Consider the following 71804-nt stretch of genomic DNA (forward strand, 5'->3'; position numbering starts at 1 on the left):
GCAAATGTAGAATGCACATAAATTATTCCCGTCTTTTTGCGCCAAGCACTTTACGAGAACATAGTTCAATCAAAATAATAATTAATGATGGTAATGGTATTAAACTAGAATCAAAGAGATGCGCGGACATGCCCTTTAACTTCCGGTTATCGTTTGCAGTTTCTGCTTCTCTGTGTGCATCAGCGATGGCCCGACAAAGATCATCAACGGGATCATCTGATGCATCTTCATCCTCAGCTTCCCCTACCTCTTCATCTTTAGCTTGCCCTGTTGCAGTATCACCGTATTTAGGGTACATATCATCATCTTCTTCTTCTTCATTGTCTTCGATATAACCCTTCTTTCTCCATGCTTGGTCCAACAATTATAGCTAGGCATGAAACTTTTCCGAAGCAGGTGGGAGTGAAGGACTTGCCATCTAGAGTATTGCTTTAAGTTCCGACAGGTAATTCATGGACAACACATAAAACCATCTGCCCGTGGGTTTTCCTCAACCACACCCGCAGTGAACTCGTTAAGGCGTCGGTCAACGTACATCCATTGCCACCGGTTTATCTGCATCATATAATTAAGTTTATCAAAAAACATTACAAAACATCATAAAAAGTGAAATGACCACTATACAAATAAAAGGATAAAGTTGCTTACCTCGATCGAGGAGGAAAAAAAGAGGAAAAAGCTTAAGTGTCGCTCGGGCACCTCATATTATTTTTCTTTTGTGTGAAATCAAGCGACATCATTCTCTCAGGCATTTTATCGAGCACCTCTTGTGCATAGGAAAGAAAAACAAACAAGCACACAACCCTCACACCTTCCACCAAGAAAAAAAGAGGAGAGGGCTGGCTGGGGTGAGCTAAATTTATAGGCAAATGGGGGCTTTAGCACCGGTTCGTGCCAATCACTGGTGCTAATGTTTACCTTTAGCACCGGTTTGTGCCCCTGCTGGTCCCCTGCGATGTCCTTTAGTCTGAGTTCGTAGCACAACTGGTGCTAATGCTCTTTGGGGTTTGATGAATCTGTGAAGTGATCATGTTTGTATTATTATATGGGGTTTGATGAATCTGTTAAGTGATCATTTTTTCTTTTAGTTTTCTCTTCTCGGATAGATTATGTCAACAATTTGATGAAGACTCGTAATGATGTTTATGTGCTGGAGGCAAATACTTCTGCTACCTATTATTATTATTATTATTATTATTATTATTATTATTCTGTTGAGCTTTGTTAATTATTTTCTTTTTGTATAATAAAAGGTGTTGTTCATATATATACTAGTTGGGATATGTGTGACCTTTTCGGTTAATGTGCTATCTCAGTTCATAGAGTTGTATCTTATTGCATTGGTCTGGTTTCTTCAAAAGCTAACCATATCATGTTGAAGTCTTCCAGCTTGCCAGTGAAAGTTCAACTCTAAAGACATACAATGCAAGATGTTTAGATAGATGCTAAACGGGTTTTGGCTAAAACACTAGTACTTATACTAGAAATATTTTTAACTTTTTTTTTGAGTGGAGAAATATTTTTAACTAGATACCTCCCCTACGTAGCACCGGTGATTAGCAAAAAGTATGCTTTATTTTTATAACCACCTCTCTCATTTTGCATCTATCTAAGCACTTCCATTGCAGATGGCCTAAAAAGAAGAAAAAGGAACATAAACACAGCTGGGCCTAGCAAGCTGGCTGCCAGACCCAGTTCGGCCCTATAACCCAGCCCACCCGAGATCGCCAGCTTCTGTGATTATATTAGGGCTCCCTAGTCCCGTTCTTCTTCCTCCTCCTACCTATTGCGGCGCCTCCAGTCCATTCGATAATTTCGATCCCATTGCTTGCTCTCTGAATTTCTCTCTGTTTGACTTTGCTCTGCCGTTTCTTGTTCTTGATTCTTGGTACAACCAAATCGAATCGGTGTTCTTATTCTTGTGGCAGTGAGGAGAGATTGAAAGGCCGGTCTTACGGCTGCCTCCCCGGATGATCTTCGTCCTGGGATGGTAGTAGCGTGATGTGATTCGAATCGGCGAAAGGTTTATCTCTGAGCCGCAACTTTTGCCCACATCTTCTTCGTTGCTGTCCGCCTCTATGTCAAAACTTCTTTCGAGCTCTGATGCGTGTTTTTTTTTCCGTGGCTGTTCCTTGTGGGAGGTCGGAGGTTCTTGCTACGGAAGTAGTTTCAAGATAAAAAAAAGTTTAAATTGCTGTGTATTGATTAAATCCCTCCGCCGTGGCGGTGGTACCGTCACCGGTGAAGACGGAAGCGAACGGGCTGGTTGGGCAGATTGAGAGACGAGATCCGATCTGTCGTGATGATTAAAATCTTGTGGTTGGGCTTAAAAGATACTCCCAGGACGATGCAATTTCAACGTAAGACACATAATCTTCTGAAGTTTCAAACAAATTTGTCCGGTGTTGATGCAATCTATGCAAAGGTCTCCACGTGATAGCGTGGATTTCCAGCAGTGTTCCCCGGCAAATGCTTGAATGGAGAATACTGCTTTTTGGGATGGAAAACGCTGTAAATCACCCGGGGGATCGCACGTTTCGCGCCCCTGGCTCCTCCTCTCGACACGCGTCCTGGTGGACCCCATCCACCACCGCCCAAACTGATCCACTCGATCCCCAATTTACTTCCTCTGATTTCTTCAGTCCTTCCCTGTCGCGGCGCTCGCCAAGATACCTTCCTCTTCCTCCACCGATTTCCCACCTGTTAGTGCGCCGTCGCGGCTCTCCGGCGCAACCTCAGCCCTGGGCCGACCTGAAGCGCGGCCCCGACCTCCTTCCTCGCCTGAGCTCGCCCGCCTCGTCCCTGCGCCGACCCGAAGCGCTGCCCCGACCTCCTCCGTCGCTAGAGCTCGTCCGCCTCGTCCCTGCGCGCGCCCTCGCTCCGGTTCCACTTGCGCCGCTCCACGTCGGTGCGGAAGACAGGCGGACGCGGCGGCGAGTCGCCGCCGCCCAATTCAGTGGCACGGCCGTTGGAGCCTCCATGGGACGCCATCGCGTGGCGGCGGGCGTTGGATCGCTTGCTGCGGCGAGCTGGATTGCCCGCGGGAAATGGTGAGTGGCGACGGAGGGAGAGGAACGACGGAGGGGAGTAGGGTTTGCGAACCGAACTCCCCTCCGCAAACCCTTTTAATACGGGGCATGCGGGGAGTTTCTCGGCCCCCTGAACTTCTTTTACGGCCTGACCCATGTTTTTGGGCTCCGTTCTGCGACAGATTCGGCCCGAACCCGTAAATTTGCCGGAAAAGTTCAGTTCTGGCGGGATTTACGGGCTCTGTTAGAGATGTTCTTAGTTACGCGTCTCAAAGGCTCTTTTCACTCGGCATGGTCCGTCTTGAGGCTGATCCCGCTCCACACGGGATGGTGCGGGGGCGCCTAATAGAGCGAGAAAACAGACGGGTACCCTCCTGTCAGCGACTACATCCAGAACGGTTTGTTCACCGCCTTTTATTTCTCGCCGCGCCTCTTCGCCGCCGCTCCACACGGGCTGTGCTTCCCACACGTTCGCCGCCGCTCGATTTGTTGGCTGTCTCGATGGCCAATTTCTTCTAAGTCGGGCACCTTCGTGATGGCTGGCTCTCTTGCCATCCTTTTGGCTGCCGTTTCTTCGCCAACGCGTCGGCAAATCCTCCCCTCCTCCGCGCTAGAAGGTGTTCGGCGGTTTGTCTGGTAGGCGCGACAAGTCACTGTTCGTTGCCTCCATCGTCCAAATGATGGAGGACGAGCAAGCCATCGATGACGACCTTCGGGAGCATCCCGTCCCTCCAAAACATGTTTGACGCCGACGCGGAGAAGAGGAAGAGGTCGTGCCGCGGAGGTTCAAAAGCGGGAAGAAAGAAGTCGAAGCCTCCTATAATGGAGGGGCATACCATGCTGCACAACAACTACTTCACAGAAGAGGCAACATAGGCTGACAATTTTTGGCGCCAGTATAAGATGAGCTAAGGTTTGTTCATGAATATCCTTTACGGCTTTTGAGAGTTCGAACCCTACTTCAAGCTGAAGCACGACGCTGTTGGCACGGCCGGGTTCTCGTTGATTCAGAAGTTCACCGTAGCCATGAGGATGCTTGCATACAGAGCACCTGCCGATACACAAGACGACTAGGTACACATGAGTGAGTCTACTTTTATTGAGTGCATGTATAAGTTTTGCCGAGCTGTGGTGGGAAAGTTTGACAAGTACAACTTGAAAGGGCTAACTGAAGAAGAGACTGCAATGATTATGGCCCAGAATGCAGCGAGAGAATTCCCTGGGATGCTTCAAAGCATCGATTGTATGCACTGGTCATGGAAGAACTACCCGTTTGCTTGGATATTACAGTGTGGTGTTTGAAATTGTGGCAGATTATGACCTATGGATTTGGCATTCTTTCTTAGGCATGGCGGGATCACACAATCACATCAAGTGTTGCAGCGGTCTCCGGTGTTTAGCAAACTAGTGGAAAGTCATGCTCCACCATGCAATTATGAGATCAATGGCCACAAATATACCAAAGACTATTATCTAGCCGATGGTATGTATCCAAAATGGGTGATTTTTGTCAAAACAATCCCGATGTCATCAGGTTAGAAGAATTGCCACTTTGCTTCGCGATGGGAGACTTGCAGGAAGGATATCGAGCGGACATTTGGTGTGCTTCAAGCTTAATTTGCTATGGTTTGGTACCCTGCTTTAAGCTGGTCTCACGACCAAACGTGGGAGGTGATGCAGCCTTGTGTGATCATGTACAACATGATCATCGAGGATGACCGCTCCTTCCTCACCGTCGATGCAAGAGCTCGGCATTTCGTGCGCCTCCTTGTTGAGCTGCTGCCTCTCATCCACCATGAGGAGTCAAGCTTCGCCTCAATGGGTGCCCGTTGGATGGAAATGTCGAATTGCCGATGATGCACCGCCATTGCTCCCCGATGGCCTCGTCGCAGGTGTCGTCCTACCCCTTCAGAGTTTCATAAGGCTCAAGAATGACTCTCTGCTCCCCCGGCTTTTCCTTCTGGTCTGGCCTGTCGCTGCAACTCTGTAGGTTATTTTCGTAGTCCCTTCTTCTTCGACACTTTCGCCACTGCCACTTCCGCATCCACCGCCGCTTCGTCGTCACCTTGGCAACCTCCTTCTCCTTCGAGCTAGCCAAGAACTGCATGTACATTTTCGCCTCCTCCTCGTGCATGTCGTCGTAGGTGGCGTACTCGTCGAACTCGCCTCGTAAACCGTTGCTGCCATTAAGGAAAAGATGCGGCGCTTCGGTGATGTGTTGATATCACAACTAGCCCTCGAGTCGCCACACCATGCCACGCCGCCCGCGCGTTGCATCTCTTGTGTCGTGGTGACGAGCTTGGGGCACCGAGCCCTCTATTGGGCCGCGTTGAACCGAATCGGCCTTTGTGGCGCGTGGCTGGAGGAGGTCAAATGTCTGGCGCGCCCCAAATCACTTTAGATGACGGTTTGGGGTACGCGACTAAAGATGCTCCTTTGACCGCTTTTATAAGTTTGGGGAAAAAATATTGCATTGCACTATTAAAATCCGTTCCCGTGTTGCTCCTCAAAGGCAATACCGGTGCACCCTAATCCACCACGAAGCTCTCCTCCACCTCACCCGTTCTTGTCGTCGTTGTTGCTGCGGTTGTGCTGCCCTTGGCCCAAAGGTGGTGGGGGAGGGTATGTTGCGTATGCTTGGCTGTTTATCTACCGACGGCTGCGTTCGAAGATGGCAAGACAAAATTAACATGATAAGATTAGGTTGCAAAGATCGTGCATATCGGTGGCGACCAGTCACAGTGCAAGAGGAGCGACGCCTAGGTGACAATCAGCGTTGACATGGGGCGACAACCTGCTGGTCGTTGTAGTGTGGATCGGTCGTGCCCTACGACCGCAGCTGGTGATCTTCTTTTGCCACTTCATGCGCTAGATCCATGCTAGATTTGGCCTTGGGTATCAAGTGAAGGTCTACAAGCAACGAGCCTTTGGTGTATGACGTCGGATTGTCCTGGTCCGGTCTGTTGTATAGAGGCGTTTTGAGTTGCTATTATGTGATGGACAACTGCGGAGAGGATGGAGAGTAGAGGCCCTCGGGATGGGCTTGTCGGCTATGCCTAACCATGTGGTCGTGGTCGATAGGTATTGCGTCTAGCTTCCCCCGTTCTTGGTTTTGTGGAGGTGTTCTAGGTGAAAGCCTAGTACCGACTTGCCAGTGTCGGTAGAGGTGGTGCAAGTTGCGTTGTTTTCCTTGTCGGAGGCGTTTGCCGTGTAGCTCTGTTTTATGCTCTCTCAAAAAATATCCCTAGTTGGAGGTTACCGGGCGAGCGACGGCGGTGGCTATGTCGCTACCTTCTTTGAGGTGTCATATTGGAGGTCCCTCATTCATCCCTTAACAAGTGTTTGTCTTATCGTTAAGTTGGTGGATGTGCGGGAGGGCACCGCTAGAGCCACGTCCGTCAAGGACAGTGTCGGCGCCACGTCTGTCAAGGACAGGGTGCAACAGCAGTCGACCACGTCCATGGCGAGGACGACCAGGACGCCGACCGCGGCCTAGACATGGAGTCGGGGAGGCCGAGATCCTCCACGGCGACGGTGAGGAAGGTGGTCGAGAAGGTGAGAAAGTCGGCCGAGGAGTCGCGGCCCACCATCGTGTTCCTCTACATCTGGGGCGGTGGCGCCGGAGTTGGGGAATAGACAGCGACGGCGCCGGAGGCACCTCTCACAGCAAGGTGGCGGAAGAACGGGGAATCCCCACCCGCACCCGCTGTGGTCAGCAGCTCATGGGGCTAGACCAGTCTACCGGGCTATGCCCGTCTATTGGGCCGGGCCCGTCTACTTTCTATTTGCTAAGGTGCCAAAATTTCCATAGGTATGTAACATACCTCTCAAGTTTTAGACTGTGGTATGAAACAATTTAGACCATTAGATGGACGAAAATTAATGCCTGTTATTTATTTAAGGGTACCACAAAAAAACCCTAGGTTTCTTCTCCCTTAATACCGATATTTTGGACTGTACGAAATCTTGAGGTCGCACGTATTTTGAAGTGTAAAAAATCTTGAAGAAAGTTTGTTCAGCAGCGCGCGAAGTTCATTATTATGCTATTGTAGATTAAGATAACCATCACAATCATGTGTTTAGAAATTGTGCTTGTTTGCAATTTGCATCGAAATCATCTCTTTTAATTAAGCATTAGTTTGCCTTCTAGCAGGCGGCTTCTGTTAATTAGGCATATCCTACCAGGCCGGCTGATAGCGCGCGGTAGTGCCGGCAGCTCACTAGCAAGGCACAAATACATCAAGGTTAGTAGTGCTCCCAACCAAGGAATTAATGGGGAAAGATCTCCAGTACTCGTACTACCACTACCTTCTCTTCTCCACCATCTTCCTACTGCTGCCTCTTCTCGTCCTCAAGTTCAAGCCTCGCAAAGACAAAGACGGCAACAACCCGCCTCCTGGCCCATGGCGCCTGCCGGTCATCGGCAGCCTCCAACACCTCGTCGGCGCACTCCCACACCACGCCATGCGAGACCTTGCCGGACGGCACGGCCCGCTGATGCTTCTCCGGTTTGGGGAGCTCCAGGTCGTCGTGGCGTCGTCGGCCGGCGCGGCGATGGAGGTGATGAAGACCCACGACGCCGCGTTCGCCACGCGGCCGCTGAACGCCACGCTCCGCGGCCTCTACAAGGAAGGCCTGGGCATCCTCTACGCGCCCCAGGGCGAGCGGTGGCGGCAGCTTCGCAAGCTCTGCGCCACCGAGCTGCTCAGCACACGGCGCGTCAGGGCGCTCCGCGTCACCCGCGAGAGCGAGGCCGCCGTCCTCGTGGCCACCGTCGCGGTCCAAGACGCCCGTGAACGTCAGCTGCCTGCTGGCCAGGTTCGTTACCGACGTCACGACGCGCTCCGTGGTGGGCGACCGGATCAGCGAGCGCGACGCGTTCTTGGAGACGCAGCGGGAGGCCGTGAAGGTGGCTGCCAAGCTCAGCCTCGCCGATCTGTTCCCGTCGTGGCGCCTCGCTCGCGTGCTCAGCGGAGGGGTGCGCCGGGCGGAGGCGTGCAACCGTGAGATGACCCGTATAATGGACAAGGTGATCGAGGAGCACCTCGCGAGGAGGTCAGCGGGCGCCGGCGGCGAGGAAGATGTCGTCCTGGACGTGCTGCTGAGGACCCAGACGGCCGTGCCTCTCAACATGGGAACCATCCATGCCGTCATCCTCGTAAGTCTTGAACAACTAATCCAGCCGGCCAGATGAAAGATGATCCGATCGATGGGCACAAACTAACCAGTTGAAACGGCGGTAGGATCTTGTCGCCGGGGGGACGGAGAGCTCTTCAACGACGCTGGAGTGGGCCTTGTCGGAGCTGGTACGGAACCCGAGGACGCTCCACAAGGCGCAGGCCGAGGTGCGGCGCGCCCTCGCCGGACAGACCCGCGTCCAGGAGGATGCCATGGGCGAACTCCCCTACCTCCGTCTAGTAATCAAGGAAACGCTGCGGCTGCATGCCCCAGGGCCGCTGCTCCTCCCGCGGGAGTGCCGGGAGCCCTGCCGCGTCCTCGGCTTCGACGTCCCGCAGGGCGCCATGGTGCTCGTCAATGCGTGGGCGATCGGCCGCGACGCCGCGAGCTGGGGCGCTGACGCCGAGGAGTTCAGGCCGGAGAGGTTCCAAGGCGACGGCGCGGTGGACTTCTGGGGCACAGACTACCAGTTCGTGCCGTTTGGGGCCGGCCGGAGGATGTGCCCTGGCATATCGTTCGCCCTCGCCAACGTGGAGCTAGCCATGGCCAGCCTTCTGTACCATTTCGACTGGGAGCTCCCCGGTGGCGCTGATCCGGCAGAACTAGACATGGCGGAGTCGTTCGGTCTCTCTGCAAGGAGGAACACCGACTTGTGGTTGAATGCCAGTGTTCAAGTGCCTCTTCCTCAGTGATTCACAGGTTTAGCCATCCAACATGTCGAGTCAACGAGGCGAAATCTAGTGATCAAACACAAAAAAATAGTTCCGCTTGCCCCCAAACTTTTTTCGTGAAACAGAGAATTTTTTCTTGCTTTATACTCTCTTTTATAGTCCTACTAAATCGCAAACTGAGCTTGGCTCTGGTGTTTGGGTTTCTTGTGGTGGAATCAGCCCACCTAGATTTAAGTCCTAGACTTAGCATGGGTGTTGCATTTACCTGTATTAATTCTATGATTTACATGCGCTATGCTTTCAGTGATACGTGACATGCCCATAGACAACGAGGCATCCATAGGGGTAGGGTGTACGTGTATACGTTCATAGGAGTGAGTGTACGTGCACGTTTTTGAGCGTCTGTGTTGTACTGTGTTCTAAAAAAGTCCTACTAAATCAGACTCAATTAAAAAAAAAGACAGGAAAATACATTATAAGGAAGTACGTGTTTAATGAATTAGCGAAAAATTGGTTAGATCTACAGTCACCCCAATACCGGGAGGCCACGCTTATTCACGCCGGATGGCCAACCCACGGCCCTCAGAACAACATGACCACATAAACTCTTAGACGAAAAGATTTTTCATCTAATTAGATTAGAGCAAGTACAATAAATCCTAGTCAGCTGCTTATAAGAATTAAAATAATATATTATTGCTTAGTTGGAGGAGAGAGAAGGAGAGAGAAGAGGAGTGGACTCTTAGGCTCGCCATAGTGCAAAGTATTATTTATATGATACTAGTTTATGATACTATAGTGGTTAGTATCATCTAGTAGTATCATAATCTCATGATATTTAATTATTTGTAGAATCTCAATGCAATTATGTGTACTAGCAAAAGTGCCCGTGCGTTGCGACGGAAAAAAAATGCATTGCAATGGGTGGCGATTACCCGCCACATGGAGCTGATAACATGTTTGAGTGGTGCGACCATGACAATGATCTCATAGTCGCCTCTGTCTCCCTCTAATTGAAGAAGTGGACCTAGGGCTTACATAAGCGTTTGTCGTCGCGCTATGTCTACTCTGACAGTCCGGTCTTCCCGAGCGTTTGTTAAACACAATGTATTTGCTGACAATCGGTCATCGTATGTAGGAACTTGATTAAGACCCTTGTTGCAGCAATCTGTAAGAAACATTCGACAAAGATGACAACAACATCCGTGGACTTATTGTCGAGGCCATTGGGTACGCCTTAGAGGTGGTATATTAGATATAGATTAATATAATTATATTATTTGGTATATATTTTTATTTCTTTGCAACAAAAAATCAAGTAGCTTTTCTAAAATTTGCACAGTACGAAAAGTGACATAAATTAATAACTAAAAATAAAAAGCAAATTAAACATGAGCTAGAGTTGCTAAAAAAACAATTTTGCAAACACACAAAACAACCTTCAATTTGCTCAACCATTTTTCTTTCTTCCAAACAGCATCTAGCAGCAGTCCTTTCGCTGGCCCGCGCGGCTGCACCGCACCACAGCGACCCAGGCAAGGAAGCTAATCCATTGATATGAGTATAGCATCACGTAAAGCCAACCAGGAGCTAGTGAGGTCTGACCGGTCAAAATCCCCAAATCAGTCCCCAACCAAGACGAAGCGCAACAGCGTTAGTTGGCAGATCAGTCGACCCAACAGTGATGCGCTCACTGTGACACAGGACCTTGGCGTCTGGCCGTCTTCCATGACGCTCAACCATGGTGTCCATGGGCAGAGCTCGAGCACGGCGTCCACGAGCAGAGCTCGACGGCTCGAACACGTCTCTGGCAGTCTGGCTTCCATCCCTCGGCCGCCTCCATCACGGTTTGGTCGTCCCAACAGTAAGCTAGAAATCCCGCTCATCCCTGGGCCGCATCCTCCCGTCCGTGTGACTCAGAGCAAAGCGCCGCCCGCTGTCCCTAGCCTCCCGCGGCGAGTTTACATTATCGATTTGCTGGGAATTTTTTGAGGGCTTTCTGGGAGTAGCACTCAGAGGGGTGGGCTCATCCGGCGGGCGCAGGCAGCGGTGGCCTGGCCGGCGACGGGGGCCTGGCCGGCGGCAGGCCGCTTCCTTACGATTGAAGAAAACTACTACTCCGTACTTCAATACGCTTTATTTTTGTGGACGTGTGCAGAAAACCAGGCCAATCGTGCTAAAATTTTGTCATGAATATTATGAGATCAAATTTTATTTGGAGCGTACCTTCACTCAACTAACAACAATACGTAGTTGATCTTCAGTTTCACTAACCCAGGTTCCATGTGAAAGTACATAGGAGTAGTTTATCTTCACATCCGTCTTAGCTCGTTGAAATAGACAACATGGTGATTGCTTTATGCACAACAGGCTGCAGAAGCCTTTTGATTATATTAAGTACCGCCCCAAGCTAGAGCTAGCACAGAAGGGAATAGTGGAGCTGCAAGACGCAACAGAACAACAACGCTAACGAACTGATTAAAAACTGACACCTATACACCAAATCCCTTGATTCATCTTCTTTGGTTTGAATAAGAAGATGCAGGGACCTCACCGAGTCACCGGAGTGTTTCGGCGGCGATTTGGGAGCTTCGTCCGGCAGCCGCACGGGATACCAATCCAGCAGCGAGGTGGAACCAGACGCCGACTGTGGCGCGTAGTCTCTCGGAGCCTGTTAATCAGCACGCCCCCTTATGGAGTTATGGGCAAACACCGACTTGCTGGGGAGGACAATCATCGCAGATCGCGGTTTGGCTGACGTTACCATATTTCCGTGATCCATGTATTGGGATCCTGTGCCGGGTGTGCAAGGTTGCATCTTTTTCCGACTGAAAGGAACTGCTTCCGAGACGACTATCCCCAGCTGCACCTCTCGCCTACTTGCTTCTTTTGGTACCAGCTTGTCGTCCGCTTCAGTAGCCCTCCGACGACCAGATTAATTAAAAGCTACTACAATCGCAAAAGCTTGCAACCCATATCGATCTCCTCGATGATGGAGGCTGGTGGCGCCGGCCGGCCGCCGGTGCACATGAACCGGCGTCCATGAGCGTGAAAAGCTTACACGGGGCGACGCTCTACCTCGATGTGCATCTTCTAGAGGTTGCATGTTATCCTCGGTTTGGCATCCATTATCCTCGGACACGATGGTACAGGGAGCAGCGTCTGGTGTCAGGCAGGCAAAAGGGAAGGTCAGAAGGATCCCCTTGGGAGGCTTGGCCGAGCGGAAGAAATTGGGCTGTAGTTTCCGGCGCGATCGATCAAGCTTCTGCCGATTCAGAAATTTACTCGATCGAATCGCCGCGCATCTGCAGTGCCGCCTAGGGTTTTGGTGCTGAGAGCTAGGAGATTCAGAGAGGTTACGATGCCGTGGAATTTATATATTGCTAGCGAGCCGATTTTGCGTGAGATAGCTATCGTTCGTATAATACGTGTCAGGTACGGATACAATGCAGACTTGATCGAATCCTGACATAACACGGCCAGGATGGGTTTGTTTCTTTATGGGCCGGTGCACTGCAACAATTGGGCAGCTCCAATTCTTTGTTGGTCGCTAGACCCTAAAGCAATCGGTCGCCGGACGACTTCCTCGCGACGTAAGCTTGTTGCCGGGAACGACTTGTACACAGATCGGCAGAGTAGCGCAAAGCTAGATCTGCCGTGCGAAAAGGATCACGATGCGGGTACGAAGGCGGACAGATCCATAGGTATAGATTTTAATTTACGGGTGGCAGTGGTGGGTAATTTGTATCAACTTTTAGGATAGTTTTAAATTGGACGGACGACCGAGGGAGAAACCCTTTTGCTTTTATTATTAGGTATAGATAAGATGTATTTGATATTAAATTATCTAGTTTCACGTGCTATGATACAGTATCTACCACTAGCATATCTCTCCTCATTAATTATAGCGCCACATCAGATTTTTGCTAAGGTGACATGCATGATACTACTCCTTATGCAAGAGCTAGCACTATGGATAGCCTTATGTAAGAGCTAGCTCTAACACGTGCTTCTAGGCACTTTGGGAGAATGAAGGGTGGGCCATGCATTGATAAAGTAGTACAATTTTATAACCCACTATTATACTTGTTAGCTCTAGATTGACTATAGATCACATGGTACTTGGCTTATAGCCAACAGTTGGCTCTACTATTGAACTTATTAGGGAATGTTTTTTCATGGAAAGATGCTCCTATACGGAAAGTTCAACGGTCTCTCAAATAACAATGGGGCTAAAGTTAGTTCCACCTCTTTCAATGCATGGATCAAACTTCGATATTATTTACGATTTGATAGATTAAGTGGAACTACGCATGTATAGAATCCAATAACCACCAACAGATCCCACAGGCGCATTCAACTGCATTTTGGTCTGAAACCAGAATTTTATGTACTCGTAGTTTAGTGGAGACCAATTAACCTTAAACATCCATCTAGATAAGTACTAGGTACGATCGACTACAACTTAAGCATAGAGTATAATTTGTGCTGCGAGTCTTGTTCACAAAGTTTGGCTCAATGTTGTTACTGGTACAAGAGTGTCATAGACTACCCTGCAGGTGGAACATATAAGTCAAATTTCAAGCCTTTCATAAGTTTACTAGAAATTGTCCCAATTCATACATTGATCGTTAATCTATGGCCTAGGTTGAATTGTTTGGACACTTAATAATATGTTTTATTATTTAATTGGATGAATTAAATATTAAAATATAAATAAAAGGGAATCCCCACTAATTGGGCCACCATTGGGCAGCCCAAGAAGGAGGAGTGGGGGCGGGGTGGCCTCATCCCCGCAACATCACACCACTGTCGCCTCATAGCATCATCGCACCATGCCTGCCTACAAGCGGCATCACGCCAGCAAGCTCCACCTCGCGTTGCCAGCCTGCACTTCGCATGGAGTTCGCCGCCACCGTCGTTGTTGTTGGCTCCAGTAGCATCGCGCTGCCAGCGCTGTAGTCCTCCAAGATCTTCTCGCTCCAATACCAATTGTTGGGCTTATCTTGCAACCCCTTTCTTCTTCTTATTCTTCTTCTTCTATCTCTGATCTCTCACAATCTTTCTTATCTCTCTCACCTGGAACACACACGCACACACACTTACCAGAGAAGAAGAGTTAGCTATCTTTGCCGATACAACTTTCTCTGGTATGCACAAAGAGCTACATATTTCTTCTCTTTCTCTTTACGCAAACAATCTGGTTTACAATGGTTTAAATAGGAAGCGCACACACGGCCAGACCCGGCCCACTTACTCCACTCTATACCATGCACTCACGCTGTCACGCACTAAGCTCATAACCTATTCCTATCATCCTATGGCACTACCACATGCTGCCACTAACTAATTCTGACTGGTTCTTCTTCGTAGAAACAATACAGACAGAAAATACACGGCCATGCACACGCGCACATGCAACTGACTCGTCACTTGCATGCAGCTAACAACTAACTAGATGACCAAACCGAATCGCTTGGATAGTTCTCAGGCAGCTCATCTTGCTTCAGCTCCCTGCAGCACCGCATCACACGGCCACCGGCATCTCACCAAGCTTGCCGCATCTCACAGCGTCTCGGCACCTCGCCCGACACATCTCACTAAACTTGGCCGGTTTCGTAAGCGTACCACGTAACACCTTATTGGACTGCAACAGTACCACGAGAACACACCTAGCTAGCTACGTGCAGAACGAAACTATATGCATAATACACCTTTTCGGCGCAGGTCTTGTGCATCTCCTCTCCGGGGCTCGTCGTCAGAATCGAAGCTACATGCTTTTTCTTGGGGAGCCATCTGTTTGGCATAGGCTAACTTGAGCTTCGCGTTTGTGTAGCTTCTGTGGGTAGCCAGAGTGGCTCGGTGTGCCCTTCGCGGCGTTTTATGGGTGGGTGTGGACTTGGCTCTGTCTTTGTAGGTTTTTGCCCGATTTTCTCCTAAAAACCGGGCACCTTCTACTTAATTAATGGATAAGGCAAAGTTTTTGCCTCCGTTTCAAAAAAAAAAATCAAGATTAAGTATAACAACCGCCACCATCCAGATGGCAAGATCAAAGTGACGATGGGAAAATCAATGATACGTAAGCTCACTGAAAAAAGGCAAACACGAAAACAAGTGGAAACACCTAAACCGCATGTCCGCATGCGAAATCTCCAGCTGCTGCAAAGGAACCAGGGATAGTTCGAAACCTTCTGCCAAGAAGAAACCTGCTGCAAAACCGATGCCCTTTTGTTTGGGTTTATTTGAGCTTTCCATTGAAATAAGCCAATGAATCTAGCCAAAGGGTGAGCGGTGGCTGTTGGCTTTTCCAAAGCCGAATCGCGGAATAGGCAGGCCGGGCAAAGCACCTCGAGAGGTGCTTCCCGAGCTTTTGTTACTGCAACCGAACCGTTAAAGAGACTGCCCCTGGTTTTGCACTTATTTACAAGATATCTACCACCGCAGTTTCATGCATGACTTCTCCTCGACCTGGTCGTCCTTTTTTTCTTTCGAACATGGAGCTGGTCGTCCACGGATGACTGTTCCTGCTCGATTTATTAAAATATCTTTTCTACCTGAACGCATGCACTATTTACATACTACCCATATTCAGCAACGGAAAGGTGTTTAATGACAGAGCCAGAGACAAAAGGACAATTCCTGGAAGATGCAACCCAGTGTCAGCGAATCACGTCAAACGATTTACAAAAAGAAAACGTGAATCAGTTTGTTAATCTATGCGTCGCGTGACAATTTATCAATGTGTAAGGGCCGGCCCACAGGCCGGGCAAACGGTGCGCCTGCACTGGGCCCCAGCAAGCCAGGGGCCCTAGCCCAGCTAATAGTTCTATTACTAGTAGTTGAATTTTGGTAAAGGCCCATGTGCAGCCCACGGTGCCCAGGCAGATCAGCACGTATGGAAACAATCACCGATCCATTGATTCTAGGAAAAATCTACCAGGAAGCGCCGCACATGCGGCTCTCTCGTGCGGCGCATGCGTGTGCGTCGGATCTAAAGGAACGATCTGGATCGCTTCACCTTTTTCCACCTTATCCCTTCATCTGAACTAGCCACGTCCGCACATTCGGCTTCTCTTTCCCCGTGACCCCGTCCCGTATTTTTTACTAGATTTCAGTGGCGAGAGATCGAGAGGCGAGAGGCGAGAGGCGAGAGGCGAGGAAGGACATGGAGAGCTGAAGCCGGAACAGCGCCGCCGTAGTTTGTTGGGGCGCCGCGGGAGCAGCGCCGCCATCGCCGGTGGGGCGCCCCGTCGTTTGTGGGGGCGCTGCTAGAGCAGCGCTGCAGTCGCCGGTATGGGCGCAGCCGTCGCCGATGGGGGCCGCGGGAGCAGCGCCGCCTTAGCTGGCGGGGCGCCGCTGGCGGGGGCGCCGTGAGATTCACGTGTGGAGGTTGCGGCCACGCCGGGAAGGATCATTGTCGCTGAGCAAAGTGGGGAGGCGCTAGGAGAGGATGAGGTGGAAGAACGCTGGGAGGTGGTCGCAGGCCAAGCTCGCGCCGCTCCGCGGCACATGCGCTGCTCCACTGCCATAGGTTCAGGCAGGCCGCCGTCGCAAACGATGGTAAACTCGTCAACTATCAGCGCTGCGGAACAAGCTCGCGCGAGGCTACGACAGTTGATTTTGAGCACACTGTATTTTTCTGCTGTGTGAACTATTAATCTCGTAGCTGGTGTGTGATAACTTGATAGTTGCGGCCAATTAATCTGATAGCTAGTCCTGGAATAATCTGGTAATTGCGACTTGTGGCTATTGTTACGATGACCCTGGTAATTTAATCCTGTAGCTCATACTTGACAATCTGATAATTGCGAATGATTAAACTGATAGCTTTTCCTGTGACTGTGATACCCTGGTAATTGTAACTTGTAGCAGCTGAGGTAACCCGGCCAATTAATCTGGTAGTCACGTTAAGTTAATATGGTGACTGAAAATAGTATATAATCAGATAATTATGTGATGATAATCTGATTATTACTGATGAAAAAAATATTATCAAAATATAGCAATATGAGATTTAGTTTCGAAAATCTTTTTGCGAGAAAGTCAATGGTAAAAACAAATGGTCAATAAAATCAATGGTTTCAGAGATATGACTTTTTAAAATGTAAAATCGAAGTCACGAAGTAAACGCATTCGTTTTCTGGGATGATATGCACGCATTGTCTGGCTTTTGCTTTCGCGTGCACGGCTATGACGTAAGCAAACCTGATTTTGAGGTACGCTTTGCTGAAGGACTGCATGCAACGTATCCGCCGCACAGCCTCAGCTCCCGTGCGGCGCCGCCGGGTAGCAGGCTCCTTGATTCTATCTTAAAGAAACAATCAATCGATTGCTCTGCTCGCGACCTCTCGATGATTCGACCGCTCCCAATAGCCCGAGGAGACGACTCATCTCCTCGAGAACTCGACTCCTCCCCAAAATTCCTAAAACGGCGCCACCGCCTCTGTGCCTTTCAGAAGTTGCAGGCATTAATGGAGGCCGAAGCGCAGCTCCATTCTTCCCAAAACTTCTCCCCTTCAATTCTCAACGGATGAAATAGCGGTTTGGGATTAGATTTTCCTGCCCTTACCGTGGCTCCTCAGACCTCAATCCACTTTTAAATAGCCCCCTCTTCTATTCTTCAGGTCAAGCAGTCAAGATCTCCATAGGAAAAACGAAAAGTGATGGATTATGGTCTTGATTGGATCTCACAGACCGAGAGTGCTCATTGAGAAGGAAAAGAATAGTTCAGTTCGTGAGGGTGTGGTTTTTTTAGCTTGAAATATACTGTTTTGAGAGTTTGTTGTTGTGAATAGGGGCCCGTTTTTCTCATTTTGCACCAGGGCCCCGAAAAACGATGGGCCGGCCCGTGTGTTTTGCACGGTAAGTTAGGATTTTAAAAACAACCAATTAATAGTTGATCGGTAAAATAAATTAGCAAACATAAACTTTCTCGCGATTGAGGATATTTTAGACAATTTCTCAATAGCCAGCTAAGTTGCCAAAGAGTAAAACTCAGAATAGCAGCTTTCTCTACACAACAGCTTTTTCTGCACAGCACCACAGCCAGCCACAGCCAGTCGCAGCCAGCCCAAACAAAAAGGCCTTAAAAAGCCCAGGGAAAAGCCTCTGAGGAAGAAATCCAATTGCTTCCGGTGGGAGCGGTAGTGTTTCTCAGGAAATCCTATATGCCGACCAGGTTGGTGGCTACCAGCCACCGCACACCCCCGGGGGATATGGGCCTGGCCCATTTAGGCTTTTTCGGTTTTTTCGATTCTGATCTGCTTTTTTTTTTCTGTTTCTCCATTGTTTTTTAGTTTCTTTTTATGTTTTACTTTTTACTTTTAATTTTATAATTTAAATTTATTTTACGAAATATGAATACGCTTAGGTTTTAAAAATTTTGAACTTATTTTTTGTATTCGAATTTTTTTCAAAATTCGAAAATTGTTCAAACTTAAAATTTTTTCAAACTCGAAATTTGTTCAAAATCAAAATTCGTTTAAATTTAGAAATTTGTTCATTTTTTGAAATTCGTTTAAATTTCGAAATCTGTTCAAAATCTGAATTTTGTTCACTTTTCAAATTTGTTCAAATTTTTAAAAATGTTCTGGATTTAAAATTGTCAATACTTTTGAAAACTGTTCAAATTTTGAATTTGTTTCGATTTAAAAGACGCTCAAATATTTTTTTAAGAAACCTCGAAAATTATTTTTGGTTTTCCAAAAAAGTTGAGATTTAAAAATGCAAAAAAAACAAAGGAAAGAAAAGGTGTACCTGATGGGCCGCGGCCCAGGAAACTGCTGCCTGCCCGTGGGGGTGCGGTGGCTTGTTTCCGCCGACCAGGTCGGCAGAAAGCAGCTCCCGTGTTTCTCTCCCATATACCAAACCGGTGGATCCTGCTCAGCCCAAATATGCTGCGGACAAAGTCAAGCAGGCTCCAACATCTCTCCCGCTCGCATACTCTTCCCTATCTTGGTGCCACCCCCACTACCCCACCCCCACAAAGCAAATCTATGTCCCTTTTTGTAATGAAGCTCCACCTCCCCCAATCTCTCAGAGCATCTCCACCGATGACTCCCAAATAGTAGCCGGTAACACACATGCCAGCTACGTATTGGGGTCACCTGCCACATACGCCGGATTTTTTTTAGTTGCCCACACCGGTTGTGCCCCAAATTAATTCCCTTTGGGATGGGAGTTTGATAACGAAACTCTAGCTAAAAGGAGCAAGAAGCTCAAGGAGAACATGCAAGTTCTCCTCCGCCACCGCCGTATCTATGAAAGGAGGTACTGGAAGCGGCTCTATATTGCCAAGGCGAAAAATATTTGTTGGAGACCTCCTCGCTGTCTCCCACCAAGAAATCTCAACCTCATGTCATCGAGCTCAGCTCCGAGACCGACGAGTCGGTGATGCCAGCAGTAGATGAGTTCTTCCCTAGTGATGAGGAATTTTAGTTTAGATTTTCTTTAATGGTATGTAATTTAGTTTATCCTAGTGGTTTGAATTGAGTTTAATGTAATATTTTGAATTAAATTTATATTATTTTGTGTTGAAGGAGTTAAGTTAAGAAATCGGCAAGAAAAACTATTTTTTTTTGCTTGGTTTTCATTTTCGCTTTCCGACGTATTTTCGTGCATTGTTGACTGGGAATAGCTGATACACCACATTCAAATTTGGAGTTACTCTACAGATGTTGGTTGGACATTGCTATCTAATACATCATGTAGTACTATTTTTTCACCACTACGCGCCATATTTTTAGGCTATATTCTTTCACCATTTGCTTGTTCTTTAATGTTACACTAGGAAAATGCCCGCGCATTGCTGCGGAAGAGCAAATATGTTGACACTAACACAGAAAATAAAAATATTCTCTAGCAATATTTTAGACTAAGCTAAAGTTTTACATAAATAAGAGAGTTCGTAATATGGCTGCAGAAAAGAACTGAGATCCTCCCCCTTCCTTTACATTAAAGCTTTTATGCGGCAGCGCAATCAACACTTGTGTCACCGCAGCATTACTCACAACTCCGGACGTGCGACGATCTACATTTCTTCTAGTCACCTTCTGCTAGCAGCCTTTATATAGCAGTCACCGAGAAAAGATGTTTATTTGGTTCCTCATCGAACACTTAGCACCAGCCCAATCTGTTGACCCATTCAATTACAAAATACAAATGAACACATATTCCAGAATCTAGAGCCTAGCAAAATTGGATGGTACAATAATTTCGAAATTTAGAATCAAAACTGAAGCATTCTCAACGATGGAACAAATGCATCATCATTATTATTGTCGTCACCACTATTATCGTTGTTATTATTGCTATGATTAGCTTGATCAGGCGTGGTTATCCCGGAAAATCCGATCCAAACATGTACAACATGGCACCGTTTCTCTGATAAGAAGACGACGTTGCAGAACACGGCCGCCTCCAGGAATTCAGGAAGTAAACATGCGATGCAATCCTTGAACAGAGAGTTCATGGCATCGCCAGTGCATCGGTGCCAAAGGTCAACAATGTCTCATCGTCGTCTTCGGTGAGCATGTACTCCAGCAGCCCCTGTGCGGCGGTCTTTATCTATTGCCCCGCCAGCCCGCTAGGAGAACAATAAGAGAAAGATGGTGAGTCTGGTGCCGGGTCGATCGTACTGGGCGCCGCTAGAGCACATATCAGCTTTGAGGATCTCCTCATTGTCAATCTCATCCCGCGGGCAAACTCTTGGTAGTCGGCAAAAGCGGCAGCTTTCCGGAGGCAGAGGTGCTTGGTCGGGAGCATGCCTTGTGCGCCTACATCCAAATTTCAACAAAATCCCACATGCAAAATTGATCTAAATAAAATCTAACACATTTTTTGACTTAGTTAATCACATCAAATCTGACCCACACGTACCTTCTACACAACAGCCTCTTTCTAAGCTCCGAAGTACACATTGGTAGTCGGCAAAAGCGGCAGCTTTCCGAAGGCAGAGGTGCTTGGTCGGGAGCATGCCGTGTGCGCCTACATCCAAATTTCAACAAAATCCCACATGCAAAATTGATCTAAATAAAATCTAACACATTTTTTTGAATTAGTTAATCACATCAAATCTGACCCACACGTACCTTCTACACAACAGCCTCTTTCTAAGCTCCGAAGTACACATAATAACGAAAGCAATGGATTTAAAAATATAGATACTTGCCTGCTCTCGGCAAAGAACACGAACATTGACTTTTACCAAACAGATTCATCGGCGGAACCAATGCGGACAGACTGAAGAATCATTCCAATAACTGACGGAGATAATCAAATCTGGAACATGGTTGTTTCAGCTAAAGGTAAGGCACTCTATTTGTTCATGGATCAAGGTATGTCACTGATGATCCAAACTTTACACCTTTTCTCCCGTACATGCAGCTGAATCCTACTTTTAGAGCACATCAAAATAATACGCAAATACCAGTTATCTGAAATCAGATAGGAAATATCTTTCTTCTTTGGTCCAAGTACACATAATAACGAAAGCAATGGATTTAAAAATATAGATACTTGCCTGCTCTCGGCAAAGAACACGAACATTGACTTTTACCAAACAGATTCATCGGCGGAACCAACGCGGACAGACTGAAGAATCATTCCAATAACTGACGGAGATAATCAAATCTGGAACATGGTCGTTTCAGCTAAAGGTAAGGCACTCTATTTGTTCATGGATCAAGGTATGTCACTGATGATACAAACTTTACACTTTTTCTCCCGTACATGCAGCTGAATCCTACTTTTAGAGCACATCAAAATAATACGCAAATACCAGTTATCTGAAATCAGATAGGAAATATCTTTCTTCTTTGGTCCGCCCAATTCATCGCCATCCCGTTTCTCATGTCACTGAGGTGGTGCATAATCAGATATATGTATCGGGTTCTGCAGCGACGTCTGCAAGCAAATACAGCCAGCAACTTCAATACATTTGGCCGCCTTCCCCTTGCCCTGTTCCCTGGAGAACATCAGACGAGCATTCCGCATCCTGTTTTCTGCACATCTCACCGGCGGCCGAACCCCTCGCCCGGACGAAAATCTCTCGGCTCGCGAGACCCTGACCCGAGATCTCGGCTTCCACTCCGTCTCCCGGCCTGCAAGATCCTGCCCCGGCTAATTGCACCTGATGGGGTCCCCTCTGTGAGTCAGCGCTCAGCAATCTAATTCTCCGCCGCGAAACAACGAGCAATCCGGCGAATTTATGCGGTTGAATTGGTGGGGAATTTTCTAGGTTTTTCGTCGGAACCGCACGCGGAATAGAGGAGCTATATATAGGTGAATTTTCTTGAAGAGAAAGTAAGAGATTAGACGGAAATCTATCGAGATCGATAGCAATCGTGTTGGGTACGAACTCGGGGAAAGGAATTCCAATTTTAGACGACAGACGGGAGAAGAAGGGGAGGAACGAACCGGTACATGGCATCTGCGCGTATTATGCGATTTGGTGGGAGGGCAAAACGGTCCAAAAAAAAAGCGTTGACGAAACTTTTTGGCAGAAACCTTAGCTCCTTTATTATTAGGTATAGATATACTTATTTTCTTGTGGAATGTCTGCTCGGTGAGCAATCATTGGACCATATGCCTACCAATGATCTAAACTTAGGCCATAATTTTCATTATTTGCCAACTTACATGCGGACATCAAGTTGTATACGATGTTTTAATTAAGCTGCGTCGGCCAGTCTCGCTATCTTTCCATAGATGCTTGCCGTAGCTTAAACTAAAACCATTGGGAGCAGGTGCATGCATGTCTGTCTTTCACAATGTGTGTATCTTAACACAGTATCCTATTTTTACTAGCTTGTTCGATGTGGCATATGATTTAAAAAAAAGGAGAGATGGCTGTTATATCTTTTTAGAAATTGGTTGCATGGACTAAGTAAGAGTCATTGGTCAGACTAGGGTCGGCCGTCTGTGCTCTTTTATGGTCGATAAGTCATGTGCATAATGATATTATCTTTCAGAAAACATACTGTGCTTTACTTCTGCAGGTTGTCCCTTTTGCCATTCATTAAACATGTACCTAGTTATGTGTTCAGCCTAAGGAGCAGCATGTGGACGTGGACTTTGGGTGCAACCGTTTAAAAACGGTAGCTCCGAATTTATTCAGCAGGTGCATCTAGCAACTTGATAGACGTATCTTAGCATGATGCTATGCGTTTTATTTCTATTTTTAGATGGTTGATACATTCATAATATTTGTGTGATTCATGAGATCTAATAAGAGATATAGTGTACTTAACTTGGAGGATTTTGAATGAAGTAATATATATGAATAGATGCAGGTCCAGGATTTCCCATTTTGGGATAAAACAACCCTTGCGTGCAGGATTATAGAAAAATATTGGCTAGTCCAATCACACACATGCATGAGATGAGACTAAAACCATGAAATGCAACATTGTTTAAGAAACAGTACCTCGGAGACAATGTATTTTGCTGTAACAGTAGTCTCTTATGTTTCAAATGATCATATGAAACTTTCCCATTGTGAAGGTCTTACGTGCAAAGCTTATAGTACTAGTCTTGCAAAATGTGACGGAACATGAGCCTATATATATAACATCCGGCCGGCCGGGTCCTCTCGAACTCATACACTAGCCACTCTAGCCAGTTTCTCTTCACATCCTCTACGTACGAGCTAGACCGAAGATGGCGTTGCTTGGAAGCCTAACTGCTAGTCCTGCGGGAGCGGCCACCGTCCTCCGCCAGATGCGGCAGGCGCAGCGCGCTGACGGCCCTGCGTCCGTGCTGGCCGTCGGAACGGCGAACCCGCCCAACTGCGTGCGGCAGGACGAGTACGCTGACTACTACTTCCGCGTCACCCACACAGAGCACCTCACCAAGCTCAAAGCCAAGCTCAATAGGATCTGTAAGCTAGTTTCTTTCTTCCTCACAAATTCTGTTGGACAAGGTGGTGACGCCTAGCTAGGCAGCGCTTTAGCACGCTTAGACACTAGGCGATGAGCAAACACCTCACCTACGGCATAAACGAAAATCTAGGCAGCAAGCAACCAAGAATTTGTCCTCTCCAGCAACAAATCATGCCAAGTTGCTCAGATGAGCCAGATGTGCCATATTTCATTGGTAGTTGTTGGTAGTTTACTCATCTACATGCTATAAGTTCACATTTAATCACATATAATAATCCATATACACAATAGATGCTAAAAAGTATGTACCTGTCCTAGGACGCTTAAGCAAAACCTAGGCATTAGAGGGATGCCAACCACCCTAGCCTTTTTCCAACCTTGCTCACAAATCAAGAGAAATGCACGCTCACTTGCTTCCATTTAACGTCTTCTTCTCAGGTCACAGATCGGCCATCAAGAAGCGCTACTTCTACCACGACGAGGAGCTGCTGCAGCAGCACCCGGAGTTCCTGGACCGCGCGCTGCCATCTCTAGATGCCCGGATGGACATCGCAGCCACCGCCGTTCCCGAGCTCGCTGCCGCGGCCGCGCGCAAGGCTATGGCCGAGTGGGGCCGCCCGGCTGCCGACATCACCCACCTCGTCGTCAGCACCTACTCCGGCGCCCACATGCCCGGCATCGACCTCCGCCTGGCCTCCCTCCTCGGCCTCGACCCGTCCGTCCGCCGCACCATGATCTACTTCAACGGCTGCTCCAGCGGCTCCGCGGCTCTGCGCGCCGCCAAGGACATCGCCGAGAACAACCGCGGCGCCCGCGTCCTCGTCGTCTGCGCCGAGCTCGCCCTCATCCACTTCCGCGCCCCCGACGAGGCCCACATCGACACCATCATCATACAGGCCTTGTTCGGCGACGGGGCGGGCGCCGTGATCGTCGGAGCCGAGCCTGACAGCTCCGACGAGCGCCCGGTTTTCGATATGGTGGCTGCCTCGCAGACCGTGATACCTGAGAGTAACCACGCCGCGGTGGGAAGGCTCACGGAACACGGGCTTGTCTTCAACCCTTCCTTCGAGATGCCGGCACTCATACTGGAAAACATAGAGCAGACCATGGCCGACGCGCTCGGGCCGCTCGGCTTCAGCGGGAACTGGAACGACCTTTTCTGGGCGGTGCATCCCGGCGGGAGGGCGATCTTGGACAGCGTAGAGGCGGGGCTACGGCTGGAGCCCACGAAGCTGGCGGCAAGCCGACACGTACTGAGTGAGTACGGGAATATGTCAGGGGCGACCGTGATCTTTGTGCTCGACGAGATCCGGCGGCGCCGCCACCAGCAACCGCTGGGGGATCATGGCATGGGTGTACTGCTTGGGCTCGGACCGGGGGTAACGGTTGAGACCATGGTGTTGCACGCCACTGGTGGCTAAATTTACACTTGGCTTTTTCAAAAAGGAATGTTAATGTTCCGGCCTCTCTCATCTTCGAATGCACACACCAGTTCTGTTAATAAAGATCGCATTTCGGTAATATACTTTGACTAAGTTTTTTGATAAAATTATATCTACATCTACCATACCAAATATATACCATATGAAAATATACATCGTGAGGAATCTAATGGTATTGATTTGGAATTTCGAATGTTGATATATTTTGGTACATACTTGGTCAAAATTTATGCCATTTGACTTTTCAAAATTCGTATGCGCACTACATTTTGGCTAGGAGGGACATAAGCAGCAAGGTTGTGCTTATGTCGTGCTCTTCTTTCGGAACATGCAACTCCTAAAGAAGGAGGTTGCATACACGCACCGTCGTCAATACCACCTCGTGAAGGTCGGGTCGAGCCCAACAAATCATAACCAGATCTTTGGCACTCAACCCTTGACAAAGAGACGATAGATGGCAGGTGACATGATCGACGTGGATACCCTCTAACCAGATCTTTGGCACCCAACCTTCAACAAAGAGACGACACATGGTTATGTATGTATGATTCAGTCATTTTTGGTCTGTATAATCAACCTTTTTAGCGAAATTCTTTATTTTTAGGCTATATTTGGTATTTTTTCAGAACTCGATTTGAAATATAGCACGCTATTAGTACGATAGCGTCCATAGCGTTTGAAGGAGGCTGCCGCTATTTTATTTAGCACGCTATTTTAAACCTTGGTCTTGTACCTTGTCATGATAGCTCATCCACGAAGATACCAAAGAAATTTTGATTCTTAGAGGAATTTTAGTTTCCAAACTTTCTGATTATTCACCAGAAATTTGGAGTTTACCGAAGATTTAACTAAGAAATTCCTATTATTTTGCAAGTTCCATCGAAACTCGTATGTTTCTTGCCAAAATAAGGTTAGGACATTGCTCCTATAAAGGTGCATTTCCCAACTAGATGTCCTCGTACGGCCTGATTTGAGAACCCTCTCTGATTGAGAAGGTATTGAACTAGAATGAGTACATGTTAATTAGCCTTACTTTAACTGCCCCAAAGAAAAAAACGTGACTCCCCTAGTTTCCCTTCAATTTTCAAAAGTGATTTGGTACCTACCTATTTACTTTTTCCGAAACATGATACAAACTCTGAAAATGCTCACATTAGACAGTCCATGTCCGATTTGCCTATGACGCTTTAATCCACTGGACAAAGTTGCTGCTCCATTCCAATTTATGGCCGTATGCATACGTCTTACAAACGTTGGACATGAAAATGTACGTAGGATGCATAGCAGTGCTCTACAGATGTAGAAGCATACACCGTACCTACCTACTTATTCTGCAATACATGTTACCACATACGCTCTTCAATTTTTTCGAGTACCCACATGAAATCTACGGGTTTTGTGTTAAGCTCGAAGGGTGAAAAGGATGATCTCCAAAAAAGATAAAACTCCACCGTGACCCGATCACCACAGCCGGTGTGGGTCCGAAAACTCACGCCTAAGTTATATCTCTCTCCCGTCTACCACGAGCTGCCATCCCCGACCGCCAATTGTTTACAGTCGAATCGACCATATGATCCGGCGTAGCTGCTTTGTTGTTGAAAATGCGGGCGTTTCTTTCGAGCCACAAGGAGCGAATGCCGAGCATGACAATGGAGTTACCCTCCTTTCGCCTGGAGTTGGGGAGGGTGTTGACAGCCGTTGGCCACCAATCCGAGAGGCTAGCCGCCCAAGTTGGTAGGGCAGCGCCAAGACGATCTTCAATTAAAACGTTTGTACAATCGTTTACTTAGAACTGCGCAATATTTTTACGTCCAATCCATCTCATAGCCGCCTTGCTTAACTTAGTATAATCATGCTCGCTTGGCAGGTCCCTGACATAGGTGCATGCATGTATCTAGCCGGCTTCAATTAACGCGCGGTCGAGAAAAAAAGTATCAACCAATTTAAACACGTACGTTCGCTATGCATGCCTGCACGCAGCACGCGCGTAGAATGCATGAATCCAAATTAGGCAGCCTCTTCCGTTTTCTCTCATTTCCGTGATCGATACTAGTTTCCCTCCACTTGGCTTCGCTCAGGCTGACCAATTCTGATCGGCTTCGCTCAAGCTGATAAGTTCCTGTGCTCGGGCCAATGAATTCATTTACCGGTCTATGCTCGTTGGCGACCAACCTGTCGGCTGCTTTAGCTAGGCTGAAAAGGAACAATCCGTTTCCTCCAGGTTAAGACTGTATAATTTTTAAGAATTTTAAAAAACGCGTTTTCGTAAAATTAAATTTAAAAATGTATTACTTTAAAAAATGAGCCTCTCTGTAGGCATCACGTTTCCTAAAAGAAGCGACTTATAGCCACACTTTTCTTGACAGCAAACTTATGGTCAGACTTATTTGGGGTAAAAATATATTACGACAATCATGTATATATGCTAGTACTTGGGTTATCTTACATATTTGTTGCTTGTGTTAAACGAAGTGTTATATACCGAAACCGAGCCAGCAGCCAGGCCAGCCATTTGAGGAGTAGAGTATATATATTTGGTCACTCGTTTATAGTTTAGCTATATATCCTCGTTTGGCATCATATATGTATGAAAAGGTTTAAAATGCATATATTGACTAGGGGAGTGATAGAAAGAAATATCCGAGTATGCTGATGTAAAAAAAAGGTTTTTCTTATAATGAATATGGAAGCACGCTCGTACGCCTATTGGGCCAGCGTGTGATGATGTATTTATATTAGCAACATACAGGTTACAACTTACAAGAGTACAGGCAGATTACGTGTACTATATGTAGACGGACAGTACATCTAGTATACAGCTTGACTACAACTCGTTAACATTTCTATCTCTCACACACGGAATAGCTATCTCTAAGTTACTGTCAATAACCATCCAGTCGGAAAATCACGTTTAGATAACTACAAAAGGAGGATAATTAAAGAATCGATTCCATGCCTATCAATGTAGATCATTGAAAAAAGTCATTACTATGCCGTCTGAGCTATATTTATACGCTTCCATACATATCCAAATGTACGGTGAGCCTATGTAGCAAGCTTTATTTTTTGAGGCAGGTCATGGAAGCTTTTCCGGATATCTGCCTTTCAAATATTCATATAGCCTAATTATTGCAAATTTAATGAAAATAAAGTTCACAAAAGGTAATCTGGAAACAATGCAATGCTCTCTGATGTGGAAGAATTATCTTAGACGGGTAAACTTACATAACTGTCTGAGATAGGAGACAGTCAAGGGCGTAGTGGGATAGTGAGATAATAATTCATATGTCATTCAGGTGCAACACGTAATCATATGAAATAGGTAGTGAAAGAGGATTTGTGTCACTCGAACTAATTGGAGGTCGGTTTTTTTATTTTATTTTATGGCAGTTTGAAGCTTTTAAAATAAATAAAAAAATATCCGTGAATACGTACACTGATATGTACTCGTGCAAATTTTCGACAAAAAGGGCGTCGAATTTTGGGCTGCATAAAGAAAAACTCCTATTTATCTCAAACTTTATCTTTTACATGTAGCTTAAAATACAACATCTTTTTCTAACGGAACTTGTAGCGTACTTAATTACTCTATGTGTATATGTAGTTGAATTTTTTCCATTATATTTGGATATCTAGAAATAAACTGTTTCCATTTTCTTTAAAGAGATCACTGGTGCTCTGTTAATCAAGTGCAACTAGCCGGTACTTTGCCGGATTAACAACCAGCCGGCCTGATCTCAAAAAAAAAAAAAAAAAACCAGCCGGCCTCTGGATTAGATAATAATTAGATGATGCATGGTGTACATAATGCATGGCAATTCAATTAGACAGTCTGGGAACATGCATACACCTAACAGCCTATAGAAGACAACCCTACCCGGTCATATGGTCAAGTCTCTCATATTAGTACTGCCCGTGCTCTCACAAGAAAACAAAGCAACAACTACATATGTATAAACTAGAAAAATGTTTTATACTGCAACTGGGATATAAACATCTGTAATGTTTTCGAATAATCCAGCGGGTGATATTAGTACCTTCCGCCATCATTCCTGTAGGTACGTGTGTACCTAGCTGGTGGCTGCAGCCTGCAGCAGCATCTCAAATCATATCTAGCGTAGTCTCTCTTAAAACAGAACACACCGAAAGCTTAGCTGCGCGTTAAATGTCTAGCTCAACTAGTTGGTAGAGTAGATGTACAAACATAATACCTAAGTTTAAAATCTCATGGATACAAATTTAAGTTTCTATTTATACTTGAGACATATGCTAAGCCTGGTCAGCGCCGTCGGCCACGCGGATCTCCTCGTCATAGATTCGATGCCCTAAGCGGGTTCGGTGGGTCCCCTAACACCCTCTCATGGTAGTGTTTGTCTCCGTCTAGTGGTGGTTGTCGCTATCCCGGGTGGGTTGGAATCTTTTTCAATAGTTGGTGGCGGTGGAAGTCTTGTTTGTGGCACAGTGGATGTGGCGTGGCCTCCTTCCGCCGGAGGTGTCCAGCTTGGTCGCTTCAATGTACAAGCTGCTGGATGGAGTATTCTGTGGCAGATTCGGGTGAAAACCCTAGCCTTCGGCCAAAGGTATTGGGTTTCCTCCGGCAATGTCTAGTGACGTTGTATACTTAGTGGCGCATTTAAATAATGCAACACCACTATTAATAACACTGGTATTGCCAAATATTGATCGCCACCATTGCATTGCTACTCGCAGCGTTGCTCCCAGAAAGGTCGCCGACGCCTATAAAAGGCCGCCTCCGCTCAATGACGCCACCACAGCCGTCGACATTCCTTTCTCCGCCGCAAACATGCCTCGTCGCCTACACACCACCTACGCAATGATGAGCCACGCCGACGGCGGCCAGTTGCCCCCACCACCGTCTACACCTCCATCTCCACCACCACCGGAGTTTGACGTTAACCCGGAGTTGGCAGAAACTGAAGAGTGGAAGGAGGCGACGGAAGCGGCCGCCATAGAGGCGTTTGACGCCGCCGCGGTGGAAGAGATGCGGCTCCGCCGGAGGGAGGAGATGAGAGAGCAGTGACGTGCGGACGAGCTGGAGCTGCACGGAGTCCGCGGGAACTGAAGAGCATCGGCGCATTGAGGAGCTGCGGGAGCGGCTCCGCGAGCTCCAGCAGCGGCATCGGTGGGAGGGGCTGAAGCAACAACTGCAGGAGGAGGCGGCGACAGCGGAAGCGGTGGGCTGGGAGGCGGAAGCGGCGGCGTTGGCGATAGCGGCGGCGGAAGTGGAGGAGGCAGAAGAGGACGAGGACGACGACATCGACTGGTTCGATGACGGGCCAGACCCGGATGAGCAGGCAACACAGCAGCTGGTGATCGTCGAGTCCTTCGAGTCACAGAAGTAACTGCAGGACGACGCCCGTGTCCGCGAGGAGGTCAACGATGCGTGGGTTCTCCGTGGCGTCGAACTCTCCCTCTAGCTGGAAGAGTGGCGGAGGGGAGGCGACGACGCGGCGGGACGGCTTCTTGTCGTCACACTCCGGAGGGAGAAGCAGCGCGCGGCGAACCAACAGCAGCGGAGGGGAGGTGACGAGTGGGAGAGGTCCTCGAATGCACCTCCGGGCAGCCAGTAGGCTAGGGTTTAGATGATCCTAGCCATTTTTATTCAAACTTGTAAAATATAATCAAATTTAAATCAAAACTTTTATTTTCGTGCATCTTTAATTTTTTGGGCTCTAAATGGGGGTGCGATTGGTGAACGACCCACTCGAAACGCGGCAGCATGTCGACACATCCCAAACATTCAATCCGAGGCTGTTTGGGACCTGACTGGAGATGCTGTTAATCTTCTTTTCCGAAAAGAAAGAAACTGCCCCTCAAAGTGACTTCCACAGTCTCACTCCACCCTGTGACTACATCGATTCCCTTAATTACTTCTCTCACACACACGGCGACGCAGCAGGCCGTACTTAGTCATGGGCGTGGCGTTGAGGAAGGTCGCCGCTCTACCAGCGCTGGGGTGGTGGCTCCTGGTGGTCGGCGCCGTACGCCTCGGCTTTGCCTGGTCCGGCTTCTTCGACGCGCGGGCTGTCCGCGCCGGCGGCTACTCCAACACCCACGGTGTGATGCTCTGCTCAATCATCTATCTTCCTCCTCCTCAATCCATGCTTCTATCCGTGCAGCCATGGCTAATCGACACCGCCGTGCGTGCATGCAGTGACTGATGTGCACGGCCGCACCGTCGGGGCGTGGACGCTCCTGTCGTGCACGCTCTGCTTCATGTCCGCCTTCAACCTCGACAACGCGCCGCTCTGCGCGGCGACTCTTCTGTCCTTCGTCTACGCCTATGGCTACTTCGCCGTGGAATACCTCGTCTACGGCACCACCACCGCGGCGAGCCTCGGCACCCTCGGCATCTTCGCAGGTATTTCGTGGATGCCTTGTCCGCCCGATGATTGCGTGCGCGCGCGCGCCGTATAACTGATTAACTGCAAGATAGATAGATATACTATCAGTCAGTTTGATCATTCTCCCATGTCCCATTTCGCGCGCGTGCAGTCCCGTCGATGATCTGGATGGTGATCCATTGGAGGCACCTTCTTCGCCAACGCGCTGCCAAGCAGTCATGAGTTAGCCTGGTCGACAGCAGCCTGTCTCCATCGTCAGTGAGCCAAGGCTTCCGCCCCTTCGCGCGCCGTTGAATAAATCTCTCTGCAATTCCGCCTCTTCTTTTTCTTCTCTTTTGTCATGCGCGCATGTGTAACATCGTCACTTGATTCATGAATGAATGAAAGTAAGAGTCTCCTCAACTCTCAACACAGTTCCGCGCCCTCTTGTTGTCTTGCTCCTATGCCTATCTCTGCCTTTGCAGGTTGCAGCTATATGTACTCATGCAAATTAACAGTCCGAACATCAGCACACATCACTGGCCTGCAGCGTAGATCAAACGTAACCCGGGAGCGTACACCCAGAGGTTCTGCAACCGAGGACAGTGGCCATACCAGAAGCGGTCACGGAATCGACGGCCTGATAGAACCAGCGAACTGAATCGCGCGCGTATGCCGAGCTCGCAGAGTATGCACCATCAGCCGTCCACTTCCACGTCAAGCGATCTAGGATGAGCTGAACCTCACGCAGCACAAGCAAGCAAATTGACGGATGGCCTCCGGTGGCTTATAGCAGAAGTGTTGAACGACGGGCAATGGACGTAATTTTCTTCCAGCTTAACATCTTGTTTAGCGCTTTGTCGATCACCGGCTGCAGCTCGGCGCGGGTTAGCCTTGAAACTGAGAATGGTAAGCCCAGGTACGTGCGGGGCAGAGTAGACATGGGGCACCAGAGCTCTTGGATCATGTCCTGCAGGGCTGCAGGTCTAGGCCGTCACAGCGAATTAGGGAGTGCAAGCTCTTAGCAAAGTTGGTGGGCAGCCCGCTTGGTTCTCCAAATGCATCTAGGAGCCATCGAGCAGCGATGATCTCCTCAGAGCAGGTCTAACAGGCCCCTTACTTTTCTGCCCCGTATCTGGCTGCTTTTTCGCCCCGTATCGAAAAGTTGGCAACGAAAGAGCCATTCCGTCTAGCAGAACCCGTATTTCGCCCCGTATTTTCAAAAATAAAAACCCCGGGAAGTTCGATTTCAATGATCATACTACGGATTTCATTGATCATACTACGGATTTCATTGATTCTACATCCAGAATGCGCGATCCTACTCGGGGACGTCGACTAGGTACGAGTCCGCCTCCGCCTCCGCCTCCCGCAACTCCGCCTCCTTCGCGGCGGCGATGGCCGCCGCCACCTCTTCCTCGACCGCCCTCTTCCTCTTGGCGTCCTCCTTCGAGAACCTGCCGTAGCTCCTTCAACAAGTCGGGGCCTCCTCGTCATCGCCGGCGAGCGGAGCTCTTCTAGCGGCTGGTGCTCCCGCTGCTCCAAGCCTCCTTCGCCCGGCGGCGGCGCTCCCGGTCCGGCGCGCCACTCGTCGAACTTGAGCCCGCTCATCGGCTTCATCGGCGGATCCTCGATGAACCAGCGCCCGCCCCGCGCGAAGTCGATTAGCTTTTCCGGGACGGACGCGGCGCCGTTGTACTTGCAGGCCGCGCGACGGCTGCCGGCGGCGGATCTCTTGCATTGCCGCCGCCACGCTTCCTCTACGGTGTCCGGCGAGCGGGATCGCTTCGATCCGCTCGCCGGCGAGGCCCTACTGTGGCGGCGGGAGTCCATCCTAGCGGCGGCGGTGGAATGCGTGGCGGGGGCGCGGCTAATTTCTCGCCGGAGCAGGAGGAGGAGGCGGCGGCGCGCGGCGGAGCTAGGGTTGCGAGTGAGGGGTTAACCCCTCACTCGCACCTGCGCCCACTATATGTACGGGCGACGGGGCCGATTTCCTGGGCCCCGTATTCCGCCGAAACGGGGCGGCCCGAATACGGGGCCTCGCTAGACGGCCCAAACCGCGCCTGCCCCGTATGTCGCCGGAATTTTACGGGGTGGGCGGGTTATACGGGGCCTGTTAGACATAATCTCACAGCGTCAACCAAATGACATTTCAGCACTGTATTCCACACCATGCATCGGATCTGAACACTGCATTACATTACATCCATTTATTATCCAAATTACCATAACGTACAATGGGCATTCCTTCCGAACTAGGAGCAAAATCAAAACCAACATGAGATGTTATACATGGTAAAATCACACCCACTCCTGGAAATCTGAACTAAGAAAGAAGAGGAGTCGGAGCAACGGTGTTCGGGTACGGATGAGCTTTCATACCTATTGCTCTTTGCTGGCGCTGGCGGCAAGGGTTCTTCCTGCGGGCATCGCGCGCTTCCGCAACGGCGGTATCGGTATCTTACAGCCATGCCTACGCAACAAGCGTCATCTAGAGACGGTGGCTCAGGATTGCCGGCTTGCCGCCACGATCGCCGGCGAGGAGACGAAGTGCCGGCGCGTCGATGTAGTTGCGTTTGTGAGCGAGGTCACGGGTGGGCCTTGGAAGGCCTATTATAATGGGCCTCCCAATGCACAGTCGTTTATTTCAAACTAGACTAGCCCAAATCAGAAGAATTCCAAAGTCTCAGTCTGATCGTGAAACAGGCCCAAGTATTTCCGTCCTATATGCCCATTTCGGCAGGTCTTCTTCTGGCTTTCTGTTTTATCGGTTGTGCTTCTGGTTTTGCGTATGGGCCTTTTCAGCCTCTACAAGATAAATTCAAATAAACCAGAGTTAACAGGAGGAGGGAAATAAAGGAAAAAAACACACACACCCAACAACACAAAGAGCATGAGAGACAAGGAGGCTACTCTGAAAAACCTTGGAGACAGTTGATAGATGGAAAAAACCCATCACGAGCGCAAACACAACGATCACAAGGAGGAGCAAGCAGGACGTGCCAGCGAGGAGGGATAACCCAGCTCCATGATGGTTATATCCGTTTCCCCCTGTTTCTTTTTTCTTTCAAAGATTCTTCAGAAATTGCTCAGTAACTCTCGGGCTACAAGGCTAGAATGACCTCCCGGATAGCCTGCTTCACTCAATTGTTGCCCTTATCCTTCCGTAACCTTCTCCCTTTTGCTCCAACATGCTACTCTAGCTGTGCTACTGTGTAGCCTTCTCTTCGCACAAATCCGAGGGCTCCTTTAATTTAAAGGATAGAAAAAGCATAGGAATAGGAAAGGTATATGATTGGAATGTCATGTCTACTTGAATCCTATAGGAGATGAAGTGTGTTTGATTGTAGCAAAGGAATTTTTTCATGAGGAATTAGCTAATGCTTTTTTCCCTATAAAAATTACACTACAATATTTCTATAGGAATTTTTCCTATAGGATGTGTTCCTATGCATCAAATAACATGTATAAACTTTTTTCCCATAAAAACCAAATCCTATATAATCCCTATGCAAATCCATTAAATCAAAGGAGCCCTCCATTATCCACCTTAATGCCACCTCTTCTCATTCGGTACTAGGAACGAGGCTAAAGATGGACGGCATGCCTGTCGTGCACAAAGAATTTGGTGTGCTACTGCTATTACCCATGACACATTAAAAAAGGGTCCCATGGCGTACCCCATAATTTCGGTCGCCACTTCTAAGTCTAGTCATATTGGTCGGGTTGCACTCGTATAATAGTAGCGCAATAAATTACAATGCACCACGAGACATGCCCACGTGCCGCTTCCCGAAATTGTGTGCCACTATTGGCTGACTGGACAAGATTGACGACCCGCGTCACGCGTGGACCGATACGCTTTGAGAATGTGTCGTAGAAGGCTGTCCGACGCGCGCAACGAGACTTAGCCATCAATGCCCGGGCTCCTACGCCGCCATTAATGCGAGACGAAGGCACATGAACCGGCGCGTACATTGATGGCCCGGTGTTCTTATAGTCCCTATGCTGGTCTCTCCCCCACAACATCTGCTCACTCCGGTGCCAACGATCACCGCCAAATCCAACGCCGATGCCACCTCCGAGCACCAAGATGCCAAAGCTACCGTCTTGGCTCCGGAAGGCGGTGAATGACCACGAGGCCGGCTCATCCTCGGGCCAAAGCCGTCGGTCATCACCGCCTCCTCGCCTCACCCGCAACCATGTCGTCGCCTCCGAGTTCGGGGAAAGTATGGTCTTCCTTACAACTCCTATTACATGATACATACAACTAAGGTCATTAATACCGCCTCCAATCTACCTCGCCTCGTGTAGCCTAAGGTCTATGGAGGTGTGGTGGATTTCGGTCATTGTCGGCGGGAGGAATTCGTTTCGTTATGTTTCTTTTTAGTTTGGTTAGGTGACATAGGCATCCCAAATGGGCATGCCGAATATAGTACCCGGGGTTTATTGAAGGCCCACTACCCGAAGAATAAGAAGATTCGGAAGCCCAAGATGTGTTAAAGGAAAAGATAGAGTTGTAATAGGAAGTGTTATTTGTAATCGGCGGGATGAGTTAGAAACCGTCCCGGACTCGTAACTTGTACAAAACGAAACCCTCGGCTCCACCTCTTATATAAAGGGGGAGTCGAGGGACGAAGAGATCATCGGAATCATTGTCCGCAAACCCTAGTTTTCATATTCGTCGAGTACTTTTCGGTGAAACCTTCGAGATCTACTTGCCCTCTACTTCTAACTAAACCCTAGCCTACAATCCATAGGCATTGATAAGTTAATCCCTTGTCAATTGGCGCCGTCTGTAGGAATTAGAGGCGTAAGGATCCGATCTCGATGGCACGTTCAAGATCTTCGACATCGTCAACCGGAAGCAACACTATGGATCGAGGTAAACAGATCGCTGCTCGGTCTTGTTGATTTTGTTCCTCACCCACCCTCCCGTTTGGATGCATATGCGTATCTGGCGGAGCCCTTGGAGATGACGTTCGGAAGGTTCCACTTTCGCGTCGAGAAGGAAGGGTCGTATCGTGTCGAAATTCCGATTTCGTCGGGATGGACGGCGGTCGATTCTGATTTTTCAAGCTATGCATCGTCAACTGAGTCAGAAGAAGAAACTTCGGCAACACGTTACGTCAGCATCAGAGCAAGAGAGAAACTCGCCAAGATTTTCAGCAATGCATCGTTTGAATCATCTGCGGACTCATATATAAGCGATGGCTCAAGCGATGTCGACAGTTACGACTTCATCGACAAATCTCTCACAGTGGGCAAGGTCTTCATCAATCTCAACAATGATGTCACCAAACCCAACATAGATCTGAGTACAAAATATCATCAGATTTATGCTATAGAAAATCAATAGGAAACATCGGAGGCTTTCGACGAGTTGGGAAATCCTTTTGTCGATCCCTCAGATCTAAGGAGAGGTATGGGCACTAAATATGTCGGGCCCACACCACGCGTCGAGTTCAACTTCCACGGGCAGCTCGGGATAGAGCGGCAAAAGCCATAGATGGTTCAGAACCAATGACGACGACGACTACAGCTCAAGAACTGCAAGCTTATCAGTATATGCTCGCACGAACCGCCCGAGAAATAGAAAAACAGACAGACTGAGTTGAACAGGAGAAAGGAGGCAGCTTCGCATCCAGCGAGGAGAAGGGCAGATCTAAGTGGACAATCTAGAGTTTCGGGTGATAGCCACGAGGAGGCTCGGAACGAGAGGAAGATCAAGGTTACAACACATACCCGAAGCGTAAAGAGAGCACTTGATTCAAAACCTCGACATGTCTTTTATGACGATAGATACAAGAGGAAATATTATCCCTAAGACACCGTGAGCCGGGTATATGGCGACACAAGCTTACATCCTTGCATCCAGACCACCACCGGGAGACCCAAGGGAAACATTATACAATATGGCGTTAGCGAGGGTTGGAGCTATGGGGACAGCGTTCGTGGCAACGCCTCCCGAAGAAGCGGCAAGGCAAAATAGTCCACGACCTCGCGAGCAGCAACGGCGGCAGCTCCGGAAGGACCAAGTAGAGCAAGAGATACAGGAGCACAAGCAAGGGTCGATAGAGCGAGGCAAAGCAGAAGAGATCATCGGCGGTCCCCGGAGCTTAATGATGAGGATATGTGCGGTCTACCGTGCTTCACGAGAAGAGTCCGAAAACTCGAGTCCCCTCGGGATTCAAGTTACCCGATCACTTCAAAAAGTTCGACGGCCTCGCAAGATCCGGAAGACTGGTTAATTGATTACCTCGAGACGGTGAAGCTAACTGGAGGAACTAGAGCAACAGCGATGCAAAGTATTCAGGTGCACTTAAGTGGAGCCGCACGATCTTGGATCAAAAAACTTCCGCCAGGATCCATCGATGGGAAAGTTTCGAGGACGTATTCGTCAAGAACTTCAGGTCCACATGCAAGAAGCTCGCGTCGTTAGAAGAGCTGAGGGCGTGTCGACAAAAGCCAGATGAGTCAATGAGAAAATATATCCAAAGGTGGAACATCATAAAAAACTCGGCAGAAAATATATCTGACGAAAGAGCAATAGATGCGTTTGTCGCAGGAATCAGGCGTGGAGATTTCGTCGAGGACTTGGGAAGGACCAATCCAAAAACAGTATCCGCGTTGATGGAAATAGCAAATAGATGGGCAGACGGAGAAGACGCTGTCCACAATAAACGACACAGGTCGCCGTGAAGAAGACCGTGGTCGAAATTATCGATCGAGGCGACGATTTCCTCGCGATATCCGAATTATGACGCCCGGGGCAAATTTCGGCAGGATTTCGGGCAAATACAGGAGGAAGCAACAGAGACGATTATCGGAGAAGCAATGAACAGCGAGCGACAATAGGGACGACTCCGCAATGAGCAAAATAGTGGGCCAAGGTTTCCAAGACCTTTTGTGTCTCCCGAAGAAATGTTAAATGGACCGTGCCGGATGCATTTTTTCCTCGATAGCAATGGGAAAAGACAGTCGGGACACCTGCAGTAAAGATTGTCGAAATTTTCAAGCAATGTTCGGATGTGCGAAAACGCTCACGCACGAGCAGCACGGAGAAACCCTCGGGAGCCTAGGAGCGAAGTTCATCTACCGCCACCTCCCGCGATTACAGAGGACAATCGACACCAGCTCGGAATAGCGGCAGCACTCGCACCACCACCCTATGTTGATCCTAACTCCAACGGAGCAGTGTCGATGATTCAGAAGGGAAGGCCGTCCAATAGAGCTCAAAAAGTAATCTCGCGACAGGTGTTTATGGCAGAGAAAATGCCTCCACCAACAGTTGAGTACCTTAATTGGTCAGGACAAGATATCGGCTTCACAATAGCAGATCATCCGCAGCAAGTTCCTCGACCAGGGCAGTCAGCACTTATTCTCCCGGCAGTTATTGCGGGCTTTGATGTTTCTCGAGTATTCATAGATGGTGGCAGCAGCTTAAACCTTATGTATGCAGATACATTGAGGAAGATGAACATATCCTTAGCAAACCTAAAGCCAACAGACACAAGGTTCCATGGCATCACACCGTAAAAACCAAGTTACCCATTGGGAAAGATCAACCTCGACGTTCGGCTTGGAACCCGAGAAAATTACAGAATCGAGAAACTGGAGTTTGAAGTCGTGGATTTTCCATCGCAATACCACGCTTTGTTGGGACGACCAAGCATATGCTAGATTTATGGCAGTACCACACTATACATACCTGTTATGGAGATTGCCTGGACCCAAGGGACCAATCACGGTCAAAGGGAGTTTCGCCTTAGCTGATAAGTGCGACAAGGATTTCCATCGGTTATCAGAAACCTTCGGGATGCAAGCTGAATACTTGGCATCGAAAAGCATGACTGATTACGACGTACTGCCAGACGTTGGAAGGCCAAACAAAGAATCAACTTTCAACACAGAGAAAAATTCTAAAGAGGTGCAGATTCACCCGACAGATCCAAAAAAGACGACATCCATCGCAAACAACATGGATATCGCATAGGAAAGCGCGCTCGTCGAGTTCCTCCGTGAGAACTGGAAAATCTTCGCATGGTGTCCAGCTGACATGCCAGGAGTACCCAGGGAACTTGCCGAGCACCACCTAAATTTGGATCCAACAAAGAAACCAATCGAGACAACCTTTGCGGCGTTTTCGGAACCAAACCGCAAATCCATGCTATCGAAATAAATCGACTAGAGGAAGCTGGTTTTATCGGAGAGATATCTACGAAGCCACATGGGTAGCTAACCCGGTGATGGTGCCGAAGAAAAACACAACAGTCCTTCGCATGTGCGTCGACTTTACGTGTCTCAACAAACATTGCCCTAAGGATCACTTCCCCTCCCAAGGATCGATCAAATCATCGACTCCACGGCAGGTTGTGAACGTCTTTCCTTTTTGGATGCATACTCTGGTTATAACCAGATCAGATTAAAAGAAGATGATGAAGCCAAAACATCTTTTATTACACCTTACGGCGTGTTTTGTTACAAGACAATGCCCTTTGGTCTAAAAAATGCGGGAGCAACATATCAGAGGATGATGCAGAAGTGTTTAGCAACACAGATCGGGAAAAACGTGCAAGTGTACATCGATGATGTCGTCATAACATCAAAAAAGGGGACAACGCTGATCGAGGACCTCAAAGAAACTTTTGACAACCTCGATAAATTCTGCCTCAAGCTGAACCCGACGAAGTGTTCTTTTGGCGTCCCAGCAGGAGAACTTCTGGGATTTCTAGTTTCAGCAAGAGGGATTGAAGCAAATCCCGACAAAATACAAGCCATAGTAACAATGAGGAAGCCAACGAAGTTGAAAGAAATACAGCAGCCTAACTGGGCGAGTCGCAGCTTTGAGCGGATTCGTCGCTGAGTTAGGAGAAAAAGCGTTACCATTTTATGCGCCGATAAAACAAGGAGATAAATTCCAGTGGAACGAAGAAGCCGATAGAGCTTTCGAGGATCTAAAGCGAAAAATATCGACACCACCAATCCTGGTGGCTCCAAAGGAAAAGGAACCTCTCCTGCTATATATTGCAGCCACACCCCAAGTGGTTAGCACGGTGTCAGTTGTCGAAAGAGAAGAAGAAGGGAAAATCCATGGAGTACAGCGACCAGTATACTTCGTGAGCGAAGTCTTGTCGCCCTCAAAACAAAGGTACCCTCGGCACCAAAAGCTAGCATATGGAGTGTTCACGACAAGCACGAAAATTGCGCCACTATTTTTCGGCACACCCGATCATAGTGGTCAATGAAGCTCCTTTGTCAAATATACCGAACAACCCAGAAGCTACGGGTCGTGTCTCCCTTTGGGGAATAGAACTTTCCCTCGGGACATCACGTATGAAAAAGAAAAGCAATAAAGTCGCAAATACTACCGGACTTCATCGCAGAGTGGATGGAGTTGCAAAATACAGGACCCCGCATTTATCGAGAACCCGGACTATGAACTTTGATGGGTCCAAGAGACTAGAAGGGGTCGGCGCAGGAGTAGTACTCATATCACCCGAAGGCGACAAGTTGAAGTACATCCTTCGGATGACGTTCCCAAACGCATCCAACAATGAAGCGGAATATGAGGCTCTCATACACGGGATGAAGATGGCGAAAGCACCGCGGAGCAACTCGATTAAAAATCTTTGGCGATTCACGGTTGGTAGCTCAGCAAGTTATGAACCAATGTGACGCAGATCAACGATAGCATGATGGCATACAAGGAGGTGTACAATGAGCTCGAGAAGTTGTTCGATGGATGCGAAGTAAATCATATTAGTAGATTGAGCAACGATGAAGCCGACGTTCGGCAAACATCGGGTCGCAATGCCTTGCGGTCCCACCGGTGTATTTTGGGAAGAGATAACAGAGAGATCCACCGAGTCGACAAAGTCAAAAAAGAAGGAGAAGAAACCCTCGGGGCTACCAAGGAAAAGCAAGAAGAAGAAGAAGAAGAGCAAGACCTGGTCATGGTAATACAGATACCATGGATGCAGCCATACATATCATATATACTCAGGAAAGAAATACCCGACGATCCAGTCGAGGCAAGGCGAGTAATTCGACGCTCCAAAGCTTTCACAGTGGTTAAGGGGGAATTATATAAGAGAAGTATTTCAGGCGTCTTGCAAAGGTGCGTCACACCTGAAGAAGGAAGAATAATTCTGAAGGATGTACACGAAGGAATATGTGGCCACCACGCAAGTAGTCGAGCTATCGCAGCCAAGGTTTTTCGGGCAGGATTCTACTCGGTTAACAGCAATTGAGGATGCTAAGGACATAGTACGAACTTGCGACGCGTGTCAAAGGTTTGCCGCAAAACCTCACTCTCCGAGCAGCGAGTTAGCACCAATACCTTTGTCGTGGCCCTTTGCACAATGGGGACTCGATATGGTGGGCAAGTTACACAAATCATGGCCGAGGAGGAAAGGAGTACATGCTAGTAGCTGTCGACAAATTTACAAAGTGGATAGAAGCGAAGCCGATAAATTCACCGGACGGAGCATCCGCGAGTAAAATTCATACAAGGCCTCGTCTTCAGGTTTGGAGTGCCCCACAGCATCGTCACAGACAACGGCAGCAACTTCACATCCAATGAATTCAAAGACTATTGCAAAGAGGTGGGTATCAAGCTGAACTTCGCGTCAGTTGCACATCCTCAAACCAATGGGCAAGTCGAGAAAGCCAATGGCATCATCTGCAATGGCATCAAGAAACGTCTGTTGGGACCTTTAGAAAAAGCTCGACATACCTGGCCTGAAGAATTACCAAGTGTGTTGTGGAGCATCCGAACAACACCAAATACGGCGACACAAGAAACCCCGTTTTTTCTGGTCCATGGCGCGGAGGCAGTACTTCCAATAGAAATAGAGCACGACTCCCCTAGAGTCACAGCATATGATGAAGAAGCTTCAAAGATAGCATTGGAGGACGATGTAGACGCACTCGATGAAGCTCGAGACGAAGTATTATCAAGGGTTACCAAATATCAACAGGACTTGAAAAATTATCACAGTCGACGTTTGCGGCCAAGGTCTTTTCAAGTGGAGGACTTAGTTCTTCGGCTCACGCAAAAAAGTCATGAAAAACTCGAGTCACCATGGCTCGGCCCTTACATCGTCACGGAAGTAATCGGAGGAGGAGCATACAGGATAAAGGACAAGAAGACAGGGGTGGAGGAGCCAAACCCCGGAACGTGGCGCAACTTAGGCGGTTCTACGCCTAGAGTCGAAATATAGTCCTTGTAAAACTTCAATGTACTCGAAACGCCCACGAGTTTTCGGACGCACTCTTTTCCTTTTTCGGGGCACCGAGTGGGGCCGGGAAAGGTTTTTAATGAGGCGGGCTCGTGGTGCTGCAATATAATAAAGATAGTGGAGATACACTTCTTATTCTTCGACACGCTCGGGGCTCAAACGCCCAAGTCTCAAAATACATACAATATAGATTCACCGAAATATTTCGCCTTGGTACATTAATACCTCGCCAAATATAACAAAATCGGAAGACAGCAATCATAAATATAGTATACACATCAAAACAACGTAAGTGCCTTGGTTTAAAAACCTCGCCATGTAAATATAGAACTTCGACATCAAAGATATTCAAGGGACAAACAAAGATGTTTTATTCCAACGAGAAAAAACAGATTTCAAGGAAGGAAAAATAGTGCAATCTTCGCCTAGTCAGGCTCGGGGGCTTCAACAACATAGAGGACCTCAGCAACATACAATAAGTTCCTTCGGAAATACAAAAAAGAGAGAGGAGACACAAGGTTTTCTAACAATGATACAAGTCAATTAAATCCCAAGATAGTATCTACCGACAAACCCCTGGTTGTTTTATGTTCAGCATACGAACCCTTGGTAAAGAACTCGGAGTCCATCCGAAGAAGTTCATCAATCATCGACTCAGCCACAGGAGCTACCATGGCATCGATTGAGTCAATATCATTTTTCCGACGCGTTTTCTTGGCCAGGCAACCAAGCAACAATCTTCGTCGGGTCCAACTTTGGATAACAAATGTTTATCATAATCATGGCAAACCTAGCTCCAGCAGTGAGTTGAGCCCGCACAAAGTTATGGATGCGAGGAGCATCTCTGAATACCTCCAATAATTCGGGAAGAGTTTTTGGAACCTCGTTTCTCGGAAATAGATTCCTATAGACAAGGGTCAATGTCGACGTGCAAAAGCTGAGAAAATCACGCACCTGGCAAGCACGATCTTGGAACCTAACAATTTGTTGGGTTCGTTCAGGAGTGGCCCAGAACAAACACCCATGATTAAGGGAGAGATTAACAAGAAGATTTGTCCTCTCATTCACTCTCTGATCTTCGACAGCAGAATCAAGAACTGAGCCTGTTAAAAGCGACAGGGCAAGAAATTGGAAGAAAGGCACAGCAGGATAAAGAAGAGGCATCAAAAGAAGGAAAAACGCACCTAGCATATCTGTGCTAGCTTCTAGCATTAGCTCAAGCATACTATTTTCTCGGGTTGTGGCTCCCTTTGCTTCCAGTACAGCAGCATCCCTAGCAGCCACAGACTTCTTCGGCTTGATGAAGAGCAAGTTTTTCTCCTTCGAGGCTTTTCGAGATTGTTCCATCATGGCCAAAGTTTGTTTCTTCATAGACTGAAGTTGTTGTCGAAGTTCTTGTAAATCTTCCGACAAATGTCCGCTTGATGAACTCTCGAGGAGACTAGGGTCGACTAGTATTTTCTTCGAGAAGGAAGATGCAGGTGAAGCGAGCGCAGAACAAGGAGGAGTCGAGTAGTTATCAAATATTAACTGGAAAAGAAAGGACCAGGATCAACGAAAAGCACGAAGGGAAATTCCATTACTCGCTAGAATATTTACATGGGTATTACAAAAGAAAGTTCTCCAGGAGGACTAAGTGAGTAATTGTCGCCAAGGTTAAAATGGCGACAATAGCAAAAGAAACAGAAAAGGAAACAAGGAGGCATGCAACTAGACCTCCGGTCTCGAGGAGCTAGGAGTCGACGTTGGCTTGATCCCGAGATACGCCAAGATTTTCTTCGTATTGGGTTTGGCCGCCTTAATCAGTGACTTCCATCTCGACTGTTCTATCTGATCAGTGTCGCCAACCTTCATCCAGTCTAGAGTCTGTTGGCTGTCAGCAACCAGAGCAACAGTATTTTCAACAGCCACCTTCATATTTTCATGGCGCATCTTCAGTCCAAGGTCTTCCGATGAATTGAAAAGCTTGGCAAGGTCAAGGAAAGTCGAAGGTTCCTCTTTCTTCGGGAAGAAGTAGGGGAACAACGCCGACAAACCCGCACTGGCATTGGCCACGCCTTCACGAATTTCGCGCCCATGCAATTCCAAAAGAGAGAGTGCGTCAAGGAGAGGGTCATTGACGGGATTCTCCAGATCAAAATCCTGGTCGGTTTGGGCTGCCACGTGAGACAAAATATTAGTCGAGAATCAAGATACAGGAAATGCAACAAAATAGAAGAAATTGAGGATATTACTCAGCGTACGTCGACTTTGCGACTTCAAACGCTTGATGATCCCTTGCTCACGTGCAGCCTGTGCAGATTTTTGCTCGAGTAAGGCAGATTCAGCATCTTTGAGCCTTTGCTGTAATTCTTCGACACTAGCGGCCTTTGCTTTGGCATCATCAGCTTCAGCTCTAGCTTCGCTAGCGGCAAGTTCAGCTTTCTTGCGAGCCGTCTCACTTTGCTCGAGTTTTCGAGCAAGTGTCTCGGCACGTTTGTTAGCCTCTGCAAGTTTTTCTGTTGAGATGTGGAAAAGAAAGAGAAGAAAGATCAAAAATAGCGACAGGCAGCAGGAGTAAAAAATAAAGGAAAAACAGCAAGTATAAAAGTTGTTACCTTCGGTTCTGCTGGCATACTCGCGGTACCCAATAAATTGGGACCCGATGCGGATAAGATCCTTGATCATAGGCTGTCAAAGAAGAAGAAAAGAAGGGGAAAACTTCGGCATTACAAAAAGTAAGGATCCACAAAAGCAAAATAGAAGAAATATAGACATCGACAAACTTACATCATCCAAAAGCTGCGACGAAGAGCTGCTCACTTGAGGAGGAGGCTCAACGATCATTTCAACCCTTGCCCTTTTTGGCGAAGGAACAAGGGGGCTTGAAGGAAGAGTAGATGTATCAACATTCCGTTGAGGAGGCGACGATTCTTCTCCTTCAACGAGCTTCTCGAAATAACTAAAGTGTGTGACGTGCTCGTCCGAGGAGCTACGTCACGAGTTGGTACTTCTTCCTCGTCATCACTGCGAATAAGGAGCAATAGCATAAAAAGCAAGACAAGGAAAAACTTCGATTACAGAAATAAAGAGGAAGCCGATGAACTTACGAGCTGACGAGGGATGCAACATAAGGATCATAAGTTGCCTTCGGAGGAGAAGGAACAACTTCTTCGGCTTGGGAAGTGCCGGAATCTTCGACATCGTTCCTCTTCCTTTTCCTTTGTGGGGAAACAGCGGGAGGAGGAGATTGGACTGACGTGGTGTCCTCGGAAGATCCCGCAGACTTTCGAGAATCCACGGGATCATTCACAAAGGACGGAGCTTCTTGATTGTCGTCAGTAACAATGCCCATTTCTTCGACTTCTCCATCCTCAGGAAGAGGAGGAAGGGAAGTCATAGTAGGGTGATTCTACACAAAAATAGCGACAAAGGGAAAAATAGAGAGATATCAATGCAATGAGATGCAGGGAAAATTCACAACAAGATAAATTCGAGAAGACAAAATACCTCGGGAAGAGGATTGGTGGAGCTGTAGGGTCCCACGCGACAAGAGGAAGGAATAGGATCCTTCTTACTTAGCGAGGTAATTCTTCGAATAAGCTTCTCCAAGTCCTTCACAGAAAGATCATTGGAGAGCCTATTGGCGTCATTGGCACCAGAGTACGTCCAAAGGGGATTTTTGCGAGCCTGAAGAGGCTGCACTCTAATCCTAAGGAAATAGGCAGTGATTTGGACACCAGATAACTCCTTGCCTCGAGTATTTTGAAGTTGATGAATACGCGACATAAGAGCTTCTGTCGCCTTTTTCTCTTCTTCGGAAGCTTCGGCGTCCCAGGAGTAGCGGCGTTGAATCTTCGCGTTTCCGACGAAGGGAACTATGTTGTGTTCCACGGAATTGGCGCTTTCTTCGTGTATATAGAGCCACCTCTTGCGCCATCCTTGGACAGCAGTCGGGAAATTTGACGTCGAAATAATCGACATCGGTTCGGACACGGATAACTACGCCACCTATGTTGTAGGTGGCGTTGTGCGCGCCATTGCGGCGAAGGCAGTAAAATGCGCTTCCAAAGAGCCCAATTGGGAGCGACTCCAAGGAAGCACTCACAAAGAGTGATAAAAATAGAAATATGAAGGATCGAGTTGGGAGTCAGCTGGTGCAACTGAATCCCGTAAACAAAGAGAAGACCGCGGAGGAAATCATGGATTGGGGGAGAGAGTCCACGGATGAGATGATCAACAAAACTAACCCGATACTCCATTGGAGGGTTGGGATAGCTTTCTTCGCTGGGAAAGCGGATGGCGTCTTCCTTCTTCATAAGGCCAAGCCTTTTCATCAGGTTGACGTCTTGATTGGAGATTTTAGATCTCTCCCACTCAAGATCTTCAGCAGCCATCGCGGACTCTGGAGTGCTGTGGCGAGTCAGGCGCGCTCGTGGTGGCATCAATGGCAATGGGTAGAGCAATGTATGCGAGTGCGAGAAATCAGAGAGAGTTGGGCGCAGGAAAAGTTTTGCGAAGAGGAACAGGTGAGCGGCGCAAGCGAGGGGATGAACGGAGGTTGAAGACAGGTTTATATAAGAATTGAGTGAAGCGCTGTGCCGTTGGATGAGGAAATCGTGTGGTGAGCATAGATCTTCTAGATACAAGGGCAAAAAAGTATTTTTACCGAGATAGGCGTTACCGTACGTGCGCCGAAAAAGCGGAGGACGTGTGTCCCCCACTTACACGACGTGTCAACGTGGTGGAAACGATGGACCCACAAAACAGAAAAATCTCGACCATTGATAGAGTTGAAGAAAATTTGCCAAGGGAAAATGTGTCGACAAGAAAAATAAAAGAAAATGGCGACAGGATGAGTTATTTGCATACTTAGGGAGCTTTTGGTCAGAAACAAGTTTTTGCCCAAATGCTCGGGGGCTACTTCGAAAAAAAAAGTAAAGTTTCGACTATGGCAAAAATAGAAATTGTGGGAGCCTACAACCAAGCACAAGTTCTTGGCTGTAGCCTCGGGGGCTACTCCCATCGGGAGCGCTGTTCGCGCACCCGATAGATAAAAAAAAAAAGAGAGAAGAGAGAAGGGAAAGAATATCGGGAGATAATGGCAATATAGCGACAAGGTGGACTAAAATGTTGAGCCTACAACCAAGCACAAGTTCTTGGCTGTAGCCTCGGGGGCTACTCCCATCGGGAACGCTGTTCGCGTGCCCGATGAAATTAACAAAGGAAAAATAGAACGACAAGAGAGTATATTTCGAGTTATAATTAACTCTACATATACTCCCATCGGGAGAGCAATATAAGTCATATTTGACTCGATAAAATGTGCCATTCCAACAGCCGGAAAAGCACTCGACAATATATTCTCGAACGCCAAAGTTGCGATCAATTTCCGAATGCCGCAAATTTGCGAAGGTAAGACCCCGGATATATTCTCGCTGGGCGTGGCATCGCCGAAGACCGCGCTCGCTACTTTTATCCGTATCAACAGATACGAAGAAAAATCCTAACGGACGCGTTAGGTACTCGATAAATTTGACTGGGACTCGACGGAATGGTAATACCTTAAGCGGCACTCGTCGAAGTTTACACCGGTATCCCGAGATCATGTCCAGGGACGTGATTTTGAAGTAGGTTTTTGCGGATTGCCACTAGAGCGAGTTAACTAGTACCCGATCCGTCGGATGAACTAGCCCCAACTACCAATATCCCTGTACAATATAGAATTTTATGAGAAGAAGTATGAAAGTTAGAGCTTTCAAGTAAAAATAAACGATAGAGATTTTCCTTGACTCTATGATTCAAGCAAAATCTCGGGGCTACTGACATAGGCATCCCAAATGGGCATGCCGAATATAGTACCCGGGGTTTATTGAAGGCCCACTACCCGAAGAATAAGAAGATTCGGAAGCCCAAGATGTGTTAAAGGAAAAGATAGAGTTGTAATAGGAAGTGTTATTTGTAATCTGGCGGGATGAGTTAGAAACCGTCCCGGACTCTGTAACTTGTACAAAACGAAACCCTCGGCTCCACCTCTTATATAAAGGGGGAGTCGAGGGACAAAGAGATCATCGGAATCATTGTCTGCAAACCCTAGTTTTCATATTCGTCGAGTACTTTTCGGCTGAAACCTTCGAGATCTACTTGCCCTCTACTTCTAACTAAACCCTAGCCTACAATCCATAGGCATTGATAAGTTAATCCCTTGTCATTAGGCTAAGGCCACGAAGGCGTGGTGGCCATGTCATTGCCGACTAGAGAGCTCCGTTTCTTGATGCTTTTTTATAGTTTGGTTAGATTTTGTGTCCTATTCAGGAAGATGTGGCGGTAGTGGCTCCCCAAAGATGAAATAAAGTCCTTCCCGTGCTCCGGCAGTGCGTCCAGCATCGTCAGAGGAAGTGTGGAGGTGTGTCTCTGTAGTTTTGGTCGGTGTTCCTTCTGATTTGCGCTTCTCTTCATCGCCGAATATTGCTGCTATCTTGTGAGCTAGTTCTCCTTTAGGCCTTGGCAGAATGAATTCTCAGCACTAGTAAGAAATAGCATATATGCTTAAAAATAGCAGTGGCGTATCTTAACAATTTCACGCCTGTTGGTATTTGGCCAAAATATTGGCAGCACACTGAAATTTGGCTACGCCGCTAGTATTTTCCTATCAGCGACATGGTAGAAAAGCAGTGTGCCACTGATACAGTGGCCCCTATTGACCCGATTCGATCCAAATAACGGGCGGGCGTGGCTCACTATCCTATGCCAATAATATTTATCTTGCCAACAGGGAAGACCTCTAGCAAGAGTAGAGGACGCATCACATGTCTATGGCAAGGACAAAGAAACGCATACTGCTCGAGTTGTTGTTGCAGCGAGACGCAGCAACAAAGGAGGTGCACGAGGCTGTGAGAACACTTCTACGACGAAACGTGAGGAGGAAGAGCTCGCTGCAGCGGAGGCCGAGTGGGTCGCGCATGGGGCGAAGAGCACAAGGCGCTCGAGATGGTGGCTCTATTGGCCCAGCACGAGGCCGAGCGGGTCTAGAGGGTGGTTCGCCGTTGACTGCCACCTATCCGTCGCCGTCTAGCGCTGCCAACAACTATCCATCTAGGCTACACGGGCGTCGATCGACAGGGCTAAGGATGCTGCGAACGCCGGCCTCGACGATTGCAAGGAGTAGATATAGGCCCGCCAATAGTAGAGACAATCTTTTAATTTTCGTTTAAATAGACGTGGGCCTTTTTATGAAGTGGTTGTCTAAACTTAACGAATTATTATCTAGTAAATGTATCTCTTACACACAGGGCCCAACGGACATTGGCACGGTCCGCGATCTATCTGTTCCACAAATTTTATAAATGGATGGGTCGTGCTAGAGCGTGCATGTCTGGTCTTCCTGTCTGCGCAGATCGGTTCAGATGCGGCGGGACCACTCGGGTCGCGCCGCTGGAGATGCCCTTACCTTTTGGGCTAGGCCCATATATATGGCTTTAGCTTTTCTTCCAAATTGCTTGGATTCATGGCTAGATTGTTTGTTTTATGTTCTGTTTTTCAAGTTTTTTGCTTGCATTCGTGGTTTCCTGAAATAAAGACCTTTTTTTTAAAATTTGAATATTTTTAAATGAAAAATCAAATAATTGAACATTTTAAATAAATCAAAATATTTTAAGAAATCAAATATTTTGTAGAAAACTCAACTATTTTTTGTTTAAATATTTGAAAATTTTGACAAGTTGAACATATTTTGAGACTAAACTTTTTTAAAAAATTATTTTTTGGAAATAGAATAATTGTATATCTATACATTTATGAAAAAATGAATATTTTTCAAATTTAAACTTTTTTAAGTTTGAATATTTTAAAAAACTGGACATTTTCTAGATTTGAGCATTTTCCAAATTTTACATTTTTGATTCTTAAAAAAGGAAATAGAAATTGGAAAATAAAAATTAAATAGAAAAGGAAAAAAGAAAAGGAAAATAAAATTGAAATAAATGCTAGTACGTAACTGGGCCGGCCCGTACTGCCCACGGGGATTCGCGGCGAGTGGTGGCCGCTGACCTACTCAGTGTATAGGGAAGCCAGACTAGCTGGTGGGCCAGCCCCTTAAGAGATCGGCACCGATAGGTACATGACGCCCGTGAAGAAAAAGGAAGAATCAAGAGTAGTTAAAGAAGGTGTGTCCGACGAGTAACTATACGACGACATGTTGTGTATAAAATCGTAAAATTCACTTCTCTTTGTAGTAAGTAATTGTCCGGTACCGTTTTCTTCATTTGGAAAGAGTAAAATAGATAGTTTTAAATAGGAGCTCCACTGCAACTTTTCAAATATAATTTTTTTTGATACTAAATAAAATCAAAGCAAAATTAAATATTTGGAAATTCAAATTAGATTATATTAATTGAAGTAACAGAGCAATTTGTAAAATAATTTTACTTCTAAATTATATTTAAAGATGAGAAAATAACAATGTTCCGTGTACATCATGCCTTCACAAACAAGAATCCGCTGATCAACATCAGCATCAATTAATGCTTTAAGATATAGCTTGCATGTATCCACCATCTCTTCATGCTTGCAGTTTTGTATCACATATTATTATTATTTTTTAAGCTTATTATGTTTTGGTGTTACATAATGTTTCTTCGGGTTATATTTAAGCCACGTATGTTTATCTTTTGTTTCAAAATGGATCATCATGTCCAGAGGGTGGTTCGCCGTTGTCCGCCACGTATGGTTATCTTTTGTTTCAAAATGGATCATCATGTCCAGAGGGTGTATCTCTTGCACACAGGGCCCAACGGCTAACGGGTGGACATTGGCACGGTCCGGGATCTATCCGTTCTGCAAATTTGATAAATGGATGGGTCGCGCTACAGCGTGCACGTCTGGTCTTCCTGTCCACGCGGATCGGTTCGGATGCGGCGGGACCATTCGGGTCGCGCCGCTGGAGATGCCCTTACCTTTTGGGCCAGGCCCATATATTTGGCTTTAGGTTTTCTGCCAAATTGCTTGGATTCCCGGCCAGTTTGTTTGTTTGTTTTATGTTCTATTTTTCAAGTTTTTTGCTTGCCTTCTTGGTTTCCTAAAATAAAGACCTTTTTTTTGAATACATGAAAAACCAAATAATTGAACGTTTTAAATAAATCTAAATAGTTTAAAAAATAAAATATTTTGTAGAAAACTCAAATATTTTTTGTTTAAATATTTGAAATATTTCACAAGTTGAACATTTTTGGAGATTGAACTTTTTTTAAAAAAATTATGTTCTGGAAATTGAATAATTTTGTATCTATACATTTATGGAAAAATGAATATTTTTCACATTTTTTTTAAGTTTGAATATTTTGAAAATCTGCACATTTTCTAGATTTGAGCATTTTCAAAATTTTACATTTTTAAATCTTAAAAAAGGAAACACAAGCTGAAAAAAGTAAAATTAAATAGAAAATAAAAAAGAAACGGAAAATAAAATTGAAATAAATGCCAGCACGGAACTGGGCCGGCCCGTACCACCCGTGGGAGTGTGCGGCGGGTGGTAGCCGCTGACCTACTCGGTGTATAGGGAAGTTAGACTGGATGGTGGGCCAGCCTGTTAAGAGATCAGCAACCGATAGGTACATGACGCTCGTTAATCATTTTTTAGAGAAAAAGGAAGAACCAAGAGTAGTTAAAGAAGGTATGTCCCGACCAATAACTATATGACGACATGTTGTGTATAAAATCGTAAACTTGACTTCTCTTTGTAGTAAGTAATTGTCCGGTGTCGTTTTCTTCATTTGGAAAGAGTAAACTAGATAGTTTTAAATAGGAACTTCACTGTAACTTTTCAAATATATAATTTTTTGATTAAATAAAATCAAAACAAAATTAAATATTTCGAAACTCAAATTAGATTATATTATTAACTGAACTAACAGAGCAATCTATAAAACAATTTTACTTCTAAATTATTTTTAAATATGAGAAAATTATAATGTTCCGTGTACATCTTGCCTTCACAAACAAGAATCCACTGGTCAACATCAGCATCAATTAACGCTTTAAGATGTAGCTTGCATGCATGTATCCACCATCTCTTCATGCTTGCAGTTTTGTATCACATTTTATTATTATTATTTTTTAAGCTTATTATGTTTATGTGTTACATAATGTTTCTTCGGGTTATATTCAAGCCACGTATGGTTATCTTTTGTTTCAAAATGTATCATCAGGTTTCGTTGTGTACCTTCTGCAAGGCTGCAACCAACATCAATAATGTGCACCTTCTTGTTTGAACAGGAGTAATGTGCACCTGACCAAATGACATCGACAGAAGATTGTCCACTTGTCCAGGACATGTAGCGATTGTGAGTTGGTGCACCGGTCCGGTGGGCCACGACGTGTATGCCTGATATGATGATGCGATCTGATATGATCTCAGATTTATCAACATCCATCAATCTATCGGGCAATCAATCTGTACTTGATGCGAGTGGGACATAGCACATGGCAGCGACGGAAGCCAAAAATAAATTTCAAGGACATCAAGGGCAGGTGGGCGTGCTGGCGATCTGGGCAGGTCTGTGATCAATCAATTGCCTTCGAAACATCAATTCGTTGTGTTGTCCATATCTATAGATGCCAGCGATAGTAATCTCTCAAGTTTTATTACAATGCACTTGGGAGTGGCTAAAGGGGCCGAGTAACACTGAAAATTTGTATTTCAGTGTTTTCAAAAAATTCTTAAAAATAAAATCGTCTGGGTAGCCAATGATGCATACTACGAACCTGTAAAATTTTAATATAATCTACTTTATATTATAGGCTACACAGATGTGATAAAATCCAACATCCTAAAATACAACGTAGTCCGTTTTGAGATTTTGCATGTTTACAGTTTACATCATTCGGTAATTCTAGATTTTTTTTGTTTTAGATTTATTTGAAATTTACATATGAATTATGGGTGTTAGAAAATAAAAAGCTATATGTAGCTCGGCCTATGTTTTAACTTTCCCCAAAGCACTTTGTATTTCTAGCATAATTCTTATTAACATTGTTTTTCAAATAACTTATGAGTTATATGGCACAAATAGTAGACCACTAAAAAATCCATTCAATTTTTGTGTGGCATATAAGTCACATCTTGCTAGTCAACTGATGGTCAATTAAGACTCGATATAGGAAGTGGACTTATATATCGAAACCCAGGGGTTATTCGAAAGATATAATTGAAGTGTCCGCCAACATTATGATCACCCAACTGAAAATTTCTCACAAGTTTAGTAACGTTAAATGGGAAAGTCAGGGTATGGAATTGCCATCTTGCAATCACACGGAAATGCAGGTGCGAAGTGGATCGAATAATTCTATGATGATTTGATGGTACTCTCGCTGCATCGGCACAAGAGTCCGTATTCTCGGAGAAATCATTTAATCAGCTGGAATTAGTGAAGAACAATCAATAGTAACCAAACTTGCTTTTGACAAATTTTGGGTGATCAGCCTTACATGTATCAGACAAACAATGGAATTTAGCTACTTCTCTGGAGTAGATATTATGTAAAATATATTCTAATTATCGAATAGGTACATACTTTCTTATAGTAATTGTAGAAACTAGTGATACCCATATAACATAAGAAGACACATTGAAGTTATCAAAACCTGCATTTTTTTAAAGAGACATGTACTGTTGGACAAGGCCATGGACAAACGCCTCGACTAGAGCATATGTGGAAGTCTAGGGTGCAACCAAAAAATTGTCTTCCTCAATAAGAAATTTATGCCGTACTTCAGTAACAAGCTATATGGGCATTATTACAAAGGTATTTATTAGAAATTTAGGCATTGATATGGTCTAGATTAGTATGTATTCACATATAATAACCCATATACACACTTAATGGTATAAACCATATCCGTCTAGGGTGCGCCTAGGCACTTAATCATCGCATAGACACTAGGTGAATGTCAACCGCCTTGCTTGCTTTTTCCAACCATACAATGGATAAGGATGCCGTTGAAATTACAGAAATCACAACACAGTCCATGCAACATTTATAAAACAATATTCAAGTGGCTAAAGTGCAAAATTTAGTGACCCTATCGGTTTAAATATTCACCCCCACGACGGGTCGAACCCGACTGTCCTAGATCACAAGAAGTGACCCTACCACTAAACTAGCTCTGATGGAACTAATTGTTTCTGTTTATGGTTAAGCATAAATGCGGGTATGACATAGGCATGGGAGTATTACTCAATAATTAGTTGTATCCGGCCTAGGCTTCTGAAAATTTCGGGTAATCGTTCCATTTACATAGCCGCAACTAATAAAGCACTAATGGAATACCCGTGCATTGCTATGAAATAGTGATAAAATACGGACACGTGAATAAATTAATTGTCGAAGAAACTTTGTAATAAACTTACAAGATGTGCCACGTTTTTGGTGGGGAGGTGATGATAAGAAGAGGAAGATCCACTCGAGGAAGTGGAAGGATATTGCTATTCCCAAAAATGAAGGAGGAATGGGGTTTAGTGACTTCCAACTTTTTAATCAAGTCATGTTGGCTAAACAAGGTTGGAGGCTGATTATGAAACCAGACTCATTGTGTGCCAAGGTTTTAAAGGGAAAATATTTTCATGATACATATTTCATGGATGCCAAGAGAAAAAGGAATGCCTTGCATACATGGAACACTATATTGTATGGACGAGAGGCTTTGAAAAAGGGGCTAATCAAACGTGTAGGTGATGGATCATCCATTAATGTTTGGGAAGATCCATGGATACTTGTTAATCGCTCAATGAAACCAATGTTTAGGGATCCAGAAGCTAAGGTCACGAAGGTGCATGAATTAATTGATAATGAGTTAGGATGCTGCGATGCAGAAAAGGTAGAGGAAAATTTCATCTCGGTAGACGCGTCAGCGATATGTTCGATACCTATTGGGAGATTTTCGGAGGACAATTGGGCTTGGAATCATGAAAAGAATGGGATTTTTCGGTAAGATCAACATATAATAAGCTACTAGCAGCGGAGACTCGCTTAAATCTGAACCCATCTTCGTCGGGTGGGGCTAAGGCGTTTTGCTGGAAGAAGCTATGGCGACTACATGTGCCGCCAAAAGTGCGTGCATTCTAGTGGAGGGTGATTGAGAACTTCATCCCATGTCGCCAGAACTTAAAACAAAGGCACATGGATCGGCTTGGTTTTTGCAAGACGTGTGGAGCACCTGAAGAAATTACCTTCCACACCCTATTTGACTATACATGTGCGAAACTATTCTGGAAGGAGATTAAAGGGTTGGGTATCATTGAAGGAAAATTAGTAAAGGAGGAACAATCATGTGTGATTTTATGTGGGGTTTGGGCGGTATGGACTGAAAGAAATGTTATATGGCATGGTGAGAGAGGCCGCCTGATTGTTACGTCCGTGCATTGGGCACTAGAAACAATAGTAGACCTCCAACAAGCGGGCAAAGAGAAGAAGCTTCGTCCTACCAAACCACATATAGGATGTATCCCACCAGGGTTGGATATTATCAAGATCAATGTAGATGCTAGTTTCAATAGTAATGCTGGTGATGGCTTTACACTTGTGAATGCTTATTAAAGCCCAAGCATTCTGGTTTGAAAGGGCTTCGAGCCCTCTTGTCATGGAAGCCGAAGCAGTACGAGTTGGGGTTCAACTGGTCATGGATATGGGCATCCGAAAGGTGATCTGATCGTGGAGACTGATGCACTAGAAGTGATAAATGCTTGTAATGAAGCTGAAACTGGAAGATCGAATTATCTCGAGCATTTGTCGTGAGGTTAAGGAGCTTAGCGATTTTTTCACTAGCTTAGAATTTGTTGCATGTAAACAGGTTAGCCAACATGGCAGCTCACGCGTGTGCTCAGAGAGTTAGTCTAGAGAGAAAGCGGTGCTTGTGGATTAATTTCACTCTACCCTTTTTTGCTAGTATCCTTTGTAAGGATTGTAATACCACTGGTTGATTTGTAATCTATAAAGTTCTGATTCGCAAAAAAAAATATCAGACCAGTCGGAGCTTTAAAAATTTCTTAGGCGACCGAGGATTAGCAAATTTGGATAGTAGTTTTTTTAATGGAATTCGGATAGTAGTTTAGGATTCCTGAGACATATCTTTATTATCGATGGGGTACACACTTTCATAGAGTAGCAGTCGCAAAAACTTACGACGCGGATTTATCGTGCAGAAACAAATTCAGGTGATCAATAATCCCAGAAAATAAACTAAGTCACCAAATGCGACACAAAATAGACTAGGGATGCCCTTGGAACTATAGAGATCAACCCATGGTAGAGCATGGCTGTTATTTTGCGGTACTATCAAGAGACACCCAGCATTACTGACTGACGTGGCCTTCATTCTACTCGGCTGCTCGTAGGTCGCCCAGCTCATCGGAGCGGACCCAGATGGTGCTGAGTTTACTGAGGAAGTGGCACACGGCGACCTCCCCTGGGCTGACGCTGTGCAGCTTGAAGAACGGGTTCTCCGGGCTCCACTGCGAGGTGTCGAGGTGGCACACGGCCAGCGCCTCCACCACCGGCGCCGGCGCCGCGCCGTCCTGGGTCTCCAGCGTCACCATGTACGCCGCGGTGGGGTTGGATGTGTGGCAGTAGAAGACCGCGTACGGGTACGTCAGGTCGTGGCAGGCCACCACCTCCAGCGACGTCGAGAGCCTCCGCGCCGCCGTCACGTTGTGCCTTGCCCGCAGCGCCGACGTGCCGGCGGCCTCCAGGGGCATGTCGGCGGAGAACGCCAGGACGTCGTGCGTCCCCAGGAGCGACGCCGTGAGCTCGGCGAGGGACTCAATGGAGGTGGCGCAGCCCGCTTTCTGGCCTGGGAGCGGCCGTGGGTGCTCGCAGGTGTCAAGCGTCCACCGCATCTCTCCGGCTATCGCGAGTGATGCCGGCGCGAACATGGCGACGATGTCGGGGAAGCGCTTAACGGAGAACGGGATGGAGTTGGCGACGTGACGGGGAAGAAGAGCCGGCAGGGAGCTGGTCGGCGGGATGGTCGGGGTCATCATCGTCCCTGGCCGCAGCATGTCGTGGAGGAAGAAAACATCTGCAATCCTTCTGCTGCCGTGGTTGTGGGTGTGGACATGGACATGCCCTCCCCCAGCTGTAACTACGACACATATGGTACTTAAAAATGTGAGCACACCAAAATTGTTAAACCCTTTTCGAATCCAGATATTTTAGAATTACTGAACTTTGAAGATCACCTTTGTCTCCTTGAGACGCCAAGATTTTCTTTAGACCATCTTTATCTTCTTGCCCATATGACACGGATATTTCCTTTACGTCCTCTCCACCTTCTGCCCCATAGGAGACTGATATTTCCTTTAGGTCCTTTTCACCCTCTGCCCCATAGGAGACTGATATTTCCTTTAGATCCTTTTCAGCTTCCGACCCGTATGACACTGATATTTCCTTCAGATCCTCTTCAAGTTTAGATCCGTATGATACAGAGATTTCATTTGATTTTTCTTCATTTTGCCGTTTTGCTGCTATAATCTTCTTCAAATCTACCATCGAAACTTTCTTTGTATCTTGCTTTCCTTCTAACCCATATATTACCGAGATTTCCTTTAGACCCTCTTCAAATTTTGACCCATATGATACCGAGATTTCTTTTAGGCTTTCTTCATTTTGTGCGCCTGCTGCAAGGTTCTTTTTAAAACTTGAAACCATGACTTTCTGCTTATCATGCTTACCTCCTAGTCTCCTTTTTATATCTTTATTAGTTTGTGTGTCAGATGGCATTGGTTTGTTCTTTAAATCCTTATGAAACTGTGACATATCTACCTTCATGTAATTGCTTACATCCTTTTTATTATCTTGGGACCCATATGTCACAGATATTTCCTTCAACTCTTCCTCAACTTGTCTTGCTTTGTGAACATTCTTCGAATCTTCTACAAACTTTAGGTTATTGAAACCTGAAATTTGGCATGTTGGCATTCATGAATGTTTGAAAGAATGAGAAGACAAACAAAATAATATTTTAATTGCATGCCAAATATTTCACCTCTCTATGTACATGAGATAATCATCACAACTGAATTGCAAGAAAATAAAGAACAACCATCACAATTACCAAATAACACAAACTTAATAAGACCACGTCCATATTATGCTTGCAAGCTAACTACATTCTTCTTTATTAGAACTAGTCATCGTTCTAAACAGTGAACATTTATTTTATATGCACAAGGTTTGCATGCATCAACAATAATATTTCCCAACGATATTTCTTAACCAATTTTTACTATATAAAAGATTGGCAACTTTATTACCTGCATGATGGTTCAATAGGTCAAGTAATGCTGGTGGTACAGGAGTCCGGGGAAGTAACTTTTGCCAATAGTCCGTTGCAGTCTCAGAATTCGCATGGCTTGTTCGTCCTGCTCCAACAACCTGCATGCACCATCGTACAAAATATGGAAATGGATGCCACGATAGTGCGTGCTTTCTCGGTTCTAAATTAATTCAAGTTATATTGTGCTACGTCAACTCCATAACTTTGACGAAAAATATGGTACGAAATTCGGGAGTAATATCTATAACTATAGATATATCTATATAAATATATGAATGTAATGACACTAAATTTGTGTTACATGTCAAAACTAAAAATTATTGCCTAATTAAATATGAAGCTAAACAAGAGGAATGTAGGAAATATTATACTAGTGAACATATCTAGTCATAATTGTACGGAAAAGGCTGCAAAAAGTGACATAAAAATAGTTATGCGTGTGTATGATCGAAAAAAAGTTAGCCTTGTCTCTTGACATAAGATTTAGCCTTTAAAGAAAAGCTAACTAATTTGATGTAAGGAAGCTTAGAATGAGCACTTATTTTGAAACTCAAGAAGACACCAAAAGAATGGTAACAACATATGACTCACCAGGATAAGCAAGATGGGTAGCACCAGGACGTCCATGTTGTGCGTTGCATTTCCCTTCGTGCTATGATCGTGCCTATTTATAGATCCAATGGGTGCTAGACTAATCGCACATGCCACTGCAGGAAAAAGGCCCGAGAACATGGCCAATTCATGTCGAACATCAAGTAAACAAGCAGCATCTGCCCAGTTTCCTTTCAGTAAACAATAAGTTATTACAGTAATAATAGGATTACCGCCTAGGGGGCGTCGCCTGAAAGGGCACCCCCAAGGCGTCGCCAGGGCCCAACCCTAGCACCACTAAGCCTCCCCCTGACCTAGTCCTCTCTCCAGCCGCAACTTCCGACCGTCGACATCGGCCAAGGTGGTCGTGGGCCCTAGCGCCGCAGGTGCATGGGAGGGTGGTTGCGGCAGTGAACCCCTAGTGCAGCTAAGGCAGCGAAGGCGGGGAGATCGAACGCGGCTTCAAGGATGGAACCTCCTGGTTGTGTGGCGGCAGTTGAAGCCTCCATGGCCTACACCGGCGACGGATGCTGATGGCGGGCTCTGGATTTGATACCCGCGAGATTCATCTTCCGCGGCGCGTTGAGGGGTCAGCAAGGGGTTGCATGCCCCCTCGTGGCGAGGCTCTACATGGATGCAGTCAGCTACGGGGTCAGGATGGCAAGTCTTCTAGGGAAAATTGTGCCTACTTTGGTTATGGTGTACGAGGCAAGAATGAAGGAGCTATAGTATAGAACCATTGGGTTCAGCTGAACCCCCAAAAAATCCATCAAACCTTTGTTAAAGTAGTATGTGATATTGCTAATTATTGAAAGAATACACTAAGTACCAAGAGCTGACCCCAATGATTTCTTGCTCAGCTTCGCCATTGCGAGGCAACGTCCTTTGCTTCGTTACTTTTGAGAAGGCTTCGTCATTGTAGATATTATCTCCTAGATCCAGTTGTTCCGGTGGAAACCCCGGATGTGGGTCTTCTGGATCAGAAGATGATGCCGCTCAGTGCCGCTATACCTCTCCTTAGAACATCGTTTTTGAGCAGGTGATTGTTAATGAGGTTTTCGATTTTAAGATGGTGTGCGTAGGTGTGAGGCATGACGCACAACACTGACATGGCACACCCTCTTCATTATGTTTGTAGGTATTGCGCTATTGCTAGCGAAGTGGTTGTAAAGCTTCGTTAAAAGGTATAAATAAATAATACTATGTGCATCATTCCGATTCAATGCCGGAAGTTCAACCTCCATTTCAAGTAATAAATAAATAATATGAGTACCGCGGAATCACCGACAGGAACCTAACCAGTATTCATGGTATTGAACTCGTATTAATGCAGCACCAGCTGCTGCCACAGCCTGCTCATACAATACACTTAACCATAAAAGGTAAAGCTTAGGGACCATGTACTCCTGTCGAACAAGTACTATAATTTTTTTGGCAAATGTAATGAGCTTTTAGGTATGAAAAGTTATTTCAGATTTCCAGATCCAGGAAGCTCGGTTTGTAAAAATTTATGACTTAATGGAAACACACAAATTGGAAAGAATATACGTGTACACTTAAGTGTCTAGAATATCTGCACCAATTTTCTTTGATATACATTTTTAGATGTGACCTGCACACACATAAGAAATGTGGACAGCCAAAAATAGAGACTATTTTGCATTCTTTAGCAAAAATTATATTTATATACATATATATATATTATTGTAAGAACTTCAAAGATATGCAAACTGCATTACGTGCCCACAAAACTGTACACTCTGCATGATAAATACTCTGCAGTAAAAATGGATGTGAAGAAGTGGTGATCCTATCTCACTTGGTTAGGGCAGTGACTATACAATCCATCCGCGACCTAGATTTAGGTTCTTATTATTTCAAACAACAACGGTTGTAGAGCTTTTCACTACTGCATTTCTTACAAAATGGTCGTGCGCATCTATTGATATAGAGGTTGATGTGTGTTCTCCTTCAAAAAAGAAAAAATCCGAACACAACTTTTACACGAAAATGGCCGGATAGTAAGTTTGGGGTAGCTTAACCCCCAGGCTACCCTGGATTTTTTTTTTATAAAAGATGCTTTATTACTTTGAAAAACAATTACATCCAGCCTCTGCAGGATGCACAGGCTACCCTGGGGGATAAGGTTGGCTATGTTGGTATTACCCCTATGGGGGATTGTTTTTGACTTCCAAGTGGCAATGCCACTTGTTTTCTTTTTTCTGTTGTTTGATTTGTCCTTGCAGGTAACTAAGATCAAGAAATGATCAAGACCATACAGAAAATAGATAGAATTTAGCTTTGGGTTTTATTTTCTGTTGTTGACAAACAAGTAATTTATTTACTTAGTTAGTATTGTTATTATAGTTCATACTCTAAAGACAATGTGTCTCTATTAATAAAGCACAAGTTCTCTTATTGATATCTATTGTAATGATGTTTCATAATGTTCATTTGAATTCAATTAGTATACTTATTTACTATTCTTATTTGAATTCAAATTGTTAATTTTAATTCTATTCAAAGTAATGATTTGAATTTAAAAGCTTTTCTTATTTATGCTTTCAGTTCGAATTCAAATTTGAATTTGAATATCAACTCAATTATTCTCCCTCTCAAAACCCTAATTACAAAGAGGGCATGTCGAAATCTATCGTTCTCTCACCACGTCTATAGACCCCAGTTCGCAGCGAGAGAGAGACATGGACCCCCATATGTTTGTTGCAATTAAGCGCGAAAATTTCTCTTGTTTTACGATGCAATGCACATCCCTTCTAAATTTTGGAAACCTCTCAGCAAGATGTGTTGTATGGTCATGGTTTCACTTGCGTGCCTATGTCTACATCTAAAATGTGCATATGCTGCCGGTGAATAACGAAGGTCGTTCCAGACTGAGGAATTGGGGTTACACTAGGACAACACCACGTGGTGGCGCGCTTGGTTGGAGATACATGTGTGCCGCTCGGGCGAGGTCTCTGGCGCTCGCCTCACTGACATTGAGCTGCAGCGGCGCGACGAAAAAAACCATGCTTCACGCGCGAGGTCTTCAGCGCGCGCCTGAGCGACTCCAAGATGCGGTCGCACTGCAAAATAAGTATGTGCTTCATGCAAGGACTTAGGCGGCGCCATTGCGGGAGGAGGTAGAGCAGGCAGAGGACAACGTGACGGCGGCAATTTGAAAACGATGTCTAGAATCAGCTAGAGTCGCTCGGCGGCGGTGGGTGGTGGTGGTAGAGAAAGTGATGCGGAATACTGCATTTGCACGCTCCAAACCGGCATATATTTATTGGTTCGGAAGGTGGATTTAGGGTACCCAGGTCGACCATTTCGATACGGGTTGGTATGCAACATCTGTTCAAGTTATTTTTTGACTTTAAATAATAAATAATTTGTAGGCGACACCATACGCATTACTACTAGAGATGCTCTAAGTAAACATGGGAGACTATCTTGCAGTCCCGGACCAGGTCTGTTCTACATAGTACCACGTACGTGTTATTTCCACCAACCAACTTTTATGATAGACATAAATTTCTGTTTGTCTCCAACGCATATAATTTTCTACCTACAGCCCGTCAGCTGGACCAACATGTTCCTGTAGGAGGCGTTGGCGTATAGGGCCAAGAATTGAGTTATGATCGGGTCTTTTGATGTCAGCCATCGTGTCAGAAGAGACATGATGTGCTTGCGCCAACAATTTAGGTAGCAGCTTTACTCACCCTTGTAATAGATTATACTAATAAGGGTATGTACAATGCACATTTTTTCTTAGTAGTCCACATCATTTAGAGAAGATAATAAATATTAGAGATACAATATATTCTCTTATTATCATTCCTTACAATAAATAAATGATAATTAATTAATTTTAGAAGAAAATTGTGTGGCTAAGGGAATACAAATCATACAATGGGAAAATAGTCTTATCTTATTTCATAAGAAAAGATAACCTTCTCTTTCTTTCTTCTCTCTCCTCCAACTAAACAAAAATCAGATGTGGCAAACATAATATAAGGCTGACATCACCCCGTTATACATGTTCTAAGAAGTACGAGAATTGCAGAGGAGCTCACGGGTACTAAGTCTGCATGTTCATGTATTTACGTGATTCCATCAAGAGATGTTGTCATCAACTGAGTTCATGCTAGAGGTTCTACTCTAAACCCGATTATTGTCAAATGTGTTAATCCCTATTTGTAGAAAATAAATAAGTTGGTTGGGCCACGAATTTATCATCACATCCATCTCCTCCGGCATAAAGTTTTGTCCTGACATGTTCAAGACACGCAATCGATTTGATGGAGAAATCGTTTAATTAGATCTTGACGCGCAGGGAATAATCGATTTGATGGGGAATAAATGTAGTCAAAATACATGTTGAAGACACACAATCGATTTGATGGGGAAACCCTTTATACCGCAACTCGGGTTCAATTGTCTTGACGCGGGCCGACCGAGCATTTTTTAGTTGAAAACATATCCAGCGCTGACAATCACCGTAGACGGACGGGGTAAGCAACAAGGCCAGGGCTAACACTAATATTGCCAAATTTTCGTATTTTGGTACCAAATTTATAATTGGAGAATCACATACGTGTTAACCTGCTTGGCGGCGCTGAAGAAATCTCTTTCCCGAAGAAACAATTGAAGTAAGTGTGAACCACTTGCTTTTGTTGTATCACTTTCTTATCTCGGATCTATGGATAAACGCAAGTACTCCCTCCGACCGAGGCCTGCCCGACCGAGTACATGTAATTGTGAGTTGCGCCATTAATTTAGGATGTAGGGAGTAGTATTTTGACATACTGAATAGCTGGATGGATGTTAACTGTTTTTCGTTGTGAAATAGAGGTTTAGTTAATGAGACACCAACACATAAGGATTTTATTTTAGATAATGTGCATACGTGCCTTTTTTTTTCTTAGAATGGATAGGTGTTTAGTTGATTCCCAGTGCATATATTATTCTATGATCATGTCCTATGTACTCATACTATTTATTATGAACTAAACTGGCATGAATGCAATCTGTGTCCAATTTAAATGTATTACTACCTCAGTTTTTAAGTATAAGATGTTTCAGTAGGCGAAAAACGTCTTATATTAGCCTCCCAAAACATCTTATATTTATGAACCGAGGTACTATTATTTATCCTCCTTAATGTCTACACTCCTGATTTGTTGAGTTCATGCACGAGCACAACCTTATGATCTCATCCAAAACCTTTCCAGATATATGTATATGGCTCTTTTTTTTAGCAACATCCAGAAACAAATTACTTGCTAGTTTGCCGTAGTCCATGGATGATAGTTATATTTGTTCTCATATTGAAAAAGAAGCAATAGAATCAATTTTATTTTTATTTTTATTTTTATTTTTATTTTGTAACATATAATTTATATCAGTCAACTATCTTTTTTCCTCTCTCACTTTGTTCTTCACAATTTTTTAATATCTGGTTATTCTCGATCCGAAAAAGAGATTGATGCATGGGAAGACACAACAACCTCCGAACAATACCATCATTTACCTCAAGCAGTGAGAGAAGATGGTGGATGCTATAATTAAAGTGTGGCTTCATTCGTGTGCTACAGCTGCCTGTAGTGCCCATTTTTTTAGACCTATACACCAGAAGCTATGCAATTTTCACATGCATTATTCCGAATATGTGGAGAGAAAATAAACTTGTAAAGCCTCACGAGTATCTATTGAGTAGAATGCAATGTGATATTCTTCGCAACTCAGATGTAAGCTTTGAAAACTACACAACCCTGCAAATGCGTTGTCAATGCAGCCACGTTCACATCCAAACCATGGTTTGGAAATAGCCTACTCTACAGATTAATGTTGTAATCAACTAGAGAGTTTAATAAAGTAGTGGATAAGAACACTAAAGTAAACTAAGTACTAAAATAAACAAGAACAAGAATTAAATTAAAAAGTTGTAGGATTAAATGGAATGAGAGGTAGTTTCTAAGCTTCGGTCTCACTAGTACTAGATGGGTGAAAACATGTATGATCCATTATTTATAAGAGATTTCTTAGACAAATAAACGGAGGTGGCGTTTGGGCTCATAGGAGCAAATGCTCTCATTATACAAAATAATTAAAAAACAATTTTAAAAATGTCAAAAAATTCTGACATAATTATTTTGTGTACATCGTGATATTTTATGTTAGTGCACAAGTTTTAATGGAGAAACAACATTTTATGTGGCGTGTACACAAAAGACTAATGTCATGTACATAGTCGTGTTATAGCATCAAAATTTGTCTTTTTTCAGGAGCCACAATTTTTTTTAGTTTTTTTTTAGAAAAACTTGTATACGAACATAAAATGTGTAGATGTACATGAAAACATTTACTTTAGAATTTTTTGACACTTCAAAATGTAGATTTACATAACGGGAGCAAATGCTCCTATAAGCCAAAGTCATGAATATCCCCAAATAAAGGTCCTACTTAATGGCTACAGCGTTGTTACACCGCGTGCACTATACATAATTCATGCTTGTCACTCGCGAGGCAAAAGTACACTTTCGTACCAAGGCATTATATGAAATAATCTTTCGTCAACTCATGTATATAAATACTAGATCACCATACATTCTAACTTGACGCACTAGATCATATCTCAACCTAGAACCGAATCAATCACTCACACATGGATGAATAATAAGACATGGATGAATATATCATTAAGGTCACAACCATGTTCAATCTTACAAATACAAAAGGTATGGAGAGAGATGGGGGCCTTGATGGAGATGGCGATGATGGCCATCGCACGTGGCCAAGGGCCGGTGCCCGACGGTGATGGCGGCGCACCCCTTCTCCTCTTCTTCCTTGGATGCCTTGATGGTGATGGCGTTGAAGATCTATCAATGGAGGCGGTGGAGCGGCAAGGCTCCACCGTGGCAACGCGGATGGGGTGATGGCTTCTCCCTTGGCTCCCCTTCCTTTATATAGGCATAGGAGGGTCCTCAATAGCCCCTATACCGCCTCATTGACCCAGGGAAGGTCCAGGGACAATCGGGGCGGATTCTATGAAGAAACACAGAAATTCTCGTGGTTTCCGTAGCCTAGAAGCCACGGTATGGCCGGGCTGCGGTCGTACCAATGATTGCCAAACTTGCTGGTTGCTTTGGTATTTTGGCCTCCGTTTCCTTATACGAACTCTAATTGGGGTGTTCTTTGCCTCGTTGGACTCGTATGGATGAGGGCTACAACACCATTGTCAAGGATCTTTATTTGACATGATGGAAAAATTCATATTTTTCTACTCCTCAAATGGCTAAGTATGGCGCCTATAGCTCCTCCGTATTATGTCCTCTTTGCTCATCTTGCATTTGTCTATCTGTAATCTTTCATAACACCTACACATATAAAAAACAAGGTAAAAGTGATAAAATTGTACATAAACTATTAGTTGTGCAAAAATCATATGAAAATAATTGAAAAACCAGTGATCATGTATAATAGACATAGTTGTAGCTAGATTAAGCATGATATGAGTGGTAACTATGCATAAAGTGTGCTCTAAAAATGTACATAAATTCCACTCATCAAAATTTGGCAGGAAAATTCTGATTGGTCGACTAAGGCGGTGGTCGGTGATTCTTGGTTGGCACATTGAAATGGCCATAGAGGCGCTCACATCAACAAAAGTTTAATGAGGGGGGATCATTATGTCGAGTAATGTCATCTAGTCGGCAAGGTAAAAAAGGCTTACAGTCGTACTGCGATCTGAGGCGGCTGGCTGTAGCTAATTCTGTATCCGGAGCTGGAATAGTGCTTGTAATGGGCTGGTGTTGGCTAGTTGGGCTTGGTCTCGCGTGGGTACATGAAGATACAACTTTATTCCCTTATATTATGTGCTTGACCACCGAGAACTAATCACAATTGACTGTCACTTCCCATACATAGAACTAATACTGATATGGAGTGGAGGGAGTGACAAATATGGAGTGGAGGGCAATATATGTGGCAAATACAAGTACCAAATCAGGTTCTGTGTTGGGGCATATACCAACATGACACATACATACACAAACAAACCAACAACTTTAATACTTGTTGAAATCAAAGATAAACATACCAAGCTTAGCAGTTTAGCCACTCCATCATCCATAAAACTTTCCTTCTGGTAGGAGGAGAAACCTTTTTATTTATTTTATTAAAGCACATAATCACATGGATAGACCTCAAACACAGCTCGAGCTCCAGGTTTCTTGACAATCTTGTAGCCACTGAACCTAGCTTTCTTGAAGATCTCGCCAAGCTATTTCGTCCTGTTGACCTCCCTTTGTAACAGTCATCATGACAACAATGAATAGCACTTGGGATTCATATATTATTGGCTCCAAAGAAGGATTGACCAATACCTCTATGATGATCAAAATTAGATTTCCTAGAAATATGTCGCTTTTTAATTCTTTGTACCATTGGAATAAGTTGTGCATAGGATTAGAGTGTGAGGTCTCGTTCGGGAGTAGTACACCATGTTTTACTGTATATTTATTGTCTTTTGGAAGCATCCAGTTAATCATTACCAACAATAAATGTTCATATCTCCACATACACCTTGATATAGTGATCATAAAGGTGTAGTTAGGTATATCAATGGAATGGTTGAGGCCTATGAATGAAGAGCGCGATTTGTTTCGTCCAACTGAAGGAAAGATACTTTTATGAGAGCCTACTCGGTGAAATTATATCCATGAAAGTTGTGCAGCATATGATTAGGTTATGGGGATGTAATCATCACATGTGAACGAGATGAAATAGCCTTCTCAGTAACGAGACCGAACTAGGTATCGAGATATCAATGATTATGTCTCAGGAAAGTGCCGGTATCGAATAAACAAAAGGAATAAGACTCAATGGTTATCGCAATGGTTATGCATAGATTCAAATGACGATCATATCTTCGTGGAATACATGGTGATCGCAATGGTTATCCAGACCCCCTAGTGATCACTTGACTGGAGACCTAGTCTCAGATCATGGTTATGGTATCCCCGAACCGTAGGGTTACACACTTATGGGTTCAACGAAACTCGAGATAGTTTTGAATTTATCAGAGTTCAGAGATATATCCGGAATAGAGTTTCGGGGATGTCCAAAAGTAGGTCGGAATAGTTTGGGAGGTGTCTCGGACAAATGGCAATTAAAGAATATGTTTAATATGTTGATTAAATGAATTAATATATTAAAACATATTTATTTTAATAAAAATATGTTTTTATTAATTAAAAAGGGCCTCCCTACCTTATTGGGCCCCATATAGAACGTATCAATGAGGGAAAAAGGGAGGGGTGCCTGGCTGGGCCAAGTGGGCCGACCCACCTAGGGTCGAACGGGGCGGGGGAGGGGGCGGCGCCCGGCCCGCTCAAGGGTCGGCCGGCCGGCTCCCTCTCCACCTCCTCCTCTTTAGTCCTACCTTGCCCCCTATATTGCCTTGCCTCCATTTTCCCCATAGATATAGTGGTCCATTGGGAAAAATAAGTACACAATTAAATAGAGAAATATATCACTCTAGTTTCCGACTCCATGCGGTTTGCCGAAGAGCTGCATAGAGTGGAGACAACTCCACCCGATATGCCGGAGCGCTACCGTGATCCGGATCCAAAAGATCTACTTCCGCAAGTTTGTTGGATCAGAGCAGGGAGCGTCGTTGAGCACCATACGTGTGCGAAACTATGAGGTGTTGCACCTGCCGCACTCGACGCCTATGAGAGGACTTCTTCATGACCCTGAGGCCGGCGGAGAATATTCGTCTACATCATCCATGTTCTTTGGGAACGTTAACCGACATCGGTCTACGAGTGTACATCACCGATATCATCTCCACTGCATTACTACATGGATAGATCTTGGGCATATTAGGGTTCGAGTTTAAGTTAGAATTTTTGTTTTCTACTACGAGACCTGATACGTTGCAAACGTATCTATAATTTTTGATGCTCCATGCTTATTTTACACCAACTTCTATATGTTTTGTTTACACTTCGTGCAACTTTTATACATTTTCTGGAACTAACCTATTGACAAGATGCCACAGTGCCAGTTCCCTGTTTTCTGTTGTTTTGTATTTCAGAAAAGTTGTACAGGAAATATTCTCGGATTTGGACAAAGCGAAAGCCGAAGTTCCTATTTTATCGAAAAGAAGATGGAGTCCATAGGGAGACGAAGAAGCGCCACGAGGCGGCCACACCTGGCCTAGGCGCGGCCCAACCCCTGGCCGCACCTAGGGGTGGTGTGGGCCCCTCGGGCACCCACCGACCTCGCCCTTCCGCCTATTTATTCACCTATTCGGGGAAAACCTAAATACCGGAGCCTCCATCCACGAAAAGTTCCGTCGCGGCCGCCATCGCTGACCCTAGTTCAGGAGGGTTCTGAAGCTCTTCCCGGCAGCCTGCCGGAGAGGGAGATCGTCACCGGAGGCCTCTACATCGCCATGCACGCCTCCGAAGTGATGCGCGAGTAGTTCATCCCTAGACTACGGGTCCATAGTAGTAGCTACATGGTTGTCTTCTCCAATTTATGGTTCATATTTAGAGCTTGTGAGCTACCTATCATGATCAAGATCATCTTTATGTAATGTTGCATGTTGTGTTTCGTGGGATCCGATGAATATTTAATACTATGGTTGAGATCGATTATATACTTGTCATATGTTATTTGTGATCTTGCATGCTCTATGTTGCTAGTAGATGCTCTGGTCAAGTTTGTAATTTTGACTCCAAGAGTGAGTATTTATGCTCGATACTGGGTTTATGCTTCTAATAATCTGGAAGAGTGACAATAACTTCTAAGGTTGTTGATGTGTTGTTGCTACTAGGGAGAAAACAACAGTGCTTTGTTTAATTCTATTGTTTACTTTACACACTTTGCTTAATGCAATAATCTGTTGCTCGCAACTTAATACTGAAAGGGGTGCGGACGCTCACCGGAAGGTGGATTATTAGTCATAGACGCAGTTGGATTACAATCTATGTATTATGTTGTAAGCCCAAATGAATCTCATAGTAATCATCTTGTCATGTATGGTCTTTATTCTGTCAATTTCCCAGCTGTAATTTATTCACCCAGCATGTTATTTATCTTTATGGAGAGATACCTCTAGTGAACTGTGGACCCCGGTCCTTTCTTTTACACTGATAAAATCATCTACTACGAACAAATGTTCTGTTTACTAAGTGCAAACACTTTTCTCTTTAATTCCACTGCAAATAAACATCTCTTTATACACTATACGGTTAATTCTTTGTTTTCAGCAAAACCGGTGAGATTGATAACCTCACTGTAAGTTGGGGCAAATTATTTTGGTTATGTTGTGTGCAAGTTCCACGTTGTTGCTGACGCCAGTAGAGCGTCCTGCCCAAAGTCAGCTAGCAACACCTTCAAAAGTTATTCCTTTCTCCTGCTGGTCGATTTAACCTTGGTTTCTTACTATGGGAAAACTGCTACTGTGCTCATCATACCTTCCTCTTGGGGTTCCCCAACGGTGTGTTGTGCACTCATCAAGACCCAACAGCTTGAGCCGTCGGCGGTGGTTTCCATCCCACCATCTACAAAGCCCAGTCACTCTCTTGCTTCCGTTGACTCGGAGGCTCTCTTTGCAAAAGAGCTTTCGACCTTCTTGACAATTTGGAGTCGGCTATCCCTGGATCTAGCAAAGAGATTGTGCGCCTCCTATCAGGAAAGGATTCAGGTGACAAAACCAAGAAGGTGAAAGAATATGTCTAGAGTAAATTAAACCAAGAAGTGTAACGTCACAAGAAAGGCTTTCACAACTGCTTGATGGATGCTCTCATCTTTCAGTGGGTTTCCTTTGTTTGTGGTGAGCTTCGTTTCGAGAGTTTGTTGCCACAATAAGTTGGGAGAGTTGATTGATCGGGTTTGGCGATCAAGAAATTGTGGACTTTGGGTTTAGCCAGCATGTGAAATGGTTTGTGGCGGCTTTCCGTTAATTAACCGGGCAATATCTTCTTAAATAATAGATTGGGGCAAAGCTTTTGCCTCCGTTTCAAACGAAATATTTTAAAATATTTAAAAATTATGAACAAAAGTTTAGTCGCCTGTATGTTGACATCCAAGGTTCATGGAAACTGATA

The 71804-nt window shown here is 45.6% G+C and overlaps 3 protein-coding genes, 1 non-coding gene and 1 pseudogene across 5 annotated transcripts; 4 read left to right on the forward strand and 1 right to left on the reverse strand.

Moving 5' to 3' along the window:
* The first annotated feature begins 1922 nt into the window (after nt 1-1922).
* On the forward strand, nt 1923-2040 carry LOC124685552. Its single transcript, XR_006997536.1, has one exon. It is a non-coding gene; the product is annotated as a small nucleolar RNA snoR113 (small nucleolar RNA).
* A 4711-nt stretch (nt 2041-6751) lies between these two features.
* Nucleotides 6752-8899, forward strand: LOC124703911 (annotated as a pseudogene).
* A 14637-nt stretch (nt 8900-23536) lies between these two features.
* Nucleotides 23537-25178, forward strand: LOC124703921 (bisdemethoxycurcumin synthase-like). Its single transcript, XM_047236159.1, has 2 exons — nt 23537-23756; nt 24196-25178. Exons 1-2 carry the CDS (start codon nt 23537-23539, stop codon nt 25176-25178), a joined length of 1203 nt encoding a protein of 400 aa, XP_047092115.1.
* A 5954-nt stretch (nt 25179-31132) lies between these two features.
* On the forward strand, nt 31133-31786 carry LOC124667370 (ergosterol biosynthetic protein 28-like). Its single transcript, XM_047204664.1, has 3 exons — nt 31133-31277; nt 31375-31581; nt 31716-31786. Exons 1-3 carry the CDS (start codon nt 31133-31135, stop codon nt 31784-31786), a joined length of 423 nt encoding a protein of 140 aa, XP_047060620.1.
* A 25088-nt stretch (nt 31787-56874) lies between these two features.
* LOC124667381 (BURP domain-containing protein 11-like) lies at nt 56875-59716 on the reverse strand. Of its 2 annotated transcripts, none has more exons than XM_047204682.1 (4): nt 59686-59716; nt 59072-59192; nt 57998-58714; nt 56875-57894 (listed from the first exon to the last, which is right to left on the reverse strand). In XM_047204682.1, exons 3-4 carry the CDS (start codon nt 58584-58586, stop codon nt 57137-57139), a joined length of 1347 nt encoding a protein of 448 aa, XP_047060638.1. In that variant the 5' UTR covers nt 58587-58714; nt 59072-59192; nt 59686-59716; the 3' UTR covers nt 56875-57136. The 2 variants fall into 2 exon arrangements, with proteins under 2 accessions (XP_047060638.1, XP_047060631.1); XM_047204675.1 differs by having other exon boundaries at nt 56875-57900.
* Nucleotides 59717-71804: the final 12088 nt, after the last annotated feature.

The sequence above is a fragment of the Lolium rigidum genome, chromosome 1, assembly GCF_022539505.1.
Source record: "Lolium rigidum isolate FL_2022 chromosome 1, APGP_CSIRO_Lrig_0.1, whole genome shotgun sequence".
Classification (NCBI taxonomy): Eukaryota; Viridiplantae; Streptophyta; class Magnoliopsida; order Poales; family Poaceae; genus Lolium; species Lolium rigidum.

What these genes read in the sequence shown, in the direction of transcription:
- LOC124667370 (XM_047204664.1), top strand. Translation starts at nt 31,133, where the DNA reads ATGGGCGTGGCGTTGAGGAAGGTCGCCGCTCTACCAGCGCTGGGGTGG. An exon ending in CGGCTACTCCAACACCCACG is followed by an intron (nt 31,278 to 31,374) that starts GTGTGATGCTCT and finishes GCGTGCATGCAG; the next exon opens with TGACTGATGTGCACGGCCGC. An exon ending in CACCCTCGGCATCTTCGCAG is followed by an intron (nt 31,582 to 31,715) that starts GTATTTCGTGGA and finishes GCGCGCGTGCAG; the next exon opens with TCCCGTCGATGATCTGGATG.
- LOC124667381 (XM_047204675.1), bottom strand. Translation starts at nt 58,586, where the DNA reads ATGAAGGTAGATATGTCACAGTTTCATAAGGATTTAAAGAACAAACCA. An exon ending in GGCGTCTCAAGGAGACAAAG is followed by an intron (nt 57,901 to 57,997) that starts GTGATCTTCAAA and finishes TATGTGTCGTAG; the next exon opens with TTACAGCTGGGGGAGGGCAT.
- LOC124703921 (XM_047236159.1), top strand. Translation starts at nt 23,537, where the DNA reads ATGGCGTTGCTTGGAAGCCTAACTGCTAGTCCTGCGGGAGCGGCCACC. An exon ending in AGCCAAGCTCAATAGGATCT is followed by an intron (nt 23,757 to 24,195) that starts GTAAGCTAGTTT and finishes TCTTCTTCTCAG; the next exon opens with GTCACAGATCGGCCATCAAG.